Here is a 72,089-nt window from a genome sequence, read left to right as displayed (position 1 = left end):
AAATTTACCTGACCAATTAGACCAATCGAAATTAATATTAACACTTGGATAGCAATATGTGTGTGTTCTCCCTGTCTCCGTCGTCTAAAAAAGCGTGGTATGCAAGATTCACGGGAATTATCATGTAATTTATGTTCAATAAATCGACCGTTGGTTCCCTTGTATATGCCAGACGAGTTGATCTAGAATTAGGATTATCGACCAATGGTTCTATTGTATATGCAAGTTGTGTTGATATTAGTCAGACCAATATTTCAGTCCATTATGATAGGTTTATTTTGGCAGTGGCCTTCAGACGGATATGAGAAACACCGTTCACCTAGTCAATATCAAAACCATCTATGTTATTCTATATCCATCTCTTAACCTATCCATGTGATTTCTTGACTCCGGATATTGACGTCCATAGTGCGACTATCTGAGTAGAACTCTGTGACTTCTATATGAATTTTAGTATGCAAGAATACAAAATCGTATAGATCAATTGGAATTTCGAATCAGGGTACTTCCTCATGTAGTCAATGAGAGTATGCCAACCAAGGAGATTCTTTAGTGCCTTCCAAGGTTCAGTATAGATAGCTAGGGTCTAAAGTAAAGGTTTTGTGGGTACACCTCTTGTAAGCCCTCCCGAGACTATAACTCGGCCACTAGGGCCACCTAGGGGTTCAAAGGCTTGTCGCACACGCTAAGTGCAATCGCGATGCCTGCGACAGTGAGTTAGGATTTTATTTTGTAGATTAAATTTGCTCGGGACTAGCAAATAATAAGTTTGGGGGTATTTGATAGACGCATTTATGTGTCTAATATGTCTCAATTGTATATATTATTAATGTTCGACTTTATCTTTATTTTTTTATTTTATGTCTTTATATGTATTTTTAGAGAAATAAGCTCTTGCGGCGAAATTGGCTCGAAAAGTGGTGTTTTACACCCCCTGGATAAAGTACTAAAGGCACCCCAAAAATGCGCCGGAAGAACCCCGAAAAAGTGTTGAAAACACCCCAGAAAAATCGTTGAAGGCACCCCTAAACTGGATAAGGGGCATCCCATTTCGGGCATGTACTAAAGGGACATCGGAACTGGATAAGGGGTAGGTCATCTTCTCAAATTCAAATTTCATTTTGGCGGGAAATATTTTTCAGCAGCGTGTTTCTCTGGCAGATATTTTTCAGCAGCGTAGACTCAATTGCTGAAACTTCATGGGAAGATGTGATATGTCCTAAAGAACTTAATATGGGTGATTTTATCGATTAAATTTGTCTGAATAATCATGTGGAAGAGAAACAGTAACCATGAGTTTCACGGATATTACACGAGTTGTGAAGAATTCAAACATGTAATGCACGTACTTGGAAAACTTAATCTACATTATGTAACGTGAAGAAGATAAACAAGAAAGGTTTTACAGCCGAGAACACGTTGAATATCAAAAAAATGGAAATTATTTTCGTGAGAATAATTAATAAAGAGAAAATATTTTGAAATTATGAAGAGATTCAATGCGTGATATGGGTATAGATAGGTTGTTTGGATGTTGAATATGGGGTGTCGAGAGTTTGGGGTCGAGAGGATAGAATTAGGAACATCACAAAGTCGAGAAAATCAAGTTGCAGACATTTATGCTGCTGCTGTCCAAGAACATGAAGAACATAAGACACCAAGGAACTATCGTAACTGCTACAGTGAATGCGACAGTTATGAGCTATTCTTATATGCTACAACAACAAAAACACTTTACCATTATCGTTCTCTGTAACAAAGGTTTGAAACAAATATAAATTGTTACAAAACCCGATTTTCACCATTTTTTATCCTTTTCATCAATTGTAAAAAACTTGTGAGTATCAATGAATTCTTTTGAGAGGTTTTTCAACATGATGAGAGGCTAAGTACCCGGTGATCGAGGAAACAGAGCAAACTATTCATTCATGCTTGGTTGGTAATTTCTTTTTACAATTTCTTTAATTATTTATTTTATTTAATTCACTAAGATCAACATAAAAGAAGAAAAAATGGTTTTCATAATTAGTTGTTAATCAATTGGATGTGTTATGCTTAGATTTATTTCTTTGATAATTCATACTTAGGGTTTACAATTTAATATTTGGACATCTTATAGATTAATAGTGAATTAATGAAAAAAAAAGAGCTTAATAATAATTTTAGAAATAATACTGTTAACCAATCATCTAGAAAAAATAGTGGAATTCGGAGCCTTGGTCTATTTGAAATCATGAAATCAACTTCTAATTGAGTTTTCTTTAGTTTTGATAAATCTAATATCTATTTCTTTCACAAGTCTCAACGAATCTTTTACTACAACAACTTTAAAATCTTATCAGCTGTCCTAAAAGATTAGGGAAGACTAATCTTCCCTTATCCGAATTAAATTTATAACTAATCCTAATAACCCATTAATTTAACCACTACCCACTAATTTAACCCACTAAATTAAAACCTAAAATCAGTTTCAAAAACAAATCTATTCCTATTCCTTATTCTTCTTCTTCTTATTATTGTTTTCTCCTTCTTCATAGACATCGCCGTTAATCGTCGATTGTAAAAACTTTCATCGTCGATTAATCAATCGTTTATAACAATGCGTGCCAAGAAAACTGCAAGAGTTCTAGGTTCCAGTCCGGGACTCGGAAAAATAGCGAATCTCCCAAAGCAAATTCAAATTGATAAACAACTTGAAGCAAAGTTGAGAAACAAAATCGAGCATCCAACAGGAAAAAAGGTGTCTGATTCGCTTCAAATGCAAATCAGTGGGTAATTTCCTTCATACACATTCCTTTTAATTCATTATTTGTTGAATAAATCGATTAAAAATCATCAAAACCCATCGAAAATGTTAGTTACAATAGAATTTTCGGCTAGGAAAACCATAGATTTTGGTAACCGAACTTCTAAAACTAAGAACATTTTGGTTAAGTAGCCTGTTATCTGGTAACCGAACTTCATAAATCGGTGAGATCGCAAAAAACCTTCGTAACCGGACTCATTGTTTCAAAGGAAAACAATGAGTTTGGTTTTGTCGATATATTTTTTTTGGTAACCGAACTTTGGTAATATGTAGTTCGGTTACCTCGCAAGTTTTATCAGGTAACCGAACTTTAGTAATATGTAGTTCGGTTACCTAGCAAGTTTTATCTGGTAAACGAAATTTAGTCTGGTTGTAGCTAAATAGTTTGTTCGGTTACTTCGTAATTTATACCAGGTAACCGAACTTATGCCTGTTGACACCAAATGTTATGTTAACTTCATTCTTTAGTTATATTTTATTTGATAATACAATATTCTATTATGTGTAGCTAATATTTTGGTTTTTGTTCATTAGGAACAAAAGAAAAATATTAAATCCACACCTAGATGAGGATTTAAAACTCCCACACCTCGTGGTAGAATACATTTAGATTTCTGAAACCGTGGTGCCAAAAATGCTAAACATGGAGGGGGGTAGTTACAAGATGTCAATCAAGAGGTGATGGAGAATAAAATTGATAATGTTATTGAAGAAGAGAATGATGATGATGAAGAGCAAGGAAATGAAGAGGTTGAACAACAAATTGAACACGTTGAAAATGTAGAGGAAGAAGAACATTGAAGGGAAAAGAATGAGAAGGACAAGATGAAGAGAAGGATGAGGAAGGAGAGGAAGAAGAGGGATAGGATGAAGAGGAGGAAGACGAATAAGAGCAACAAATTGTTCTTGTTAAAGAGAAAAAGAAGCCGAAGCCTCCTTGTCCTAGATACTAACACATTTCCCCTGATAATTTGTGTTTGCCACCAGTGAACCCAACTTATTGTACTCCAAATGATGGAGGGAAAACATTGTTTGGCTACAAACACTCATGGGTTGCGAAGATCTATGCGACAAAGGTATTCTTCAAGATCATTGTTAACTAACAAAACAATTTTTTTGGGACATGTTTCGTCAAGTATTAATAGTGTTATGTTATTTTCGTAGGATCATAATGATGCAGTTTGTCTTATTCGTCATCAAAAGGCGTAGAAATGGGATATTTCTTTGGAGTGTGGCGAGTTTCAAGCGAAGGTTAAAGAATGTGTGTTATGGAGAGCTATTGAGTACGCACATGTGGATTTTGACGCTGTTTTCGTATCTGAATTTCTCGAGAGGTATTATCCCGAGACATATACAATACGTCTTCCATTTGGAGAGATGGGAATTACTCCCGATGATTGCAACATAATAATGATAGACACATTTTTGTGTCTAATTTGATCTCAATACTATATATTGTTGTCTCTCGATTTTGTACTAATTTTGGTGTTTTATGTGTTTGTAGGCATTTTTGGGAATAAAACATTTTTAGAAAATTCGGCTCGAAAAGTTGATTTTGGCACCCGGAGGACACATGTTATTCGGACTCTCTGCTTTGGATAAGGGGCACCTCAATTTATAAGGGGCACCACAGTTGGACACCTGCTAGTTACACTCCATGGACGGTTAAGGGGCATCTTCATCTTCCACTGTTTGAAAAATGGAATTTTGCGGGAAAAGACTTGCTCGTCTGCGTACTTCCGTGGATTAGTTTCTATTGAGTATTTTTTTTCGGATTTTCTAGTTGGATTGGGTTCGTGATGGTCTGTAACATTAAAACAGGAGCAGTAATTTCCATTGATTTGTAAAAGGAAGGATATATTCTCGGTTTGAAGTAAACAAAGGTGAAGATATTTTCAAGATTCGGTTTGTGTTATTACATTATGATTTGGAGAAGATTTTTCGTGGGAGAATATTCTGCATTGATTGAAGAAAGGTTTGGGATCTGTAGACGCGTGAAACAGCAAGAAGGGAAAGAATCGTCAGAGTTTTATTCCCAATAAAAGAAAATATTCACGTATTTGCAGCGGAGGAAAGAAAGAATTTCGGGAGTTATTACGCTTGATTCTCTTATCCCATGGAGTATAAATAAGTTGCTTTGGTGTAAGAGAAAAGGGGGATGAAGAGTTAGAGGAGGAAACAGAGCGTAGAATAGGAAGTTGCAGAGCTTGTCTCTGCTGCTGCCATTAAACGAGAGAACGAAGAACAATAGACCACCAGAGGCAGTCATTCATGCTACAGTAACAACGACAGTGACTTTAGGGTCGTGGTATTCCGTGTACTACAACACTTTTCAGTTATCGTTCTTTGTAACGGTGTTTGCAACAATTATAAACGTTGCAACACCAGATTTTTATCATTTTCTCCTTTTTATCATTTGTACACCATTTTGAGCAATGAAAAATTCCTTTGAGCGTGTTTCCAATATGCGGAGCTAGAACCCATCACTGGGACAATGGAGGAAGCAACTTTTCATGATTGTGGTAAATGAATTAACGCTTTATATGACTTTTTGCATAGATTTAATTGTTTAATGATTTCTATTAATTATTTGTTATTTTGTCTGATGTCGCATGCTTAGTTTAAATTACTTTTGATGCATCGTGCTTACGACTTACAGATAATGTTTTATGAAATCTAGTTTTGGCAAAGAATTAAAATCACATAAACTGTCACAAATAGAAAAACCGTCACAATTGTGTCTTTGTGACGGGCGACAATCCGTCGTTACTACTGGGGTCACAAATGTTTTTTTGTGACGGTTTAGAACATTTGTGACGTTTGTAAACCGTCACTGAAAGGTATTTTATTTGTGACGCTCGGTCAAACCGTCAAAAATCACTTTTCTCCGGGAGCTTCCGACATCACCGGATTTTTCTTTTGTGACGGTTTACAAACCGTCGCTAATATATTAATTATTGGTGGCCGGTTTTTTACGTTTGTCGGACATCGATCTCGGTCGTCGGTTGCCCGCGACGTATTTTGCCATTCACACAAAAAATAAAAAGATTTTTGAAACTCACATCATTCGCACTAATGGATCCTTTCATTGCAGAATTCTTATACCATTCATAATCCTTATACTATTCCTAAAAAAAGTTTTACATTGATGCCCTATAGAAACAACAATAAGATATTTCACTGTTTAAAAAACATAAATCTGGGCAACAAAACAATACCCAGAAAGTTCAAAAAGTTGGTAACTAAGATATCAACATCCAAAATGCCAGTGGAATGAGTTAGCTAGGGACATTCCCTTATATTACAAAAAATAAAAAGAGATCCCATTCCCTTGTATTACAAAAAAAACAAGCACCTCAGTCGCCAGATCAGTTATATGTAAGTAGTATATTAGTCAAGCATCTTGTGCACCAAGATCTTCCATTCATGGACTGTTCCTGATCTCTGCGTCAGTCGATGGAGTCACAGTGTTGGCAGTTCCCAGTCCATGATGTGCAACAAGTGCCTTCAGTTCAGCTATCCGTTGCATTGCTGCTTGAAGTTCTGCAACAGTATTCTCCAATTGTTGTCTAAGGTTCAAAACTTCAGCATTTGGGTCAGTGGTAGAATTGGTGGATGATTCTTCACCCCAGTATTTCTTTGGCTTTATACCATTGCCTAAACAGCGAACACGATCACCTTTATCTCGTCCTCGCACTTGGGCAAAAGCATCATGTCATCCTTGTAGCACAATATCAGAACCTGGTTGGCTAGCTTGGATCTCTACTTCCTCCATTTCCTTCTACAGAAATATCAATTACAAGAGCAAATGCTTAAGCAATCATATGTAAACAAATGCAAACTTGATTAATAATAAATCAAAAGTACATACAAGTTCTATAGCCACATCTGGATCCATCAATTCTTCCTCTGGGTCTTCAGTTTTCTTCTTTTTAATATGGGTAGCACCAAATACTTCGTACGTTTAGGACGCCATCCTAGTTTCTTTCCCATCTATATAAAGAATCCAAGAAGAAAATCAACATACATATAAAAACAACCAAAAGGAGGATAAACTTCACTATGACTACACCAAAATCGGAGCTGCAATTGAAGAAAATGGAATATGTGTTAACAGCTGGATTTACCAGCATTTCAATAACACTGTAAATAGGTAGAATCAAGGAAGGATCAAGATACGCAGATACAAATGAAAACTTTTCAATGCTTATGGCCTGGACACTCTATTTTTCTTGTCTACTGCGTGGAAAGTGTACCCTAAATACTAGAATACATTCCATCGGTATGCCAAGAGAGCGTCAGGAAACCTAAAAAATAATTAACCAGAATTGATTAGCAACCAAAGTATATAACACCAGTTCAAAGTCCATCAAATTGATAAGAACCAAAACAGAATTGGAAGACAGAGAAATAAGTGACCAAGTAATTGAGGAAGAATCAGCTTAACTAAGCATACAATCACTTATTTATTGAAATTATCACACACAAAAGATGGCTTTGCAAAGGTCACTTCATTGTTGATTAATACGACTTTGTACTGCCAATTGGTTAATAAAACCAGCATAAATCAAACACCACAGCTAATTCAAAACATTGTTACAGGACTTCAGAATATAAGCATTGTTAGAAAACTACTGTGAAGTTACAACTCTTAACTATTCATATAAATTTGAGCCCCAATGTGACTGATACCATCCAATTTAGCATACATATGACCATGTTATTCTAATAATATAGTCTACAAGTGCACTATATGCATACATATGACCATGTTAAACTCTCTGATATTGATTTGGTATAGAAACTTACCTCTGCTGCACACTTAGCATGTGGTTTAGAGCCAGTAGTATGGTGAAATTTTTGTTTCTCCCTGTTTTCTTTATTTATTTGGCATATTGCCTACACCAAATATAAGATCTTAAAATGTTAGGCATGCTTAATTATGAGACTTCTCATGAAAACAAGAATGATAATGCTTACTTGTTTCTTCAAATAAGTATTCCAAACCTCAACGAGTACCCTCCACTGGCACTCAACAACATTGTGTGGTGGATTAGCAAGACGTTCTTCCACCGTGTTCCAATTTTTATAAGCAGCCTTTTTAACATGAAATTTGTGATCCTTCCACCTGTTATTTATCTTGATGTAGATCCAGTCGTCCAACACTTCTGGGTACTCAAATATTTGCTGACATCAATACAACCACAAAAGACGAAAACATTTCAGATTTGAAAAGACATGGATTCAGTGGTTATATGAAAAAACATGTATATGTTATTGTACCTTTATTTCAAGGACCACATTCTCAATTAACTGTGAAGGCATGTGTTTCCAGTCATGTATTGTCAACGGTAGTTTGTGTCCATCATTCGCTAGATGACTGATATATTTGGTTATATACGTACCATTATCCCCCATAGGGAAAATGTGTTCCATGTCCACTTCAACTGCAAGCCTCTGATTTGGTAATAGGTCATGCAAGAACCTCATAGCCGCTCCACCTCGAGGCATCCTACAAAAAAATCTAGACAAAGCGACAATGTTAGTATACTTAACTGATAATCTAACAATGAGAGTATAACTTGTAGAGTATAACTTGATAATCTAACAAGATTAATATATTCAAATGTTATATTAAGAACAAATTATAAGAAGAACAAGCAATGCATGAATGAAAATTTGTAATATGTTTAAGAATCATCATCTGATCCACTATCAAACTCAACATCAGAGCCATCATTCTCATCTTCTGAAAACCCATCCACAAATTCCTTTTCTTCTGACTCTACTTCTTTGTCGACGTCTTCTTCTTCCTCCTCTTCTTCTTCTTCTTCAACCCATATTTGTTCTCCACTGCCATTTCTCGTAGGAGCATCAACTATCACCCCATTCCCATCATTTATAACACCAATACTGTCATCCTCTTCATTGTTGACTTCATTTCCAAATGGAAGGTTATCCAGTAGTTGATCTGGATTATCATCACCCATGTCAAAAACATCCCTAGGTTTATTCCTGACAACAACATCCCATTCAGGTTCTACAGGGTCTTGGGAATAAAAAACTTGTCGGCATTGAGAGGCCAACACATAAGTCTCCTCCTGTTGTGTCCCCAAGAGATGGTTAAAATTCACAAGAGTGAACCCTAAGCTATCAGTCTTCAAACCAGAAGTCCTTGTTCTTCTTGAAGTGTTCACCACATTACCCAGTTGCACTCAAACAACACGTATGAGTGACCTTGTCTATATGTTAACTCAATTATGTTGGTAAGTACTCCATAGTACTGGCGCTCTGTATCATTGATTGGGTTCTGAGCTGCTCCACTTCTGAAGGAAGGCGCTGTTGAATCGACTACCACACCACTATTCTGTGTCTTTGCTCCATTTTCTTTACTTACAACTTTGAAATTAAAAACTTGTGTTGTATAGCCGGTGAATTTTCTTGCAGTTGAAAAGGGACCTTCAGCAAGCAACTCTAATCCTTCAGCAATACTCACTTTTGATTTCACAAGCAACCTAATATGATTCTTAAACCAATCAGCAAACTCATATTTGTGCTTTAGTAGGCGTTCAAGGTCACTTAGTCTTGGGTGCATCATAGCCAGTGTAGTTTTGTGTTGCCTAAAAAATTTAATCAAAGCGGACAAATTAAATGATGTGGCCGGGAAAGTAAAAGTTAAAGACCTAACATAAAACTTTGGTAAATAGAGTGTTGCTTACGCTATGTACGGAGCCACATCATCATCATTAGACAAGATATAGTTATGCATCTTCTTCTTTTGATCTCCAGTTAAAGAAAATCTTATGGCTTTCCCAATGGGAGTATCATCTACGTATCTAGGTGGTTTATTGGTTCTTGACTCGATATCTTTGAGGTACCTCGACAAGAATGTAACACATTCATCAGCCAAATAGCCTTCAGCAATAGATCCCTCTGGATGAGCTTTATTTCTTACATATTTCTTTAAAGTGTACAAATACCTGCCAAAAAAGAATACCAAAAAAGAATAATAAGTGAGTGAACAGATTACCAACAATAAAAAGAGAGCAAACAACTTATTGAAAAGAAATAAGTAAAAAACAAACAAGGCAAACAAAAGTTTAAAATGTATATCGTTCAATGAGATACATCCAACGATACTGCACAGGTCCTCCTAAACATGCTTCTGTTGCCAAATGGATAGGCAACTGAACCATAATGTCGAAGAAGGCAGGTGGAAAAATCCTCTCTAATTCACAAACAATGGTAACAATGCGCTTCTCCATCTCTTCAAAATCTTCGGGTCGTGACACCTTAGAGCATAGTTCACGGAAAAAAGAACTCAACTCCATTAGCACTTTACTGACTTTAGACGGTAACGTTTTCCGGAATGCCAAAGGTATAAGTTGCTGCATGAGCACATGTGAATCATGACTTTTTAGACCAAAATTTTTGCGTTGATGGACATTCACACACCTCGCAACGTATGCTGTGTAACCATCCGGAGTCTTCAAATTCTTCAAGACATTAAGAAACATAGTCTTTCTTGCATTATCCATAGAATAACATGCTCCTGGTAAGAAGTATTTCCCATTTGATAATGGCTTTGGATGAAGTTCAGGTCTAATCTTCAGGAGTTGCAAATCTAATCTTGCTTTAAGACCATCCTTAGTTTTTCCAGCAATATCCATTATCGTACCCAGAACACTATCGCAGACATTTTTTTCAGTGTGCATCACATCTATGTTATGTTTGAGAAGATTATTTGCCCAGTATGGAAGTTCATAAAAAATACTCAATTTCTTCCAATTGCTTGGCATATTACTTACAGCTCTACTTGATCCTCGTGATTTTCTCTTGCGTGGACGATCTCCCATCAAATTCTCCTCAAACTGTTTCCCAAATGTGTGCGGAATGTCTTTCAACAAGCTCAAGATATCTGCCCCTAACAATGGGTTTGGAGGTGGTTAAGTTCTACTCTCCCATCAAAATCTTTCTTAAGTGTGGTGCGGAACCTATGATAAGAAATCAACTGTCAAATACACAAACACTCAACGGCAAGAGCACACATACAATAACAAGGCAACAAAATATTAGTAGGAGAACCTTAATCAACACAATAGAGAGAACCATTTTGACAGGGAACTCAGTTAAAGTATAAAGATTATTACCTATGATTCATCGGTAAGAATCGTCGATGGCCCATGTAGACTGTTTTTCTTCCATTCTTCAACCACTGGTGCCGAGTTTCTTCAAGACACGTTGAACATGCCAATTTTCCTTTATTACTCCATCCAGAGAGCATTGCAAGTCCACGATAATCACTTATAGTCCATAGTAATCCCGCTTTCAGATTGAACATTTCATTTCATGAGGAATCATAAGTGTCCAACCCTTCCTCCCATAATTCTTTCAGCTCATCTATTAATGGTCTCAAATACACATCAATGTCGTTACCTGTAATTTTTGACATAGAAGGTTATGATCAGTTTCAATATTTGGTTATAAAACAAAATTAATGTAATGTTGACAAATCAGATAACAATCAAGATAAATATCATTACCTGGACTATGCGGGCCTGGTATAAGTAAAGACAATATCATGTTAGGTTGTTTCATGCATAACCATGGTGGTAAGTTATAGGGTAACAAAACCACAGGCCATGTGCTATGCGGATTTCTCATTGAACTATATGGACTAAACCCATCAGTTGACAAACCTAATCTTATATTCCTTGGATCAGCCTTAAAAGCTGGATTCATCTCATCAAAATGCCTCCAAGCTTCAGAATCAGCTGGATGTCTCAATACCCCATCTTTTGTACGCCCTTCATGATGCCATCTCATATCTCCTGCAGTCTTAGAACACATGAACAACCGTTGTAGGCGAGGTTTTAAAGGAAAGTGACGAAGTATTTTAGCCGGCGTTTTTGATCTTCCATCTTTGTAACGAGAAGCTTTACAAACCGTAAAGCTTTCAAGATCCGCAGTCTCCTTATAAAACAGCATACAATCATTGGGACACGCATCAATTTTAACGTAAGACAGTCCCAAATCTGATAATACCTTCTTACATTGTGTGAAATTTTCTGGCAATGTGCACCCTTCTGGAAATGATTCTCTCATGAGTTGAAGCATCTCTTTGAATGACTTGTCGGACATCCCACCAACGCATTTGTAGTTCCAAAATCTAATAAGATAAGACATCATCGACATCTTATCGCATCCAGGGTATAACGGCTTCTTTGAATCTTCTAGCAACTTATAAAACTACGCAGCTGAACTATCACTTGGCATCCCACTCATTTCTGCATCCAACATATCACCCACATCCTCATCAGCACGTAATCCATATGCATCCCGTAGCATTCCAGTAATGTCATCCCCAACCTCTTCGCCATTGTTATCCATAATAACCTGATCCGCATTGATATTTTCGGCCCCCAAATTACATGGAAATGTTGTTCTGAACCCTTCACCATGATGATACCATATTGTATAACTCCTTAACATACCACAGGTAACTAAGTCATCATATATCTCATCTCTAGTCTTGTAATGTATATTGGCACACTCCTTGCATGGACATTTTACTTTGTTATCTTCAGTAACAAACCCATTTTCAAACGCATAGTTCAAGAACAAACACAACCCTTCATGAAACTCCTTACCGGATCTTTCAAAATGAACCCAACTCTTATCCATTTATCAATCACAGTATTATTGAACTAAAATAATGATGGATACAATCGGTATAAATTTCTTCAATCAATATTCTTGGACCATAAGTACCTGACATCAAAGTAGAAAGGAACATTAGAAAATTACAGTTGAACTTGTGTTCTAATTCTCAAAAGTTGAGTGCCAGAAATGATTCCAAGTCACAGGACACAAGTAATATATTGATAGACGCATTTATGTGTCTAATATAGCTCATTTGTATATATTGTTAGTGCTCGATATCGTACTTATTTGGTTATTTTATTTATTTGTAGGTGTTTTTGGAAGAATAAGGCTTTGTGGCGAAATTGGCTAAAAATGCGGCATTTGGACCTCCGTTGATAACATACCGGAAGCGCCCCAGAAGTTTACCGGAAGTGCCCCAGGAATACCCCGGAGGAACCCCGAAAAAGTGCGGAAAATCAGAAAAATCACTACGGACCCTCGATTTTGGATAAGGGGTAACCTAATTACTAAGGGCGACCTATTTCCAGGCAGCTGCTAAAGGGAGAACAGCACAGGATAGGGGGAGGTCACTTTCCTTCCCAAATTCAAAAAGAAAATTGGCGGGAAAAAGTGTTTCACGTCTGCAGATTTTAGAGTTCGAATTTTGATCGAGTTCTAACGAGATTCAATCGTGGAAATCAATTGGGATGGACTTGTTACAGCGTAACAGGGTTTGTAGGAGTGTTTGGGCTGAAAACATTGGGCCAGATAAGCCGTGAGAGGTGAACAGAGAGACGGGAAGAGTTCGGGTCCTGTTGAGCTTACTTCTAGAAGTTCCAGCGAGACTAAACACCATAAATCTTTCCAATGATACTTGTATATCTTATAGAGAGTTTAGATAACTCAGGAAAGTTCAAATATCGTGAAGAGAGTTTGACAGAAAAAGAAAACCGAACTCGCTGTGGAGAGATACGGGAGATATTCGTGGAGATTTGAGGGGTCTGTTAGATATAAATAGCATGGTACGAGTCACAGAAATTATCATCGAGTGTTTGGGGACGTAGAGGGAGGCTGCAGGAGGAAGGACAAGAAGCCGCAGGAAAACTTTCCTGCTGCTGCTGCCATTGGAGGTGCTCAAGAACACGAAGAACGACAGCCCAGAACCGGCGTTTTACAGCAGTATTAAAACAACAGCAACAACCACAGCTGAAACCAAGTATCGCTGTTTCTGTTACAACAGTACACCTTTACCGTTCTTCTCTGGACGCCTTCTGTGGGTCGCAGATTCACTATTTTATTCTTTTCACTCTTTTATCAACTTTTGACCTATAAACATCTTTTTGAGAAAGTGATTAATATGAGAAGCTAAACCCCACCACTGGGATGACGTAGGAAGCGTTATTTCACGCATGTGGTAATTTTAATAATTCTTTTATGACTGTTTGCATTGATATTTAATTGATTAATGATTTTTATTGAATGGGTGTGATTTCGTTTGATGGCGTATGCTTGGTCTATGTATTTTTGATACATCATGCTTTTGATTTACAGTCATTGCTTTTCAAAAATCTATTTTTGGCAAAGAACAAGAGTTCATATTTGAACTATAATTGATTGGAATTATTATTTGAGTCACATGAATGGAATTTGGTGGAATCCTGAATCTCAGTACCTCTCGATATTGTGATAAACTTTTGTGAATATATCTTCTTAATTTTTAGTGTTTTCTATTTTTGAGTCTAAAATCGAGTCTACACAAGTCCGAGTGAACGACACTCTACTTACCACTTTTAAAATTACATCATATATAATTATGTAAAAATTTTGACTAAGAATCCCATAAACAATTACCACTTTTACACCATAAATGATGGAGTTCAGTGCCTTGTACATTTTTCTAGATAAAAACTTCAGACTAACTAGCCTCTTCTAATAGTCTAATTCACTAAACAAAAATGACCACAGATTCCATCAAGAAAAAAACGACCAAGAGATTATTAACTACAGAAATGTCACCATCAGATCAAAAATAACAAATAAGCGTTCTTTAAGTTCAAACTGCAAGCATTAATTCAAAAGGAACAAAGAAGCATGCCTTAAGTTCAAACTGCAAACACTAATTCATAGCAATTAATAAAGATGACATATAGATGTTCACCAATAATATATACTTTAACTAGAACAGGGAGTAAATCCAACGCAATGTAAATTACTAAGAGCCAAAGACTCTTTTGCACCCTGAACTTAAGAAGCAGAACCAAATAAGGATGCAATCCAAAATCGTTAAAGCAAACTAATCAGATGTTACAAAATTTGAAGACTAAAAGAGCATTAATAATAGCTAAAGCAGTACCAGAAATTACAGAGAGGTGAAATTATGACCATACAAGAGGCAATTAATGCATTTATTCAATCATGCATAAAATGAGGACAACCCATATCTTAAAGCCTAACGGAGAAATTTGGGTAGAACATTATCTCAATCATAAAAAAAATATTCCAATTAGGCATTACAGAACATCAATTACGAACTCTAGTATAGTATATTGATCCTATCAGCTAACAAGTATAGTAAAGACAACAACACAAACACAATTAGAAACTAAGAAATTTCACAAAACCCCAATATCATGTACAAAACAGATAAAACCAAAACCCCAATCAGAAATTCTAAGATCAAATCTAAGAAATCCAAAGCTCATACCACAATATCAAGTTCCATCAACAAAAACCCATATCCAGATTTCGTTTCTAGACCACCAATCCATAAAACAAACCCTAAGAAATTAAAAAAAAAAATGAAATCCATGACACAAACACTCAGAACTCAGAAATTAAAGAATTTTTTCTATCCAGTAAACCCTAAGAAATTGAAACTAAAGAAAAACAAATTTAATTTATTTAATCACAGTAGTGAATACAAAGAAAAAGAGGAGAAATTTCACCTGAAATTTTACTCCTTTAGCTCCTGTAAAACAAAGAAAACAAGCAATTAAAAGAAAAACCAGTCCTTAATCAAAGAAACAAAGAAATAAAAAGAGATTAAAAGTAATACAAAAAAGGGGAAATTTCACCTTCAAGTTTACTCGTTTAGATCCTGCATGCAGAACAAAAATATATGAATTAAAAGTAATATGAAGCAACCCTGATCTAAAAGATTTAAGCAAATACAGTCCTTAAACAAAGAATCGAAAATTAAAATACAAAAAAAAAGGAAAAAATCACCTTCAATTGACTCCTTTAGATCCTGCAAAGCAAAACAAAAAAAAAACATTAACAGATGAGAGTAAACTCAAGAGTGGTGAGGGATACAGACGAGATAGACGAGATGGAGAGAAGGTAACAAAATCACCTCTTAGCAAACTTCTTCACTAGAGAAGAACAGAAGGAAAGAGGAGAAAACCAGATCTGAGTTTTACAAGAAGATGAGAGAAAGGAATTAAAATAGAGAAAATTTTGGCGAAAATTTCAGCGGGAGAGAATGAAATTTCACCGCCTTTTCTGAATTTTTTTTTGACGGATTGGAAAACCTCACAAATGATGAAAGTTTCATCTGTCGAAGTGTAAAATTGATGAGATATGTTGTGTCGGACACTCAAAACTAACAAAAAAAAGTCTATTGGACTTTGACTAACTGTATTTGTGACGCTTGGCCCAGCAAACCCTCACAAATAGTTGGGTCGGATCCTTGGAACCGACAAGTTAGAGTATTTGTGGCGGTTTATCATAAACCCTCACAAATAACCCATATTTGTGACGCCCCCCTTAAAAAAACCTCACAATTGAGAGCTGTTTTTGTAGTGGTGGTTGTGAGAACCTTCCATAACCTTGTAGAGAACTCATCTACTCAATTTTTCGTTGTAATTAAACGAAAGCTTGAATGGGCATTTAATATTCTTTAAGAAAGTTTTGTTCTTCCTATTTGTCTTTCCTTTATAAACATAACCCTTCCTCTTGTGGCTTTTATCGGGACCACCGCTTCTCTCACAAACCATTTTAAAACGGGTTTTTTTTTCTCTCCCATTCAATACTAATACGTACATGTCTTTTAGTGCATGTTGTCTAGCCCAACTCTTTGCCTCTAAAGGACATTTGAATACCAAGTCATTCATGTGGTGATGGGACGTGTCATCGTACAAAATATCAACAGGGTAAATTGATTTTCCATTAGTTCTATTGGATCAGATGCAACCTACGAGTAATAGCACAACGATAATACCAACGTAAAATAAGAAATATTTAAATTTTCGGCAATGTAAAAATATACGATCCTGCCGAAAAAAAGGTTCGGTTATGAAAACAAAATTGCGATCTTTCCGAACAGAAAGTTCGGTTATGAAAAAAGATTGCGATCTTGCCGAACAGAAAGTTCGGTTATTAAAAAAAAATACGATCTTGCCGAACTTGTTCTTTGGAATTTTCTATGGTATAGTTCGGCAACATAATTACTACACTCGACTAAACCGAACTACAAAGTTCGGTTAGCTATTCAATGAACGTGATTTGCGATCTTGCCGAAAAAAATGTTTGGCAACAAAGGGACTAAACTCGACTAAACCGAACTATTAACTATATGCTCTCTAAAATTAGTTCTGCAACGTTTTCTGGAAAAAGATAACTAAACTCTCAAAAACGTCCATTAAAACAGAGTTCGGGTACATACGTATGCTAAAATGAGTAACCGAACTGCACATACAGGAGAGTTCGGCTACCTGTTCTGCAGAATTGCTAACCGAACTACTTCGACCTAGCCGAAATTTCTTCCTGAAATTTTCGATTTTGCCAATTTTTTGCACAATTCAACATTCATTAAATAAATTTGAGCCATACCTGAGTGCCCATAACTTCATCTTCTGGTTGTGGCTGATAAAATTTGTCATATGGGTCGTTTGCTTGAGTTTAGGAAAAAAACATTCATCATCTAACAAATAACTCATACCCGGATATTGACAAGTACTGACAAATACGCTAGGAGATGAAGGAAGTTCTGATTCTGATGAGGAGTTATCATCACAAGAATCACTCATATCATATTTAGAAAACCCAAAATAAGAATTTTTTGGTTCAAACCTATTTTTCTTCAACTTTTTTTCTTCTTCTTCTTCTCTCTCAATAATTCCGATTCTAACAAAACTATCCTATTAATAACTCACTAGTCACTAACTAATCAGTAATTAATCATTACATTAACATTAACTAATTAATTTAATTACCAAGAGTAAAATTGATATTAAAAATAAATTTAGATAAGGAGTGACCCAAAATTACTTCAAATGTCCCACCCCAAAATGGAAGAGTAGTCCCCCACCTATTTGGAGTAGTCCCAAAATATCATTCTAGTTTTTTCGTGCCCCATCAATCCAATCCGGTCAGAGAAGATTTATTCATTCCAACCCTAATATCTCAGTAGAAGATTTAGAGCAGAGGATAGCTGTTTGAGTGAGGAGGCGGAGTTGAGTGAAAACCCAGTAACCGGAGTTGTGCTGGTGAGAATTTGCCGGCTTATCGTACTGTATTAAAAATGTTGTTGAAATTCGTGGCTCATGCACGTTCACTTCATAATGCTTTGTCTCCTCTTTGAAACTCAGTCGTCTAATTTCCCATCTGTTCTCTACGTGTTTTCATCTCTTGTCCCAGTGTTGGATATCTTGGGTAATCTCAGGACTTTAGGCTTTCATCTGGTGCGTTTCCTTCCCCTACTTTGGTATCCCTTAACGTGTCGCTTAGATTATATTTTACTTACTACAACAAGATTGTACGTTATTCATTCACAATTTATTTTGTTTCTTAAAGTGTTATTGAGAACTCATATCTTGATAGAAATTATGAGACTGGTAATAGTAATGCCGCATTCGACCTTTCCTGCCCCGCCTCTCCAAATGGGAGACTCCCGTTGTACCCGGTGGTTACATGCTAGATGTGTCAACAAAGTCAAATTGGTTCCTCTTTTGACCTAGTGCGGTGACTGATTCAGTTACCGGAGATGTGTCTCCTTCATTTTCTTTCTCTACTGATCCAACTTCTTTTCGACTAGGGGAACAGCCATGGTCTGAAATATCATTTAAAACTTCCAGTTGAGCTGCTAAAGTATCCCACCCCCCATCTTTCCTTTCCTGCCGGAAAGCAGAGAGACCTTCTCACCCCATTGTTGCTAGAGTGAAGATATCTCATACTCCCCTCTATTATTAGACTGTCTCTTAATGATCCATCTACATTCTTGCTCAGAACACTTGATCGAATCATATTGAATAATTCAAGAGTCAAAGAAGCTTTCCAAGCATAACCCATCCGTCGAATCAAAATGTTTTTGCTTGACGTATATCTACACTCGGTCTTGATGTCCTTATTGATGAAGAGAGAGTAAAAATCGTGCGGCGTTATCGTGGTAAAGGAAGGACAAGGAAACCTCTCCAGTTATCTACGGTTTATCGTGGTAAAGGAAGGACAAGGAAACCTCTCCAGTTATCTACGGTTAATTCCACGTTGGGCGAGCGTATCAAAATAAAAATAAAAAATTGACTACATGCAAATTGGAAGTAAAACAATTAAACAGAACTAAAAAGTACCCAAAACTAAAACACCACTTCAGTCAAAAGAAAGTAAAACTGGTAAAATTCAACGTTTCTGCACCCTACTCTTACCAGGAAGAGTCATCTGCCTACATAAACCACCTTGTTTATCCTCTATACAAAAGAGGTAGAAGGATATACCCACCAAGGCAAAAATCAAAGTTGAAATCATCAGCTAAATTTCCCAAAATGCAATCAAGTGTCAGTCAATGCAACAAGTATTCTGATCAATCCATAGAGTAGTTTCAGCCTTTAAGAGTTCCTCCTGCAAAAAGAATATTTAACATACTCGGCGAATTAAATTTCTCAAGAACCTAACAACAAACTTCATAGGTTTGAAGCACAGAAAATCACTGCAGCATATATGATAACATAATAAGAACGCTTGGTAGTAGTTAGTAGTGTTTCAGTCAAGGTTATATATTATTAAGAAGGCACCATGCTAACATAAACTCATTTTTCTACCCAACAAATTAGCACACATGTTCTCTCACTCTCTCACTCTATTAATAATCTTAAAGTGTGTATGATACGCCAGATAAACAGATACCAACTTCTACAGAATAAAAAATGTACACAATGACAGGGTGCAAACACTAAGAAAATAGCCTATCGCCCTATGTTGTCATAGGCGTGAGGCGCCGGGCAGTGCGGGTGTAAAATCCGAGTAACTATTCTAGGCACAATTATAGAGAAGAGGATCAAGGCCGAATAATTATCTTCTTTCTATATTTACATCAAACAATAAAGCCTATTACTATACTTATATCAAAGAATTAAAACGTCAAAATTGCATCCATTCCACCAATCACGTCCATTTAGTTTGAAAATAATATGAAACTCTCTTCTTCATTTTCCATCAGTCAAATGTTTCCACATATTAATAACATTAATCACATTCAATTAGGGGAAAGATTTGAGAAAGATTTTCTTTTTTTTTAAATATACCTTTTGGGCGCATAAAGGCGCCGTTAGGAATCCACTATTTAAAAGTGGCATCTTTTTTCCTTAGCAAGACGCCAAATGGAAAAATAGGGCCACTTTGGCGCCAAGGCGACGCCTTTGACAACATAGCTATTGCCTACATTTTAAAATAGTAAAGATATAACATGTGTGCTTAACATCTCTAACTTTTAATGCATACCAACAATACTACCAGGCAGAACTTGTTTTACACATGCAAATTCACAATACTTATAGCAAAAAAAATGTTCATAAAGCGACGTAACTTATGATGACTTTATGTTGATTATGCTCATATAGCACTGTGAAAGACCAAAACTTTTGCTTGAAGGCATGCAAAGTGACTATTTTGAGCTTCTTGCCCATCAAATGCAACTTCGGAAAACAATCGTAAGCTGAGTTCAATTCAATTTCATGAGAATTTTAGAGGAAAGAGTAGGAAGCTAAGTTCTGCGTAAACATAAGGAAGAAATAAATGGCAAAAATGACATACCAGTTGAGAAAGGATAAACTCAGCCTCCCATCTTACAGAGAATCAGTCGATCATGCCTTGCCCATTATTATTGTCCTCTTCTTCTTCGCCACCAAGTTTAAGACCAGCGAGCATCTGATCTAAAGGCAATAGTCCATCATCATCTGCCTCAGTCATCTCCGATGGTTGGTACTCTTCATTGTGGTGCAAGGATATGTTAAGCGCCATCTCTGGGTTTTCTTCCAAAATTTTCAAGAATTCTTCAATCTCAGTATTCATCTTCTCCTCATCAAGTTTTCTATTAGAATTATCCACTTCCATATTCATGAACTTCAGCTTCCAAGCACGAGGTTTGCCACGTTTCTTTAGTCGCTTCTCTTCATAGCTCTTCTTTATTAAAATTGCATCAGGAATGACAAGACCTTTATATGTAATGTCAATATTAGCTCCATATAGGTCATAGCCAAGAGCATAATCGCCGGGGTTTAAAAGATGGCCAAGATGGGTTCTTATATTAAAGATCAAGTCATTTTTGCCAAAATCAGAGACACGTGCAACTTGAACGTCTGCTAATGCGTAAGTTGTTCCGCCAACATTCACTTCAGATATCATGGGTTCCACATCCAAAACTATATATTCCACGAGTTGTCGACTTGATAGCAAAGTCTTGAAAGGCATCCTCCAATACTGGTCTGCAACCATGTACGACATCCTCAAAGTAAGGGGATCAAGTAAAGCAATGCTGTCACTTACTTTCGTGCACAGTACTAGTGGACCCAGATTTCCCAAGCTAAGAGCTGTTTTGGGAGGAAGACAGATCAGATCCTCGCGGCAAATGGGACAAATTTCAACAGAAAATGTGTATTTATAATTGTAGGTGGAGCTCTTTTCGTCATGGGATACTAGCTGTTTATCATTTCGGCTCTTGATTGGACAAACTTTACCGACGAAATCAACAAACTTTAGAGCATGGCTTCGGTTGGCGAAGAAAAAATCAATACCATGATCCATCTGCTTAATCTTTATTGCATGAAGAGCAGCATTATGCTTGAGAATGAGCTGCTCAAGATAAAAGAACGTTCTACGGTGCGGCACATGTTGTCTTAACTGAACAGAAGCAATCCACTGATCAGGATTAGCAGCAATCCTTGAACAGGATTCACACAAGTGGTCCTGTACAACATACTCAACAAGGTAAGCTTGCTCTAAAACAACTCCATTAAGTACTTCTTTCTGCACTCCAATTTTAACCTTGATCCTCTTCGAATGTGGTTCTGTCCATATAAACTCGGCATGTGTAAGCCTAACCTTACTCAAATTCTTCAACCTTTTCACACAAAATGTTAAGAGCTCTTTGGATTCTAGCTCGCATTTCATCCAAGTTCGCGGTGGCTGCAAGTAACTGTTGCATTCAGGGCAGTACATGATGATAACATTCTTTTGTAGACCTTCAGTGATGTCAACTTCAGCTCTTAAACATTTGACACACATATTTGCAGCATTCTGTGGCATCAGAATTCCACATTTGCAACATAAAATAGTCCCAACAGTATGTTGGATCCTAAACATCCCTGATTCAACGACCGCCATTTTTAAAGACAGATGAACTGAACAAAAAAAAAAACACAAGAACCAAAAGGTTAGGACTAAATATGGTGAACTTAGCTTGAGTCTCAACCAAAATAGTATCAACAACCAAATATTAAAAAATTATTGATGCCTACAGAAAGGTTGCTCCAAAGTTGTACCAAGTAACAAACCAATCCAATGAAATTCTTGGTACTAATGGATACAACTAGCTTAAACAACATGGAAAAATCATAATAAAGGCATGGATTTGGTTATTTTGATTTCTAAATAAATCTGTAATCTAAGTAAATCAACTCTATCATATGTTTCTAGAATAAAAATTTGAAATGAAACACAAAATAAAGATAGATCCTACAACATCATTAGAAACATGAATTTCCCTAAAAACAAAACTGGCTTATTAAAAAATAACGGAGGGAGTAGTACAAAATAAATTGGCCATCACAAAATTGATAAAGAGTTGAAAAAAACAAAAAAAAAATGTAGATGGATGTCCATAAAGACATAATACCATCATAAATCCATAAGCAATAGAGACTTTGTAGTCATAATTACAGAACATCAAATATATCAGTTTCTAATTCAATTTAATTTTTCCTGATTGTGTTCCCAAACAGGCTTACTCAACGAGTCAATCAGAATAATCAAGAACAAGAAACAATGGCATCAATATCTTCGTCGTTAGCTAAAAAGAGAAACAATCTAACCTAATCTAATCCCAGCCAACCATATAATTCATGAATCTGAAAGATGAAAAGCAGAAACGAAACGAAACCGTAAATCAAAGTCAGAAAAAGGAGGATTTCAACATACCTGATCTGCCTCTGCTTGGTGATTGGGAATGATTTTGTAGCCGGCGGCGCAGAAAGACCAAGTTAAATAAAGAGAAAACAGAAACATAAAAGATCAACATAAAAGAAGAAAAAATGGTTTTCATAATTAGTTGTTAATCAATTGGATGTGTTATGCTTAGATTTATTTCTTTGATAATTCATACTTAGGGATTACAATTTAATATTTGGACATCTTATAGATTAATAGTGAATTAATGAAAAAAAAAGAGCTTAATAATAATTTTAGAAATAATACTGTTAACCAATCATCTAGAAAAAATAGTGGAATTCGGAGCCTTGGTCTATTTGAAATCATGAAATCAACTTCTAATTGAGTTTTCTTTAGTTTTGATAAATCTAATATCTATTTCTTTCACAAGTCTCAACGAATCTTTTACTACAACAACTTTAAAATCTTATCAGCTGTCCTAAAAGATTAGGGAAGACTAATCTTCCCTTATCCGAATTAAATTTATAACTAATCCTAATAACCCATTAATTTAACCACTACCCACTAATTTAACCCACTAAATTAAAACCTAAAATCAGTTTCAAAAACAAATCTATTCCTATTCCTTATTCTTCTTCTTCTTATTATTGTTTTCTCCTTCTTCATAGACATCGCCGTTAATCGTCGATTGTAAAACTTTCATCGTCGATTAATCAATCGTTTATAACAATGCGTGCCAAGAAAACTGCAAGAGTTCTAGGTTCCAGTCCGGGACTCGGAAAAATAGCGAATCTCCCAAAGCAAATTCAAATTGATAAACAACTTGAAGCAAAGTTGAGAAACAAAATCGAGCATCCAACAGGAAAAAAGGTGTCTGATTCGCTTCAAATGCAAATCAGTGGGTAATTTCCTTCATACACATTCCTTTTAATTCATTATTTGTTGAATAAATCGATTAAAAATCATCAAAACCCATCGAAAATGTTAGTTACAATAAAATTTTCGGCTAGGAAAACCATAGATTTTGGTAACCGAACTTCTAAAACTAAGAACATTTTGGTTAAGTAGCCTGTTATCTGGTAACCGAACTTCATAAATCGGTGAGATCGCAAAAAACCTTCGTAACCGGACTCATTGTTTCAAAGGAAAACAATGAGTTTGGTTTTGTCGATATATTTTTTTTGGTAACCGAACTTTGGTAATATGTAGTTCGGTTACCTCGCAAGTTTTATCAGGTAACCGAACTTTAGTAATATAGTAGTTCGGTTACCTAGCAAGTTTTATCTGGTAAACGAAATTTAGTCTGGTTGTAGCTAAATAGTTTGTTCGGTTACTTCGTAATTTATACCAGGTAACCGAACTTATGCCTGTTGACACCAAATGTTATGTTAACTTCATTCTTTAGTTATATTTTATTTGATAATCAATATTCTATTATGTGTAGCTAATATTTTGGTTTTTGTTCATTAGGAACAAAAGAAAATATTAAATCCACACCTAGATGAGGATTTAAAACTCCCACACCTCGTGGTAGAATACATTTAGATTTCTGAAACCGTGGTGCCAAAAATGCTAAACATGGAGGGGGGTAGTTACAAGATGTCAATCAAGAGGTGATGGAGAATAAAATTGATAATGTTATTGAAGAAGAGAATGATGATGATGAAGAGCAAGGAAATGAAGAGGTTGAACAACAAATTGAACACGTTGAAAATGTAGAGGAAGAAGAACATTGAAGGGAAAAGAATGAGAAGGACAAGATGAAGAGAAGGATGAGGAAGGAGAGGAAGAAGAGGGATAGGATGAAGAGGAGGAAGACGAATAAGAGCAACAAATTGTTCTTGTTAAAGAGAAAAAGAAGCCGAAGCCTCCTTGTCCTAGATACTAACACATTTCCCCTGATAATTTGTGTTTGCCACCAGTGAACCCAACTTATTGTACTCCAAATGATGGAGGGAAAACATTGTTTGGCTACAAACACTCATGGGTTGCGAAGATCTATGCGACAAAGGTATTCTTCAAGATCATTGTTAACTAACAAAACAATTTTTTTGGGACATGTTTCGTCAAGTATTAATAGTGTTATGTTATTTTCGTAGGATCATAATGATGCAGTTTGTCTTATTCGTCATCAAAAGGCGTAGAAATGGGATATTTCTTTGGAGTGTGGCGAGTTTCAAGCGAAGGTTAAAGAATGTGTGTTATGGAGAGCTATTGAGTACGCACATGTGGATTTTGACGCTTTTTCGTATCTGAATTTCTCGAGAGGTATTATCCCGAGACATATACAATACGTCTTCCATTTGGAGAGATGGGAATTACTCCCGATGATTGCAACATAATAATGATAGACACATTTTTGTGTCTAATTTGATCTCAATACTATATATTGTTGTCTCTCGATTTTGTACTAATTTTGGTGTTTTATGTGTTTGTAGGCATTTTTGGGAATAAAACTTTTTAGAAAATTCGGCTCGAAAAGTTGATTTTGGCACCCGGAGGACACATGTTATTCGGACTCTCTGCTTTGGATAAGGGGCACCTCAATTTATAAGGGGCACCACAGTTGGACACCTGCTAGTTACACTCCATGGACGGTTAAGGGGCATCTTCATCTTCCACTGTTTGAAAAATGGAATTTTGCGGGAAAAGACTTGCTCGTCTGCGTACTTCCGTGGATTAGTTTCTATTGAGTATTTTTTTTCGGATTTTCTAGTTGGATTGGGTTCGTGATGGTCTGTAACATTAAAACAGGAGCAGTAATTTCCATTGATTTGTAAAAGGAAGGATATATTCTCGGTTTGAAGTAAACAAAGGTGAAGATATTTTCAAGATTCGGTTTGTGTTATTACATTATGATTTGGAGAAGATTTTTCGTGGGAGAATATTCTGCATTGATTGAAGAAAGGTTTGGGATCTGTAGACGCGTGAAACAGCAAGAAGGGAAAGAATCGTCAGAGTTTTATTCCCAATAAAAGAAAATATTCACGTATTTGCAGCGGAGGAAAGAAAGAATTTCGGGAGTTATTACGCTTGATTCTCTTATCCCATGGAGTATAAATAAGTTGCTTTGGTGTAGAGAAAAGGGGGATGAAGAGTTAGAGGAGGAAACAGAGCGTAGTAATAGGAAGTTGCAGAGCTTGTCTCTGCTGCTGCCATTAAACGAGAGAACGAAGAACAATAGACCACCAGAGGCAGTCATTCATGCTACAGTAACAACGACAGTGACTTTAGGGTCGTGGTATTCCGTGTACTACAACACTTTTCAGTTATCGTTCTTTGTAACGGTGTTTGCAACAATTATAAACGTTGCAACACCAGATTTTTATCATTTTCTCCTTTTTATCATTTGTACACCATTTTGAGCAATGAAAAATTCCTTTGAGCGTGTTTCCAATATGCGGAGCTAGAACCCATCACTGGGACAATGGAGGAAGCAACTTTTCATGATTGTGGTAAATGAATTAACGCTTTATATGACTTTTTGCATAGATTTAATTGTTTAATGATTTCTATTAATTATTTGTTATTTTGTCTGATGTCGCATGCTTAGTTTAAATTACTTTTGATGCATCGTGCTTACGACTTACAGATAATGTTTTATGAAATCTAGTTTTGGCAAAGAATTAAAATCACATAAACTGTCACAAATAGAAAAACCGTCACAATTGTGTCTTTGTGACGGGCGACAATCCGTCGTTACTACTGGGGTCACAAATGTTTTTTGTGACGGTTTAGAACATTTGTGACGTTTGTAAACCGTCACTGAAAGGTATTTTATTTGTGACGCTCGGTCAAACCGTCAAAAATCACTTTTCTCCGGGAGCTTCCGACATCACCGGATTTTTCTTTTGTGACGGTTTACAAACCGTCGCTAATATATTAATTATTGGTGGCCGGTTTTTTACGTTTGTCGGACATCGATCTCGGTCGTCGGTTGCCCGCGACGTATTTTGCCATTCACACAAAAAATAAAAAGATTTTTGAAACTCACATCATTCGCACTAATGGATCCTTTCATTGCAGAATTCTTATACCATTCATAATCCTTATACTATTCCTAAAAAAAGTTTTACATTGATGCCCTATAGAAACAACAATAAGATATTTCACTGTTTAAAAAACATAAATCTGGGCAACAAAACAATACCCAGAAAGTTCAAAAAGTTGGTAACTAAGATATCAACATCCAAAATGCCAGTGGAATGAGTTAGCTAGGGACATTCCCTTATATTACAAAAAATAAAAAGATCCCATTCCCTTGTATTACAAAAAAAAAAGCACCTCAGTCGCCAGATCAGTTATATGTAAGTAGTATATTAGTCAAGCATCTTGTGCACCAAGATCTTCCATTCATGGACTGTTCCTGATCTCTGCGTCAGTCGATGGAGTCACAGTGTTGGCAGTTCCCAGTCCATGATGTGCAACAAGTGCCTTCAGTTCAGCTATCCGTTGCATTGCTGCTTGAAGTTCTGCAACAGTATTCTCCAATTGTTGTCTAAGGTTCAAAACTTCAGCATTTGGGTCAGTGGTAGAATTGGTGGATGATTCTTCACCCCAGTATTTCTTTGGCTTTATACCATTGCCTAAACAGCGAACACGATCACCTTTATCTCGTCCTCGCACTTGGGCAAAAGCATCATGTCATCCTTGTAGCACAATATCAGAACCTGGTTGGCTAGCTTGGATCTCTACTTCCTCCATTTCCTTCTACAGAAATATCAATTACAAGAGCAAATGCTTAAGCAATCATATGTAAACAAATGCAAACTTGATTAATAATAAATCAAAAGTACATACAAGTTCTATAGCCACATCTGGATCCATCAATTCTTCCTCTGGGTCTTCAGTTTTCTTCTTTTTAATATGGGTAGCACCAAATACTTCGTACGTTTAGGACGCCATCCTAGTTTCTTTCCCATCTATATAAAGAATCCAAGAAGAAAATCAACATACATATAAAAACAACCAAAAGGAGGATAAACTTCACTATGACTACACCAAAATCGGAGCTGCAATTGAAGAAAATGGAATATGTGTTAACAGCTGGATTTACCAGCATTTCAATAACACTGTAAATAGGTAGAATCAAGGAAGGATCAAGATACGCAGATACAAATGAAAACTTTTCAATGCTTATGGCCTGGACACTCTATTTTTCTTGTCTACTGCGTGGAAAGTGTACCCTAAATACTAGAATACATTCCATCGGTATGCCAAGAGAGCGTCAGGAAACCTAAAAAATAATTAACCAGAATTGATTAGCAACCAAAGTATATAACACCAGTTCAAAGTCCATCAAATTGATAAGAACCAAAACAGAATTGGAAGACAGAGAAAAGTGACCAAGTAATTGAGGAAGAATCAGCTTAACTAAGCATACAATCACTTATTTATTGAAATTATCACACACAAAAGATGGCTTTGCAAAGGTCACTTCATTGTTGATTAATACGACTTTGTACTGCCAATGGTTAATAAAACCAGCATAAATCAAACACCACAGCTAATTCAAAACATTGTTACAGGACTTCAGAATATAAGCATTGTTAGAAAACTACTGTGAAGTTACAACTCTTAACTATTCATATAAATTTGAGCCCCAATGTGACTGATACCATCCAATTTAGCATACATATGACCATGTTATTCAATAATATAGTCTACAAGTGCACTATATGCATACATATGACCATGTTAAACTCTCTGATATTGATTTGGTATAGAAACTTACCTCTGCTGCACACTTAGCATGTGGTTTAGAGCCAGTAGTATGGTGAAATTTTTGTTTCTCCCTGTTTTCTTTATTTATTTGGCATATTGCCTACACCAAATATAAGATCTTAAAATGTTAGGCATGCTTAATTATGAGACTTCTCATGAAAACAAGAATGATAATGCTTACTTGTTTCTTCAAATAAGTATTCCAAACCTCAACGAGTACCCTCCACTGGCACTCAACAACATTGTGTGGTGGATTAGCAAGACGTTCTTCCACCGTGTTCCAATTTTTATAAGCAGCCTTTTTAACATGAAATTTGTGATCCTTCCACCTGTTATTTATCTTGATGTAGATCCAGTCGTCCAACACTTCTGGGTACTCAAATATTTGCTGACATCAATACAACCACAAAAGACGAAAACATTTCAGATTTGAAAAGACATGGATTCAGTGGTTATATGAAAAAACATGTATATGTTATTGTACCTTTATTTCAAGGACCACATTCTCAATTAACTGTGAAGGCATGTGTTTCCAGTCATGTATTGTCAACGGTAGTTTGTGTCCATCATTCGCTAGATGACTGATATATTTGGTTATATACGTACCATTATCCCCCATAGGGAAAATGTGTTCCATGTCCACTTCAACTGCAAGCCTCTGATTTGGTAATAGGTCATGCAAGAACCTCATAGCCGCTCCACCTCGAGGCATCCTACAAAAAAATCTAGACAAAGCGACAATGTTAGTATACTTAACTGATAATCTAACAATGAGAGTATAACTTGTAGAGTATAACTTGATAATCTAACAAGATTAATATATTCAAATGTTATATTAAGAACAAATTATAAGAAGAACAAGCAATGCATGAATGAAAATTTGTAATATGTTTAAGAATCATCATCTGATCCACTATCAAACTCAACATCAGAGCCATCATTCTCATCTTCTGAAAACCCATCCACAAATTCCTTTTCTTCTGACTCTACTTCTTTGTCGACGTCTTCTTCTTCCTCCTCTTCTTCTTCTTCTTCAACCCATATTTGTTCTCCACTGCCATTTCTCGTAGGAGCATCAACTATCACCCCATTCCCATCATTTATAACACCAATACTGTCATCCTCTTCATTGTTGACTTCATTTCCAAATGGAAGGTTATCCAGTAGTTGATCTGGATTATCATCACCCATGTCAAAAACATCCCTAGGTTTATTCCTGACAACAACATCCCATTCAGGTTCTACAGGGTCTTGGGAATAAAAAACTTGTCGGCATTGAGAGGCCAACACATAAGTCTCCTCCTGTTGTGTCCCCAAGAGATGGTTAAAATTCACAAGAGTGAACCCTAAGCTATCAGTCTTCAAACCAGAAGTCCTTGTTCTTCTTGAAGTGTTCACCACATTACCCAGTTGCACTCAAACAACACGTATGAGTGACCTTGTCTATATGTTAACTCAATTATGTTGGTAAGTACTCCATAGTACTGGCGCTCTGTATCATTGATTGGGTTCTGAGCTGCTCCACTTCTGAAGGAAGGCGCTGTTGAATCGACTACCACACCACTATTCTGTGTCTTTGCTCCATTTTCTTTACTTACAACTTTGAAATTAAAAACTTGTGTTGTATAGCCGGTGAATTTTCTTGCAGTTGAAAAGGGACCTTCAGCAAGCAACTCTAATCCTTCAGCAATACTCACTTTTGATTTCACAAGCAACCTAATATGATTCTTAAACCAATCAGCAAACTCATATTTGTGCTTTAGTAGGCGTTCAAGGTCACTTAGTCTTGGGTGCATCATAGCCAGTGTAGTTTTGTGTTGCCTAAAAAATTTAATCAAAGCGGACAAATTAAATGATGTGGCCGGGAAAGTAAAAGTTAAAGACCTAACATAAAACTTTGGTAAATAGAGTGTTGCTTACGCTATGTACGGAGCCACATCATCATCATTAGACAAGATATAGTTATGCATCTTCTTCTTTTGATCTCCAGTTAAAGAAAATCTTATGGCTTTCCCAATGGGAGTATCATCTACGTATCTAGGTGGTTTATTGGTTCTTGACTCGATATCTTTGAGGTACCTCGACAAGAATGTAACACATTCATCAGCCAAATAGCCTTCAGCAATAGATCCCTCTGGATGAGCTTTTTCTTACATATTTCTTTAAAGTGTACAAATACCTGCCAAAAAAGAATACCAAAAAAGAATAATAAGTGAGTGAACAGATTACCAACAATAAAAAGAGAGCAAACAACTTATTGAAAAGAAATAAGTAAAAAACAAACAAGGCAAACAAAAGTTTAAAATGTATATCGTTCAATGAGATACATCCAACGATACTGCACAGGTCCTCCTAAACATGCTTCTGTTGCCAAATGGATAGGCAACTGAACCATAATGTCGAAGAAGGCAGGTGGAAAAATCCTCTCTAATTCACAAACAATGGTAACAATGCGCTTCTCCATCTCTTCAAAATCTTCGGGTCGTGACACCTTAGAGCATAGTTCACGGAAAAAATAACTCAACTCCATTAGCACTTTACTGACTTTAGACGGTAACGTTTTCCGGAATGCCAAAGGTATAAGTTGCTGCATGAGCACATGTGAATCATGACTTTTTAGACCAAAATTTTTGCGTTGATGGACATTCACACACCTCGCAACGTATGCTGTGTAACCATCCGGAGTCTTCAAATTCTTCAAGACATTAAGAAACATAGTCTTTCTTGCATTATCCATAGAATAACATGCTCCTGGTAAGAAGTATTTCCCATTTGATAATGGCTTTGGATGAAGTTCAGGTCTAATCTTCAGGAGTTGCAAATCTAATCTTGCTTTAAGACCATCCTTAGTTTTTCCAGCAATATCCATTATCGTACCCAGAACACTATCGCAGACATTTTTTTCAGTGTGCATCACATCTATGTTATGTTTGAGAAGATTATTTGCCCAGTATGGAAGTTCATAAAAAATACTCAATTTCTTCCAATTGCTTGGCATATTACTTACAGCTCTACTTGATCCTCGTGATTTTCTCTTGCGTGGACGATCTCCCATCAAATTCTCCTCAAACTGTTTCCCAAATGTGTGCGGAATGTCTTTCAACAAGCTCAAGATATCTGCCCCTAACAATGGGTTTGGAGGTGGTTAAGTTCTACTCTCCCATCAAAATCTTTCTTAAGTGTGGTGCGGAACCTATGATAAGAAATCAACTGTCAAATACACAAACACTCAACGGCAAGAGCACACATACAATAACAAGGCAACAAAATATTAGTAGGAGAACCTTAATCAACACAATAGAGAGAACCATTTTGACAGGGAACTCAGTTAAAGTATAAAGATTATTACCTATGATTCATCGGTAAGAATCGTCGATGGCCCATGTAGACTGTTTTTCTTCCATTCTTCAACCACTGGTGCCGAGTTTCTTCAAGACACGTTGAACATGCCAATTTTCCTTTATTACTCCATCCAGAGAGCATTGCAAGTCCACGATAATCACTTATAGTCCATAGTAATCCCGCTTTCAGATTGAACATTTCATTTCATGAGGAATCATAAGTGTCCAACCCTTCCTCCCATAATTCTTTCAGCTCATCTATTAATGGTCTCAAATACACATCAATGTCGTTACCTGTAATTTTTGACATAGAAGGTTATGATCAGTTTCAATATTTGGTTATAAAACAAAATATTAATGTAATGTTGACAAATCAGATAACAATCAAGATAAATATCATTACCTGGACTATGCGGGCCTGGTATAAGTAAAGACAATATCATGTTAGGTTGTTTCATGCATAACCATGGTGGTAAGTTATAGGGTAACAAAACCACAGGCCATGTGCTATGCGGATTTCTCATTGAACTATATGGACTAAACCCATCAGTTGACAAACCTAATCTTATATTCCTTGGATCAGCCTTAAAAGCTGGATTCATCTCATCAAAATGCCTCCAAGCTTCAGAATCAGCTGGATGTCTCAATACCCCATCTTTTGTACGCCCTTCATGATGCCATCTCATATCTCCTGCAGTCTTAGAACACATGAACAACCGTTGTAGGCGAGGTTTTAAAGGAAAGTGACGAAGTATTTTAGCCGGCGTTTTTGATCTTCCATCTTTGTAACGAGAAGCTTTACAAACCGTAAAGCTTTCAAGATCCGCAGTCTCCTTATAAAACAGCATACAATCATTGGGACACGCATCAATTTTAACGTAAGACAGTCCCAAATCTGATAATACCTTCTTACATTGTGTGAAATTTTCTGGCAATGTGCACCCTTCTGGAAATGATTCTCTCATGAGTTGAAGCATCTCTTTGAATGACTTGTCGGACATCCCACCAACGCATTTGTAGTTCCAAAATCTAATAAGATAAGACATCATCGACATCTTATCGCATCCAGGGTATAACGGCTTCTTTGAATCTTCTAGCAACTTATAAAACTACGCAGCTGAACTATCACTTGGCATCCCACTCATTTCTGCATCCAACATATCACCCACATCCTCATCAGCACGTAATCCATATGCATCCCGTAGCATTCCAGTAATGTCATCCCCAACCTCTTCGCCATTGTTATCCATAATAACCTGATCCGCATTGATATTTTCGGCCCCCAAATTACATGGAAATGTTGTTCTGAACCCTTCACCATGATGATACCATATTGTATAACTCCTTAACATACCACAGGTAACTAAGTCATCATATATCTCATCTCTAGTCTTGTAATGTATATTGGCACACTCCTTGCATGGACATTTTACTTTGTTATCTTCAGTAACAAACCCATTTTCAAACGCATAGTTCAAGAACAAACACAACCCTTCATGAAACTCCTTACCGGATCTTTCAAAATGAACCCAACTCTTATCCATTTATCAATCACAGTATTATTGAACTAAAATAATGATGGATACAATCGGTATAAATTTCTTCAATCAATATTCTTGGACCATAAGTACCTGACATCAAAGTAGAAAGGAACATTAGAAAATTACAGTTGAACTTGTGTTCTAATTCTCAAAAGTTGAGTGCCAGAAATGATTCCAAGTCACAGGACACAAGTAATATATTGATAGACGCATTTATGTGTCTAATATAGCTCATTTGTATATTGTTAGTGCTCGATATCGTACTTATTTGGTTATTTTATTTATTTGTAGGTGTTTTTGGAAGAATAAGGCTTTGTGGCGAAATTGGCTAAAAATGCGGCATTTGGACCTCCGTTGATAACATACCGGAAGCGCCCCAGAAGTTTACCGGAAGTGCCCCAGGAATACCCCGGAGGAACCCCGAAAAAGTGCGGAAAATCAGAAAAATCACTACGGACCCTCGATTTTGGATAAGGGGTAACCTAATTACTAAGGGCGACCTATTTCCAGGCAGCTGCTAAAGGGAGAACAGCACAGGATAGGGGGAGGTCACTTTCCTTCCCAAATTCAAAAAGAAAATTGGCGGGAAAAAGTGTTTCACGTCTGCAGATTTTAGAGTTCGAATTTTGATCGAGTTCTAACGAGATTCAATCGTGGAAATCAATTGGGATGGACTTGTTACAGCGTAACAGGGTTTGTAGGAGTGTTTGGGCTGAAAACATTGGGCCAGATAAGCCGTGAGAGGTGAACAGAGAGACGGGAAGAGTTCGGGTCCTGTTGAGCTTACTTCTAGAAGTTCCAGCGAGACTAAACACCTATAAATCTTTCCAATGATACTTGTATATCTTATAGAGAGTTTAGATAACTCAGGAAAGTTCAAATATCGTGAAGAGAGTTTGACAGAAAAAGAAAACCGAACTCGCTGTGGAGAGATACGGGAGATATTCGTGGAGATTTGAGGGGTCTGTTAGATATAAATAGCATGGTACGAGTCACAGAAATTATCATCGAGTGTTTGGGGACGTAGAGGGAGGCTGCAGGAGGAAGGACAAGAAGCCGCAGGAAAACTTTCCTGCTGCTGCTGCCATTGGAGGTGCTCAAGAACACGAAGAACGACAGCCCAGAACCGGCGTTTTACAGCAGTATTAAAACAACAGCAACAACCACAGCTGAAACCAAGTATCGCTGTTTCTGTTACAACAGTACACCTTTACCGTTCTTCTCTGGACGCCTTCTGTGGGTCGCAGATTCACTATTTTATTCTTTTCACTCTTTTAATCAACTTTTGACCTATAAACATCTTTTTTGAGAAAGTGATTAATATGAGAAGCTAAACCCCACCACTGGGATGACGTAGGAAGCGTTATTTCACGCATGTGGTAATTTTAATAATTCTTTTATGACTGTTTGCATTGATATTTAATTGATTAATGATTTTTATTGAATGGGTGTGATTTCGTTTGATGGCGTATGCTTGGTCTATGTATTTTTGATACATCATGCTTTTGATTTACAGTCATTGCTTTTCAAAAATCTATTTTTGGCAAAGAACAAGAGTTCATATTTGAACTATAATTGATTGGAATTATTATTTGAGTCACATGAATGGAATTTGGTGGAATCCTGAATCTCAGTACCTCTCGATATTGTGATAAACTTTTGTGAATATATCTTCTTAATTTTTAGTGTTTTCTATTTTTGAGTCTAAAATCGAGTCTACACAAGTCCGAGTGAACGACACTCTACTTACCACTTTTAAAATTACATCATATATAATTATGTAAAAATTTTGACTAAGAATCCCATAAACAATTACCACTTTTACACCATAAATGATGGAGTTCAGTGCCTTGTACATTTTTCTAGATAAAAACTTCAGACTAACTAGCCTCTTCTAATAGTCTAATTCACTAAACAAAAATGACCACAGATTCCATCAAGAAAAAAACGACCAAGAGATTATTAACTACAGAAATGTCACCATCAGATCAAAAATAACAAATAAGCGTTCTTTAAGTTCAAACTGCAAGCATTAATTCAAAAGGAACAAAGAAGCATGCCTTAAGTTCAAACTGCAAACACTAATTCATAGCAATTAATAAAGATGACATATAGATGTTCACCAATAATATATACTTTAACTAGAACAGGGAGTAAATCCAACGCAATGTAAATTACTAAGAGCCAAAGACTCTTTTGCACCCTGAACTTAAGAAGCAGAACCAAATAAGGATGCAATCCAAAATCGTTAAAGCAAACTAATCAGATGTTACAAAATTTGAAGACTAAAAGAGCATTAATAATAGCTAAAGCAGTACCAGAAATTACAGAGAGGTGAAATTATGACCATACAAGAGGCAATTAATGCATTTATTCAATCATGCATAAAATGAGGACAACCCATATCTTAAAGCCTAACGGAGAAATTTGGGTAGAACATTATCTCAATCATAAAAAAAATATTCCAATTAGGCATTACAGAACATCAATTACGAACTCTAGTATAGTATATTGATCCTATCAGCTAACAAGTATAGTAAAGACAACAACACAAACACAATTAGAAACTAAGAAATTTCACAAAACCCCAATATCATGTACAAAACAGATAAAACCAAAACCCCAATCAGAAATTCTAAGATCAAATCTAAGAAATCCAAAGCTCATACCACAATATCAAGTTCCATCAACAAAAACCCATATCCAGATTTCGTTTCTAGACCACCAATCCATAAAACAAACCCTAAGAAATTAAAAAAAAAAATGAAATCCATGACACAAACACTCAGAACTCAGAAATTAAAGAATTTTTTCTATCCAGTAAACCCTAAGAAATTGAAACTAAAGAAAAACAAATTTAATTTATTTAATCACAGTAGTGAATACAAAGAAAAGAGGAGAAATTTCACCTGAAATTTTACTCCTTTAGCTCCTGTAAAACAAAGAAAACAAGCAATTAAAAGAAAAACCAGTCCTTAATCAAAGAAACAAAGAAATAAAAAGAGATTAAAAGTAATACAAAAAAGGGGAAATTTCACCTTCAAGTTTACTCGTTTAGATCCTGCATGCAGAACAAAAAATATATGAATTAAAAGTAATATGAAGCAACCCTGATCTAAAAAGATTTAAGCAAATACAGTCCTTAAACAAAGAATCGAAAATTAAAATACAAAAAAAAGGAAAAAATCACCTTCAATTGACTCCTTTAGATCCTGCAAAGCAAACAAAAAAAAAAACATTAACAGATGAGAGTAAACTCAAGAGTGGTGAGGGATACAGACGAGATAGACGAGATGGAGAGAAGGTAACAAAATCACCTCTTAGCAAACTTCTTCACTAGAGAAGAACAGAAGGAAAGAGGAGAAAACCAGATCTGAGTTTTACAGAAGATGAGAGAAGGAATTAAAATAGAGAAAATTTTGGCGAAAATTTCAGCGGGAGAGAATGAAATTTCACCGCCTTTTCTGAATTTTTTTTTGACGGATTGGAAAACCTCACAAATGATGAAAGTTTCATTGTCGAAGTGTAAAATTGATGAGATATGTTGTGTCGGACACTCAAAACTAACAAAAAAAAGTCTATTGACTTTGACTAACTGTATTTGTGACGCTTGGCCCAGCAAACCCTCACAAATAGTTGGGTCGGATCCTTGGAACCGACAAGTTAGAGTATTTGTGGCGGTTTATCATAAACCCTCACAAATAACCCATATTTGTGACGCCCCCCTTAAAAAAACCTCACAATTGAGAGCTGTTTTTGTAGTGGTGGTTGTGAGAACCTTCCATAACCTTGTAGAGAACTCATCTACTCAATTTTTCGTTGTAATTAAACGAAAGCTTGAATGGGCATTTAATATTCTTTAAGAAAGTTTTGTTCTTCCTATTTGTCTTTCCTTTATAAACATAACCCTTCCTCTTGTGGCTTTTATCGGGACCACCGCTTCTCTCACAAACCATTTTAAACGGGTTTTTTTTCTCTCCCATTCAATACTAATACGTACATGTCTTTTAGTGCATGTTGTCTAGCCCAACTCTTTGCCTCTAAAGGACATTTGAATACCAAGTCATTCATGTGTGTGATGGGACGTGTCATCGTACAAAATATCAACAGGGTAAATTGATTTTCCATTAGTTCTATTGGATCAGATGCAACCTACGAGTAATAGCACAACGATAATACCAACGTAAAATAAGAAATATTTAAATTTTCGGCAATGTAAAAATAATATACGATCCTGCCGAAAAAAGGTTCGGTTATGAAAACAAAATTGCGATCTTTCCGAACAGAAAGTTCGGTTATGAAAAAAGATTGCGATCTTGCCGAACAGAAAGTTCGGTTATTAAAAAAAAATACGATCTTGCCGAACTTGTTCTTTGGAATTTTCTATGGTATAGTTCGGCAACATAATTACTACACTCGACTAAACCGAACTACAAAGTTCGGTTAGCTATTCAATGAACGTGATTTGCGATCTTGCCGAAAAAATGTTTGGCAACAAAGGGACTAAACTCGACTAAACCGAACTATTAACTATATGCTCTCTAAAATTAGTTCTGCAACGTTTTCTGGAAAAAGATAACTAAACTCTCAAAAACGTCCATTAAAACAGAGTTCGGGTACATACGTATGCTAAAATGAGTAACCGAACTGCACATACAGGAGAGTTCGGCTACCTGTTCTGCAGAATTGCTAACCGAACTACTTCGACCTAGCCGAAATTTCTTCCTGAAATTTTCGATTTTGCCAATTTTTTGCACAATTCAACATTCATTAAATAAATTTGAGCCATACCTGAGTGCCCATAACTTCATCTTCTGGTTGTGGCTGATAAAATTTGTCATATGGGTCGTTTGCTTGAGTTTAGGAAAAAAACATTCATCATCTAACAAATAACTCATACCGGATATTGACAAGTACTGACAAATACGCTAGGAGATGAAGGAAGCTGATTCTGATGAGGAGTATCATCACAAGAATCAGCATATCAGAGGGAGAAAACCCAAAATAAGAACGGGGGTTCAAACCGAGGTTCGCAACTTTTGGCGGCTTCGCTCGCTCAATAATTCCGACTAACAAAACTACGAATAACTCACTAGCACTAACTAATCAGAATTAATCATTACATTAACATTAACTAATTAATTTAATTACCAAGAGTAAAATTGATATTAAAAATAAATTTAGATAAGGAGTGACCCAAAATTACTTCAAATGTCCCACCCCAAAATGGAAGAGTAGTCCCCCACCTATTTGGAGTAGTCCCAAAAATATTCATTCTAGTTTTTTCGTGCCCCATCAATCCAATCCGGTCAGAGAAGATTTATTCATTCCAACCCTAATATCTCAGTAGAAGATTTAGAGCAGAGGATAGCTGTTTGAGTGAGGAGGCGGAGTTGAGTGAAAACCCAGTAACCGGAGTTGTGCTGGTGAGAATTTGCCGGCTTATCGTACTGTATTAAAAATGTTGTTGAAATTCGTGGCTCATGCACGTTCACTTCATAATGCTTTGTCTCCTCTTTGAAACTCAGTCGTCTAATTTCCCATCTGTTCTCTACGTGTTTTCATCTCTTGTCCAGTGTTGGATATTTGGGTAATCTCAGGACTTTAGGCTTCATCTGGTGCGTTTCTTCCCTACTTTGGTATCCCTTAACGTGTCGCTTAGATTATATTACTTACACAACAAGATTGTACGTTATTCATTCACAATTATTTGTTTCTTAAAGTGTTATTGAGAACTCATATTCTTGATAGAGAAATTATGAGACTGGTAATAGTAATGCCGCATTCGACCTTTCCTGCCCGCTCTCCAAATGGGAGACTCCCGTTGTACCCGGTGGTTACATGCTAGATGTGTAACAAAGTCAAATTGGTTCCTCTTTGACCTAGTGCGGTGACTGATTCAGTTACCGGAGATGTGTCTCCTCATTTTCTTTCTCTACTGATCCAACTTCTTTTCGACTAGGGGAACAGCCATGGTCTGAAATATTTAAAAACTTCCAGTTGAGCTGCTAAAGTATCCACCCCCCATCTTCCTTTCCTGCCGGAAAGCAGAGAGACCTTCTCACCCCATTGTTGCTAGAGTGAAGATATCTCATACTCCCCTCTATATTAGACTGTCTCTTAATGATCCATCTACATTCTTGCTCAGAACACTTGATCGAATCATATTGAATAATTCAAGAGTCAAAGAAGCTTTCCAAGCATAACCCATCCGTCGAATCAAAATGTTTTGCTTGACGTATATATACACTCGTTCTTGATGTCCTTATTGATGAAGAGAGAGTTAAAAATCGTGCGGCATCGTTGGCGTTATCGTGGTAAAGGAAGGACAAGGAAACCTCTCCAGTTATCTACGGTTTATCGTGGTAAAGGAAGGACAAGGAAACCTCTCCAGTTATCTACGGTTAATTCCACGTTGGGCGAGCGTATCAAAATAAAAATAAAAAATTGACTACATGCAAATTGGAAGTAAAACAATTAAACAGAACTAAAAAGTACCCAAAACTAAAACACCACTTCAGTCAAAAAGAAAGTAAAAACTGGTAAAATTCAACGTTTCTGCACCCTACTCTTACCAGGAAGAGTCATCTGCCTACATAAACCACCTTGTTTATCCTACTATACAAAAGAGGGGTAGAAGGATATACCCACCAAGGCAAAAATCAAAGTTGAAATCATCAGCTAAATTTCCCAAAATGCAATCAAGTGTCAGTCAATGCAACAAGTATCTGATCAATCCATAGAGTAGTTTCAGCCTTTAAGAGTTCCTCCTGCAAAAAAGATATTAACATACTCGGCGAATTAAATTTCTCAAGAACCTAACAACAAACTTCATAGGTTTGAAGCACAGAAAATCACTGCAGCATATATGATAACATAATAAGAACGCTTGGTAGTAGTTAGTAGTGTTTCAGTCAAGGTTATATTATTAAGAAGGCACCATGCTAACATAAACTCATTTTCTACCCAACAAATTAGCACACATGTTTCTCACTCTCTCACTCTATTAATAATCTTAAAGTGTGTATGATACGCCAGATAAACAGATACCAACTTCTACAGATAAAAAATGTACACAAGACAGGGTGCAAACACTAAGAAAATAGCCTATCGCCCTATGTTGTCATAGGCGTGAGGCGCAGGGCAGTGCGGGGGTAAAATCCGAGTAACTATTCTAGGCACAATTATAGAGAAGAGGATCAAGGGCCGAATAATTATCTTCTTTCTATATTTACATCAAACAATAAAGCCTATACTATACTTATATCAAAGAATTAAAACGTCAAAATTGCATCCATTCCACAATCACGTCCATTAGTTTGAAAATAATATGAAACTCTCTCTCTTCATTTTCCATCAGTCAAATGTTCCACATATAATAACATTAATCACATTCAATTAGGGGAAAGATTTGAGAAAGATTTTCTTTTTTTTAAATATACCTTTTGGGCGCATAAAGGCGCCGTTAGGAATCCACTATTTTAAAAGTGGCATCTTTTTTCCTTAGCAAGACGCCAAATGGAAAAATAGGGCCACTTTGGCGCCAAGGCGACGCCTTGAAACATAGCTATTGCCTACATTTAAAATAGTAAAGATATAACATGTGTGCTTAACATCTCTAACTTTTAATGCATACCAAACAAACTACCAGGCAGAACTTGTTTACACTGCAAATTCACAATACTTATAGCAAAAAAATGTTCATAAAGCGACGTAACTTATGATGACTTATGTTGATTATGCTCATATAGCACTGTGAAAGACCAAAACTTTGCTTGAAGGCATGCAAAGTGACTATTTTGAGCTTCTTGCCCATCAAATGCAACTTCGGAAAAACAATCGTAAGCTGAGTTCAATTCAATTCATGAGAATTTAGAGGAAAGAGTAGGAAGCTAAGTTCTGCGTAAACATAAGGAAGAAATAATGGCAAAAATGACACCAGTTGAGAAAGGATAAACTCAGCTCCCATCTTACAGAGAATCAGTCGATCATGCCTTGCCCATTATTATTGTCCTCTTCTTCTTCGCCACCAAGTTTAAGACCAGCGAGCATCTGATAAAGGCAATAGTCCATCATCATCTGCCTCAGTCATCTCCGATGGTTGGTACTCTTCATTGTGGTGCAAGGATATGTTAAGCGCCATCTCTGGGTTTTCTTCCAAAATTTTCAAGAATTCTTCAATCTCAGTATTCATCTTCTCCTCATCAAGTTTTCTATTAGAATTATCCACTTCCATATTCATGAACTTCAGCTTCCAAGCACGAGGTTTGCCACGTTTCTTTAGTCGCTTCTCTTCATAGCTCTTCTTTATTAAAATTGCATCAGGAATGACAAGACCTTTATATGTAATGTCAATATTAGCTCCATATAGGTCATAGCCAAGAGCATAATCGCCGGGGTTTAAAAGATGGCCAAGATGGGTTCTTATATTAAAGATCAAGTCATTTTTGCCAAAATCAGAGACACGTGCAACTTGAACGTCTGCTAATGCGTAAGTTGTTCCGCCAACATTCACTTCAGATATCATGGGTTCCACATCCAAAACTATATATTCCACGAGTTGTCGACTTGATAGCAAAGTCTTGAAAGGCATCCTCCAATACTGGTCTGCAACCATGTACGACATCCTCAAAGTAAGGGGATCAAGTAAAGCAATGCTGTCACTTACTTTCGTGCACAGTACTAGTGGACCCAGATTTCCCAAGCTAAGAGCTGTTTTGGGAGGAAGACAGATCAGATCCTCGCGGCAAATGGGACAAATTTCAACAGAAAATGTGTATTTATAATTGTAGGTGGAGCTCTTTTCGTCATGGGATACTAGCTGTTTATCATTTCGGCTCTTGATTGGACAAACTTTACCGACGAAATCAACAAACTTTAGAGCATGGCTTCGGTTGGCGAAGAAAAAATCAATACCATGATCCATCTGCTTAATCTTTATTGCATGAAGAGCAGCATTATGCTTGAGAATGAGCTGCTCAAGATAAAAGAACGTTCTACGGTGCGGCACATGTTGTCTTAACTGAACAGAAGCAATCCACTGATCAGGATTAGCAGCAATCCTTGAACAGGATTCACACAAGTGGTCCTGTACAACATACTCAACAAGGTAAGCTTGCTCTAAAACAACTCCATTAAGTACTTCTTTCTGCACTCCAATTTTAACCTTGATCCTCTTCGAATGTGGTTCTGTCCATATAAACTCGGCATGTGTAAGCCTAACCTTACTCAAATTCTTCAACCTTTTCACACAAAATGTTAAGAGCTCTTTGGATTCTAGCTCGCATTTCATCCAAGTTCGCGGTGGCTGCAAGTAACTGTTGCATTCAGGGCAGTACATGATGATAACATTCTTTTGTAGACCTTCAGTGATGTCAACTTCAGCTCTTAAACATTTGACACACATATTTGCAGCATTCTGTGGCATCAGAATTCCACATTTGCAACATAAAATAGTCCCAACAGTATGTTGGATCCTAAACATCCCTGATTCAACGACCGCCATTTTTAAAGACAGATGAACTGAACAAAAAAAAAACACAAGAACCAAAAGGTTAGGACTAAATATGGTGAACTTAGCTTGAGTCTCAACCAAAATAGTATCAACAACCAAATATTAAAAAATTATTGATGCCTACAGAAAGGTTGCTCCAAAGTTGTACCAAGTAACAAACCAATCCAATGAAATTCTTGGTACTAATGGATACAACTAGCTTAAACAACATGGAAAAATCATAATAAAGGCATGGATTTGGTTATTTTGATTTCTAAATAAATCTGTAATCTAAGTAAATCAACTCTATCATATGTTTCTAGAATAAAAATTTGAAATGAAACACAAAATAAAGATAGATCCTACAACATCATTAGAAACATGAATTTCCCTAAAAAAAAACTGGCTTATTAAAAAATAACGGAGGAGTAGTACAAAATAAATTGGCCATCACAAAATTGATAAAGAGTTGAAAAAAACAAAAAAAAAAATGTAGATGGATGTCCATAAAGACATAATACCATCATAAATCCATAAGCAATAGAGACTTTGTAGTCATAATTACAGAACATCAAATATATCAGTTTCTAATTCAATTTAATTTTTCCTGATTGTGTTCCCAAACAGGCTTACTCAACGAGTCAATCAGAATAATCAAGAACAAGAAACAATGGCATCAATATCTTCGTCGTTAGCTAAAAAGAGAAACAATCTAACCTAATCTAATCCCAGCCAACCATATAATTCATGAATCTGAAAGATGAAAAGCAGAGAAACGAAACGAAACCGTAAATCAAAGTCAGAAAAAGGAGGATTTCAACATACCTGATCTGCCTCTGCTTGGTGATTGGGAATGATTTTGTAGCCGGCGGCGCAGAAAGACCAAGTTAAATAAAGAGAAAACAGAAACATAAAAGATCAACATAAAAGAAGAAAAAATGGTTTTCATAATTAGTTGTTAATCAATTGGATGTGTTATGCTTAGATTTATTTCTTTGATAATTCATACTTAGGGATTACAATTTAATATTTGGACATCTTATAGATTAATAGTGAATTAATGAAAAAAAAAGAGCTTAATAATAATTTTAGAAATAATACTGTTAACCAATCATCTAGAAAAAATAGTGGAATTCGGAGCCTTGGTCTATTTGAAATCATGAAATCAACTTCTAATTGAGTTTTCTTTAGTTTTGATAAATCTAATATCTATTTCTTTCACAAGTCTCAACGAATCTTTTACTACAACAACTTTAAAATCTTATCAGCTGTCCTAAAAGATTAGGGAAGACTAATCTTCCCTTATCCGAATTAAATTTATAACTAATCCTAATAACCCATTAATTTAACCACTACCCACTAATTTAACCCACTAAATTAAAACCTAAAATCAGTTTCAAAAACAAATCTATTCCTATTCCTTATTCTTCTTCTTCTTATTATTGTTTTCTCCTTCTTCATAGACATCGCCGTTAATCGTCGATTGTAAAAACTTTCATCGTCGATTAATCAATCGTTTATAACAATGCGTGCCAAGAAAACTGCAAGAGTTCTAGGTTCCAGTCCGGGACTCGGAAAAATAGCGAATCTCCCAAAGCAAATTCAAATTGATAAACAACTTGAAGCAAAGTTGAGAAACAAAATCGAGCATCCAACAGGAAAAAAGGTGTCTGATTCGCTTCAAATGCAAATCAGTGGGTAATTTCCTTCATACACATTCCTTTTAATTCATTATTTGTTGAATAAATCGATTAAAAATCATCAAAACCCATCGAAAATGTTAGTTACAATAAAATTTTCGGCTAGGAAAACCATAGATTTTGGTAACCGAACTTCTAAAACTAAGAACATTTTGGTTAAGTAGCCTGTTATCTGGTAACCGAACTTCATAAATCGGTGAGATCGCAAAAAACCTTCGTAACCGGACTCATTGTTTCAAAGGAAAACAATGAGTTTGGTTTTGTCGATATATTTTTTTGGTAACCGAACTTTGGTAATATGTAGTTCGGTTACCTCGCAAGTTTTATCAGGTAACCGAACTTTAGTAATATGTAGTTCGGTTACCTAGCAAGTTTTATCTGGTAAACGAAATTTAGTCTGGTTGTAGCTAAATAGTTTGTTCGGTTACTTCGTAATTTATACCAGGTAACCGAACTTATGCCTGTTGACACCAAATGTTATGTTAACTTCATTCTTTAGTTATATTTTATTTGATAATACAATATTCTATTATGTGTAGCTAATATTTTGGTTTTTGTTCATTAGGAACAAAAGAAAAATATTAAATCCACACCTAGATGAGGATTTAAAACTCCCACACCTCGTGGTAGAATACATTTAGATTTCTGAAACCGTGGTGCCAAAAATGCTAAACATGGAGGGGGGTAGTTACAAGATGTCAATCAAGAGGTGATGGAGAATAAAATTGATAATGTTATTGAAGAAGAGAATGATGATGAAGAGCAAGGAAATGAAGAGGTTGAACAACAAATTGAACACGTTGAAAATGTAGAGGAAGAAGAACATTGAAGGGAAAAGAATGAGAAGGACAAGATGAAGAGAAGGATGAGGAAGGAGAGGAAGAAGGGATAGGATGAAGAGGAGGAAGACGAATAAGAGCAACAAATTGTTCTTGTTAAAGAGAAAAAGAAGCCGAAGCCTCCTTGTCCTAGATACTAACACATTTCCCCTGATAATTTGTGTTTGCCACCAGTGAACCCAACTTATTGTACTCCAAATGATGGAGGGAAAACATTGTTTGGCTACAAACACTCATGGGTTGCGAAGATCTATGCGACAAAGGTATTCTTCAAGATCATTGTTAACTAACAAAACAATTTTTTTGGGACATGTTTCGTCAAGTATTAATAGTGTTATGTTATTTTCGTAGGATCATAATGATGCAGTTTGTCTTATTCGTCATCAAAAGGCGTAGAAATGGGATATTTCTTTGGAGTGTGGCGAGTTTCAAGCGAAGGTTAAAGAATGTGTGTTATGGAGAGCTATTGAGTACGCACATGTGGATTTTGACGCTGTTTTCGTATCTGAATTTCTCGAGAGGTATTATCCCGAGACATATACAATACGTCTTCCATTTGGAGAGATGGGAATTACTCCCGATGATTGCAACATAATAATGATAGACACATTTTTGTGTCTAATTTGATCTCAATACTATATATTGTTGTCTCTCGATTTTGTACTAATTTTGGTGTTTTATGTGTTTGTAGGCATTTTTGGGAATAAAACATTTTTAGAAAATTCGGCTCGAAAAGTTGATTTTGGCACCCGGAGGACACATGTTATTCGGACTCTCTGCTTTGGATAAGGGGCACCTCAATTTATAAGGGGCACCACAGTTGGACACCTGCTAGTTACACTCCATGGACGGTTAAGGGGCATCTTCATCTTCCACTGTTTGAAAAATGGAATTTTGCGGGAAAAGACTTGCTCGTCTGCGTACTTCCGTGGATTAGTTTCTATTGAGTATTTTTTTTCGGATTTTCTAGTTGGATTGGGTTCGTGATGGTCTGTAACATTAAAACAGGAGCAGTAATTTCCATTGATTTGTAAAAGGAAGGATATATTCTCGGTTTGAAGTAAACAAAGGTGAAGATATTTTCAAGATTCGGTTTGTGTTATTACATTATGATTTGGAGAAGATTTTTCGTGGGAGAATATTCTGCATTGATTGAAGAAAGGTTTGGGATCTGTAGACGCGTGAAACAGCAAGAAGGGAAAGAATCGTCAGAGTTTTATTCCCAATAAAAGAAAATATTCACGTATTTGCAGCGGAGGAAAGAAAGAATTTCGGGAGTTATTACGCTTGATTCTCTTATCCCATGGAGTATAAATAAGTTGCTTTGGTGTAAGAGAAAAGGGGGATGAAGAGTTAGAGGAGGAAACAGAGCGTAGAATAGGAAGTTGCAGAGCTTGTCTCTGCTGCTGCCATTAAACGAGAGAACGAAGAACAATAGACCACCAGAGGCAGTCATTCATGCTACAGTAACAACGACAGTGACTTTAGGGTCGTGGTATTCCGTGTACTACAACACTTTTCAGTTATCGTTCTTTGTAACGGTGTTTGCAACAATTATAAACGTTGCAACACCAGATTTTTATCATTTTCTCCTTTTTATCATTTGTACACCATTTTGAGCAATGAAAAATTCCTTTGAGCGTGTTTCCAATATGCGGAGCTAGAACCCATCACTGGGACAATGGAGGAAGCAACTTTTCATGATTGTGGTAAATGAATTAACGCTTTATATGACTTTTTGCATAGATTTAATTGTTTAATGATTTCTATTAATTATTTGTTATTTTGTCTGATGTCGCATGCTTAGTTTAAATTACTTTTGATGCATCGTGCTTACGACTTACAGATAATGTTTTATGAAATCTAGTTTTGGCAAAGAATTAAAATCACATAAACTGTCACAAATAGAAAAACCGTCACAATTGTGTCTTTGTGACGGGCGACAATCCGTCGTTACTACTGGGGTCACAAATGTTTTTTTGTGACGGTTTAGAACATTTGTGACGTTTGTAAACCGTCACTGAAAGGTATTTTATTTGTGACGCTCGGTCAAACCGTCAAAAATCACTTTTCTCCGGGAGCTTCCGACATCACCGGATTTTTCTTTTGTGACGGTTTACAAACCGTCGCTAATATATTAATTATTGGTGGCCGGTTTTTTACGTTTGTCGGACATCGATCTCGGTCGTCGGTTGCCCGCGACGTATTTTGCCATTCACACAAAAAATAAAAAGATTTTTGAAACTCACATCATTCGCACTAATGGATCCTTTCATTGCAGAATTCTTATACCATTCATAATCCTTATACTATTCCTAAAAAAAGTTTTACATTGATGCCCTATAGAAACAACAATAAGATATTTCACTGTTTAAAAAACATAAATCTGGGCAACAAAACAATACCCAGAAAGTTCAAAAAGTTGGTAACTAAGATATCAACATCCAAAATGCCAGTGGAATGAGTTAGCTAGGGACATTCCCTTATATTACAAAAAATAAAAAGAGATCCCATTCCCTTGTATTACAAAAAAAACAAGCACCTCAGTCGCCAGATCAGTTATATGTAAGTAGTATATTAGTCAAGCATCTTGTGCACCAAGATCTTCCATTCATGGACTGTTCCTGATCTCTGCGTCAGTCGATGGAGTCACAGTGTTGGCAGTTCCCAGTCCATGATGTGCAACAAGTGCCTTCAGTTCAGCTATCCGTTGCATTGCTGCTTGAAGTTCTGCAACAGTATTCTCCAATTGTTGTCTAAGGTTCAAAACTTCAGCATTTGGGTCAGTGGGTAGAATTGGTGGATGATTCTTCACCCCAGTATTTCTTTGGCTTTATACCATTGCCTAAACAGCGAACACGATCACCTTTATCTCGTCCTCGCACTTGGGCAAAAGCATCATGTCATCCTTGTAGCACAATATCAGAACCTGGTTGGCTAGCTTGGATCTCTACTTCCTCCATTTCCTTCTACAGAAATATCAATTACAAGAGCAAATGCTTAAGCAATCATATGTAAACAAATGCAAACTTGATTAATAATAAATCAAAAGTACATACAAGTTCTATAGCCACATCTGGATCCATCAATTCTTCCTCTGGGTCTTCAGTTTTCTTCTTTTTAATATGGGTAGCACCAAATACTTCGTACGTTTAGGACGCCATCCTAGTTTCTTTCCCATCTATAAAGAATCCAAGAAGAAAATCAACATACATATAAAAACAACCAAAAGGAGGATAAACTTCACTATGACTACACCAAAATCGGAGCTGCAATTGAAGAAAATGGAATATGTGTTAACAGCTGGATTTACCAGCATTTCAATAACACTGTAAATAGGTAGAATCAAGGAAGGATCAAGATACGCAGATACAAATGAAAACTTTTCAATGCTTATGGCCTGGACACTCTATTTTTCTTGTCTACTGCGTGGAAAGTGTACCCTAAATACTAGAATACATTCCATCGGTATGCCAAGAGAGCGTCAGGAAACCTAAAAAATAATTAACCAGAATTGATTAGCAACCAAAGTATATAACACCAGTTCAAAGTCCATCAAATTGATAAGAACCAAAACAGAATTGGAAGACAGAGAAATAAGTGACCAAGTAATTGAGGAAGAATCAGCTTAACTAAGCATACAATCACTTATTTATTGAAATTATCACACACAAAAGATGGCTTTGCAAAGGTCACTTCATTGTTGATTAATACGACTTTGTACTGCCAATTGGTTAATAAAACCAGCATAAATCAAACACCACAGCTAATTCAAAACATTGTTACAGGACTTCAGAATATAAGCATTGTTAGAAAACTACTGTGAAGTTACAACTCTTAACTATTCATATAAATTTGAGCCCCAATGTGACTGATACCATCCAATTTAGCATACATATGACCATGTTATTCTAATAATATAGTCTACAAGTGCACTATATGCATACATATGACCATGTTAAACTCTCTGATATTGATTTGGTATAGAAACTTACCTCTGCTGCACACTTAGCATGTGGTTTAGAGCCAGTAGTATGGTGAAATTTTTGTTTCTCCCTGTTTTCTTTATTTATTTGGCATATTGCCTACACCAAATATAAGATCTTAAAATGTTAGGCATGCTTAATTATGAGACTTCTCATGAAAACAAGAATGATAATGCTTACTTGTTTCTTCAAATAAGTATTCCAAACCTCAACGAGTACCCTCCACTGGCACTCAACAACATTGTGTGGTGGATTAGCAAGACGTTCTTCCACCGTGTTCCAATTTTTATAAGCAGCCTTTTTAACATGAAATTTGTGATCCTTCCACCTGTTATTTATCTTGATGTAGATCCAGTCGTCCAACACTTCTGGGTACTCAAATATTTGCTGACATCAATACAACCACAAAAGACGAAAACATTTCAGATTTGAAAAGACATGGATTCAGTGGTTATATGAAAAAACATGTATATGTTATTGTACCTTTATTTCAAGGACCACATTCTCAATTAACTGTGAAGGCATGTGTTTCCAGTCATGTATTGTCAACGGTAGTTTGTGTCCATCATTCGCTAGATGACTGATATTTGGTTATATACGTACCATTATCCCCCATAGGGAAAATGTGTTCCATGTCCACTTCAACTGCAAGCCTCTGATTTGGTAATAGGTCATGCAAGAACCTCATAGCCGCTCCACCTCGAGGCATCCTACAAAAAAATCTAGACAAAGCGACAATGTTAGTATACTTAACTGATAATCTAACAATGAGAGTATAACTTGTAGAGTATAACTTGATAATCTAACAAGATTAATATATTCAAATGTTATATTAAGAACAAATTATAAGAAGAACAAGCAATGCATGAATGAAAATTTGTAATATGTTTAAGAATCATCATCTGATCCACTATCAAACTCAACATCAGAGCCATCATTCTCATCTTCTGAAAACCCATCCACAAATTCCTTTTCTTCTGACTCTACTTCTTTGTCGACGTCTTCTTCTTCCTCCTCTTCTTCTTCTTCTTCAACCCATATTTGTTCTCCACTGCCATTTCTCGTAGGAGCATCAACTATCACCCCATTCCCATCATTTATAACACCAATACTGTCATCCTCTTCATTGTTGACTTCATTTCCAAATGGAAGGTTATCCAGTAGTTGATCTGGATTATCATCACCCATGTCAAAAACATCCCTAGGTTTATTCCTGACAACAACATCCCATTCAGGTTCTACAGGGTCTTGGGAATAAAAAACTTGTCGGCATTGAGAGGCCAACACATAAGTCTCCTCCTGTTGTGTCCCCAAGAGATGGTTAAAATTCACAAGAGTGAACCCTAAGCTATCAGTCTTCAAACCAGAAGTCCTTGTTCTTCTTGAAGTGTTCACCACATTACCCAGTTGCACTCAAACAACACGTATGAGTGACCTTGTCTATATGTTAACTCAATTATGTTGGTAAGTACTCCATAGTACTGGCGCTCTGTATCATTGATTGGGTTCTGAGCTGCTCCACTTCTGAAGGAAGGCGCTGTTGAATCGACTACCACACCACTATTCTGTGTCTTTGCTCCATTTTCTTTACTTACAACTTTGAAATTAAAAACTTGTGTTGTATAGCCGGTGAATTTTCTTGCAGTTGAAAAGGGACCTTCAGCAAGCAACTCTAATCCTTCAGCAATACTCACTTTTGATTTCACAAGCAACCTAATATGATTCTTAAACCAATCAGCAAACTCATATTTGTGCTTTAGTAGGCGTTCAAGGTCACTTAGTCTTGGGTGCATCATAGCCAGTGTAGTTTTGTGTTGCCTAAAAAATTTAATCAAAGCGGACAAATTAAATGATGTGGCCGGGAAAGTAAAAGTTAAAGACCTAACATAAAACTTTGGTAAATAGAGTGTTGCTTACGCTATGTACGGAGCCACATCATCATCATTAGACAAGATATAGTTATGCATCTTCTTCTTTTGATCTCCAGTTAAAGAAAATCTTATGGCTTTCCCAATGGGAGTATCATCTACGTATCTAGGTGGTTTATTGGTTCTTGACTCGATATCTTTGAGGTACCTCGACAAGAATGTAACACATTCATCAGCCAAATAGCCTTCAGCAATAGATCCCTCTGGATGAGCTTTATTCTTACATATTTCTTTAAAGTGTACAAATACCTGCCAAAAAAGAATACCAAAAAGAATAATAAGTGAGTGAACAGATTACCAACAATAAAAAGAGAGCAAACAACTTATTGAAAAGAAATAAGTAAAAAACAAACAAGGCAAACAAAAGTTTAAAATGTATATCGTTCAATGAGATACATCCAACGATACTGCACAGGTCCTCCTAAACATGCTTCTGTTGCCAAATGGATAGGCAACTGAACCATAATGTCGAAGAAGGCAGGTGGAAAAATCCTCTCTAATTCACAAACAATGGTAACAATGCGCTTCTCCATCTCTTCAAAATCTTCGGGTCGTGACACCTTAGAGCATAGTTCACGGAAAAAATAACTCAACTCCATTAGCACTTTACTGACTTTAGACGGTAACGTTTTCCGGAATGCCAAAGGTATAAGTTGCTGCATGAGCACATGTGAATCATGACTTTTTAGACCAAAATTTTTGCGTTGATGGACATTCACACACCTCGCAACGTATGCTGTAACCATCCGGAGTCTTCAAATTCTTCAAGACATTAAGAAACATAGTCTTTCTTGCATTATCCATAGAATAACATGCTCCTGGTAAGAAGTATTTCCCATTTGATAATGGCTTTGGATGAAGTTCAGGTCTAATCTTCAGGAGTTGCAAATCTAATCTTGCTTTAAGACCATCCTTAGTTTTTCCAGCAATATCCATTATCGTACCCAGAACACTATCGCAGACATTTTTTTCAGTGTGCATCACATCTATGTTATGTTTGAGAAGATTATTTGCCCAGTATGGAAGTTCATAAAAAATACTCAATTTCTTCCAATTGCTTGGCATATTACTTACAGCTCTACTTGATCCTCGTGATTTTCTCTTGCGTGGACGATCTCCCATCAAATTCTCCTCAAACTGTTTCCCAAATGTGTGCGGAATGTCTTTCAACAAGCTCAAGATATCTGCCCCTAACAATGGGTTTGGAGGTGGTTAAGTTCTACTCTCCCATCAAAATCTTTCTTAAGTGTGGTGCGGAACCTATGATAAGAAATCAACTGTCAAATACACAAACACTCAACGGCAAGAGCACACATACAATAACAAGGCAACAAAATATTAGTAGGAGAACCTTAATCAACACAATAGAGAGAACCATTTTGACAGGGAACTCAGTTAAAGTATAAAGATTATTACCTATGATTCATCGGTAAGAATCGTCGATGGCCCATGTAGACTGTTTTTCTTCCATTCTTCAACCACTGGTGCCGAGTTTCTTCAAGACACGTTGAACATGCCAATTTTCCTTTATTACTCCATCCAGAGAGCATTGCAAGTCCACGATAATCACTTATAGTCCATAGTAATCCCGCTTTCAGATTGAACATTTCATTTCATGAGGAATCATAAGTGTCCAACCCTTCCTCCCATAATTCTTTCAGCTCATCTATTAATGGTCTCAAATACACATCAATGTCGTTACCTGTAATTTTTGACATAGAAGGTTATGATCAGTTTCAATATTTGGTTATAAAACAAAATATTAATGTAATGTTGACAAATCAGATAACAATCAAGATAAATATCATTACCTGGACTATGCGGGCCTGGTATAAGTAAAGACAATATCATGTTAGGTTGTTTCATGCATAACCATGGTGGTAAGTTATAGGGTAACAAAACCACAGGCCATGTGCTATGCGGATTTCTCATTGAACTATATGGACTAAACCCATCAGTTGACAAACCTAATCTTATATTCCTTGGATCAGCCTTAAAAGCTGGATTCATCTCATCAAAATGCCTCCAAGCTTCAGAATCAGCTGGATGTCTCAATACCCCATCTTTTGTACGCCCTTCATGATGCCATCTCATATCTCCTGCAGTCTTAGAACACATGAACAACCGTTGTAGGCGAGGTTTTAAAGGAAAGTGACGAAGTATTTTAGCCGGCGTTTTTGATCTTCCATCTTTGTAACGAGAAGCTTTACAAACCGTAAAGCTTTCAAGATCCGCAGTCTCCTTATAAAACAGCATACAATCATTGGGACACGCATCAATTTTAACGTAAGACAGTCCCAAATCTGATAATACCTTCTTACATTGTGTGAAATTTTCTGGCAATGTGCACCCTTCTGGAAATGATTCTCTCATGAGTTGAAGCATCTCTTTGAATGACTTGTCGGACATCCCACCAACGCATTTGTAGTTCCAAAATCTAATAAGATAAGACATCATCGACATCTTATCGCATCCAGGGTATAACGGCTTCTTTGAATCTTCTAGCAACTTATAAAACTACGCAGCTGAACTATCACTTGGCATCCCACTCATTTCTGCATCCAACATATCACCCACATCCTCATCAGCACGTAATCCATATGCATCCCGTAGCATTCCAGTAATGTCATCCCCAACCTCTTCGCCATTGTTATCCATAATAACCTGATCCGCATTGATATTTTCGGCCCCCAAATTACATGGAAATGTTGTTCTGAACCCTTCACCATGATGATACCATATTGTATAACTCCTTAACATACCACAGGTAACTAAGTCATCATATATCTCATCTCTAGTCTTGTAATGTATATTGGCACACTCCTTGCATGGACATTTTACTTTGTTATCTTCAGTAACAAACCCATTTTCAAACGCATAGTTCAAGAACAAACACAACCCTTCATGAAACTCCTTACCGGATCTTTCAAAATGAACCCAACTCTTATCCATTTATCAATCACAGTATTATTGAACTAAAATAATGATGGATACAATCGGTATAAATTTCTTCAATCAATATTCTTGGACCATAAGTACCTGACATCAAAGTAGAAAGGAACATTAGAAAATTACAGTTGAACTTGTGTTCTAATTCTCAAAAGTTGAGTGCCAGAAATGATTCCAAGTCACAGGACACAAGTAATATATTGATAGACGCATTTATGTGTCTAATATAGCTCATTTGTATATATTGTTAGTGCTCGATATCGTACTTATTTGGTTATTTTATTTATTTGTAGGTGTTTTTGGAAGAATAAGGCTTTGTGGCGAAATTGGCTAAAAATGCGGCATTTGGACCTCCGTTGATAACATACCGGAAGCGCCCCAGAAGTTTACCGGAAGTGCCCCAGGAATACCCCGGAGGAACCCCGAAAAAGTGCGGAAAATCAGAAAAATCACTACGGACCCTCGATTTTGGATAAGGGGTAACCTAATTACTAAGGGCGACCTATTTCCAGGCAGCTGCTAAAGGGAGAACAGCACAGGATAGGGGGAGGTCACTTTCCTTCCCAAATTCAAAAAGAAAATTGGCGGGAAAAAGTGTTTCACGTCTGCAGATTTTAGAGTTCGAATTTTGATCGAGTTCTAACGAGATTCAATCGTGGAAATCAATTGGGATGGACTTGTTACAGCGTAACAGGGTTTGTAGGAGTGTTTGGGCTGAAAACATTGGGCCAGATAAGCCGTGAGAGGTGAACAGAGAGACGGGAAGAGTTCGGGTCCTGTTGAGCTTACTTCTAGAAGTTCCAGCGAGACTAAACACCTATAAATCTTTCCAATGATACTTGTATATCTTATAGAGAGTTTAGATAACTCAGGAAAGTTCAAATATCGTGAAGAGAGTTTGACAGAAAAAGAAAACCGAACTCGCTGTGGAGAGATACGGGAGATATTCGTGGAGATTTGAGGGGTCTGTTAGATATAAATAGCATGGTACGAGTCACAGAAATTATCATCGAGTGTTTGGGGACGTAGAGGGAGGCTGCAGGAGGAAGGACAAGAAGCCGCAGGAAAACTTTCCTGCTGCTGCTGCCATTGGAGGTGCTCAAGAACACGAAGAACGACAGCCCAGAACCGGCGTTTTACAGCAGTATTAAAACAACAGCAACAACCACAGCTGAAACCAAGTATCGCTGTTTCTGTTACAACAGTACACTTTACCGTTCTTCTCTGGACGCCTTCTGTGGGTCGCAGATTCACTATTTTATTCTTTTCACTCTTTTAATCAACTTTTGACCTATAAACATCTTTTTGAGAAAGTGATTAATATGAGAAGCTAAACCCCACCACTGGGATGACGTAGGAAGCGTTATTTCACGCATGTGGTAATTTTAATAATTCTTTTATGACTGTTTGCATTGATATTTAATTGATTAATGATTTTTATTGAATGGGTGTGATTTCGTTTGATGGCGTATGCTTGGTCTATGTATTTTTGATACATCATGCTTTTGATTTACAGTCATTGCTTTTCAAAAATCTATTTTTGGCAAAGAACAAGAGTTCATATTTGAACTATAATTGATTGGAATTATTATTTGAGTCACATGAATGGAATTTGGTGGAATCCTGAATCTCAGTACCTCTCGATATTGTGATAAACTTTTGTGAATATATCTTCTTAATTTTTAGTGTTTTCTATTTTTGAGTCTAAAATCGAGTCTACACAAGTCCGAGTGAACGACACTCTACTTACCACTTTTAAAATTACATCATATATAATTATGTAAAAATTTTGACTAAGAATCCCATAAACAATTACCACTTTTACACCATAAATGATGGAGTTCAGTGCCTTGTACATTTTTCTAGATAAAAACTTCAGACTAACTAGCCTCTTCTAATAGTCTAATTCACTAAACAAAAATGACCACAGATTCCATCAAGAAAAAAACGACCAAGAGATTATTAACTACAGAAATGTCACCATCAGATCAAAAATAACAAATAAGCGTTCTTTAAGTTCAAACTGCAAGCATTAATTCAAAAGGAACAAAGAAGCATGCCTTAAGTTCAAACTGCAAACACTAATTCATAGCAATTAATAAAGATGACATATAGATGTTCACCAATAATATATACTTTAACTAGAACAGGGAGTAAATCCAACGCAATGTAAATTACTAAGAGCCAAAGACTCTTTTGCACCCTGAACTTAAGAAGCAGAACCAAATAAGGATGCAATCCAAAATCGTTAAAGCAAACTAATCAGATGTTACAAAATTTGAAGACTAAAAGAGCATTAATAATAGCTAAAGCAGTACCAGAAATTACAGAGAGGTGAAATTATGACCATACAAGAGGCAATTAATGCATTTATTCAATCATGCATAAAATGAGGACAACCCATATCTTAAAGCCTAACGGAGAAATTTGGGTAGAACATTATCTCAATCATAAAAAAAATATTCCAATTAGGCATTACAGAACATCAATTACGAACTCTAGTATAGTATATTGATCCTATCAGCTAACAAGTATAGTAAAGACAACAACACAAACACAATTAGAAACTAAGAAATTTCACAAAACCCCAATATCATGTACAAAACAGATAAAACCAAAACCCCAATCAGAAATTCTAAGATCAAATCTAAGAAATCCAAAGCTCATACCACAATATCAAGTTCCATCAACAAAAACCCATATCCAGATTTCGTTTCTAGACCACCAATCCATAAAACAAACCCTAAGAAATTAAAAAAAAAAATGAAATCCATGACACAAACACTCAGAACTCAGAAATTAAAGAATTTTTTCTATCCAGTAAACCCTAAGAAATTGAAACTAAAGAAAAACAAATTTAATTTATTTAATCACAGTAGTGAATACAAAGAAAAAGAGGAGAAATTTCACCTGAAATTTTACTCCTTTAGCTCCTGTAAAACAAAGAAAACAAGCAATTAAAAGAAAAACCAGTCCTTAATCAAAGAAACAAAGAAATAAAAAGAGATTAAAAGTAATACAAAAAAGGGGAAATTTCACCTTCAAGTTTACTCGTTTAGATCCTGCATGCAGAACAAAAAATATATGAATTAAAAGTAATATGAAGCAACCCTGATCTAAAAGATTTAAGCAAATACAGTCCTTAAACAAAGAATCGAAAATTAAAATACAAAAAAAAAGGAAAAAATCACCTTCAATTGACTCCTTTAGATCCTGCAAAGCAAAACAAAAAAAAAAACATTAACAGATGAGAGTAAACTCAAGAGTGGTGAGGGATACAGACGAGATAGACGAGATGGAGAGAAGGTAACAAAATCACCTCTTAGCAAACTTCTTCACTAGAGAAGAACAGAAGGAAAGAGGAGAAAACCAGATCTGAGTTTTACAAGAAGATGAGAGAAAGGAATTAAAATAGAGAAAATTTTGGCGAAAATTTCAGCGGGAGAGAATGAAATTTCACCGCCTTTTCTGAATTTTTTTTTTGACGGATTGGAAAACCTCACAAATGATGAAAGTTTCATCTGTCGAAGTGTAAAATTGATGAGATATGTTGTGTCGGACACTCAAAACTAACAAAAAAAAGTCTATTGGACTTTGACTAACTGTATTTGTGACGCTTGGCCCAGCAAACCCTCACAAATAGTTGGGTCGGATCCTTGGAACCGACAAGTTAGAGTATTTGTGGCGGTTTATCATAAACCCTCACAAATAACCCATATTTGTGACGCCCCCCTTAAAAAAACCTCACAATTGAGAGCTGTTTTTGTAGGTGGTTGTGAGAACCTTCCATAACCTTGTAGAGAACTCATCTACTCAATTTTTCGTTGTAATTAAACGAAAGCTTGAATGGGCATTTAATATTCTTTAAGAAAGTTTTGTTCTTCCTATTTGTCTTTCCTTTATAAACATAACCCTTCCTCTTGTGGCTTTTATCGGGACCACCGCTTCTCTCACAAACCATTTTAAAACGGGTTTTTTTTTCTCTCCCATTCAATACTAATACGTACATGTCTTTTAGTGCATGTTGTCTAGCCCAACTCTTTGCCTCTAAAGGACATTTGAATACCAAGTCATTCATGTGGTGATGGGACGTGTCATCGTACAAAATATCAACAGGGTAAATTGATTTTCCATTAGTTCTATTGGATCAGATGCAACCTACGAGTAATAGCACAACGATAATACCAACGTAAAATAAGAAATATTTAAATTTTCGGCAATGTAAAAATAATATACGATCCTGCCGAAAAAAAGGTTCGGTTATGAAAACAAAATTGCGATCTTTCCGAACAGAAAGTTCGGTTATGAAAAAAGATTGCGATCTTGCCGAACAGAAAGTTCGGTTATTAAAAAAAAATACGATCTTGCCGAACTTGTTCTTTGGAATTTTCTATGGTATAGTTCGGCAACATAATTACTACACTCGACTAAACCGAACTACAAAGTTCGGTTAGCTATTCAATGAACGTGATTTGCGATCTTGCCGAAAAAAATGTTTGGCAACAAAGGGACTAAACTCGACTAAACCGAACTATTAACTATATGCTCTCTAAAATTAGTTCTGCAACGTTTTCTGGAAAAAGATAACTAAACTCTCAAAAACGTCCATTAAAACAGAGTTCGGGTACATACGTATGCTAAAATGAGTAACCGAACTGCACATACAGGAGAGTTCGGCTACCTGTTCTGCAGAATTGCTAACCGAACTACTTCGACCTAGCCGAAATTTCTTCCTGAAATTTTCGATTTTGCCAATTTTTTGCACAATTCAACATTCATTAAATAAATTTGAGCCATACCTGAGTGCCCATAACTTCATCTTCTGGTTGTGGCTGATAAAATTTGTCATATGGGTCGTTTGCTTGAGTTTAGGAAAAAAACATTCATCATCTAACAAATAACTCATACCCGGATATTGACAAGTACTGACAAATACGCTAGGAGATGAAGGAAGTTCTGATTCTGATGAGGAGTTATCATCACAAGAATCACTCATATCATATTTAGAAAACCCAAAATAAGAATTTTTTGGTTCAAACCTATTTTTCTTCAACTTTTTTCTTCTTCTTCTTCTCTCTCAATAATTCCGATTCTAACAAAACTATCCTATTAATAACTCACTAGTCACTAACTAATCAGTAATTAATCATTACATTAACATTAACTAATTAATTTAATTACCAAGAGTAAAATTGATATTAAAAATAAATTTAGATAAGGAGTGACCCAAAATTACTTCAAATGTCCCACCCCAAAATGGAAGAGTAGTCCCCCACCTATTTGGAGTAGTCCCAAAAATATCATTCTAGTTTTTTCGTGCCCCATCAATCCAATCCGGTCAGAGAAGATTTATTCATTCCAACCCTAATATCTCAGTAGAAGATTTAGAGCAGAGGATAGCTGTTTGAGTGAGGAGGCGGAGTTGAGTGAAAACCCAGTAACCGGAGTTGTGCTGGTGAGAATTTGCCGGCTTATCGTACTGTATTAAAAATGTTGTTGAAATTCGTGGCTCATGCACGTTCACTTCATAATGCTTTGTCTCCTCTTTGAAACTCAGTCGTCTAATTTCCCATCTGTTCTCTACGTGTTTTCATCTCTTGTCCCAGTGTTGGATATCTTGGGTAATCTCAGGACTTTAGGCTTTCATCTGGTGCGTTTCCTTCCCCTACTTTGGTATCCCTTAACGTGTCGCTTAGATTATATTTTACTTACTACAACAAGATTGTACGTTATTCATTCACAATTTATTTTGTTTCTTAAAGTGTTATTGAGAACTCATATCTTGATAGAAATTATGAGACTGGTAATAGTAATGCCGCATTCGACCTTTCCTGCCCCGCCTCTCCAAATGGGAGACTCCCGTTGTACCCGGTGGTTACATGCTAGATGTGTCAACAAAGTCAAATTGGTTCCTCTTTTGACCTAGTGCGGTGACTGATTCAGTTACCGGAGATGTGTCTCCTTCATTTTCTTCTCTACTGATCCAACTTCTTTTCGACTAGGGGAACAGCCATGGTCTGAAATATCATTTAAAACTTCCAGTTGAGCTGCTAAAGTATCCCACCCCCATCTTTCCTTTCCTGCCGGAAAGCAGAGAGACCTTCTCACCCCATTGTTGCTAGAGTGAAGATATCTCATACTCCCCTCTATTATTAGACTGTCTCTTAATGATCCATCTACATTCTTGCTCAGAACACTTGATCGAATCATATTGAATAATTCAAGAGTCAAAGAAGCTTTCCAAGCATAACCCATCCGTCGAATCAAAATGTTTTTGCTTGACGTATATCTACACTCGGTCTTGATGTCCTTATTGATGAAGAGAGAGTAAAATCGTGCGGCGTTATCGTGGTAAAGGAAGGACAAGGAAACCTCTCCAGTTATCTACGGTTTATCGTGGTAAAGGAAGGACAAGGAAACCTCTCCAGTTATCTACGGTTAATTCCACGTTGGGCGAGCGTATCAAAATAAAAATAAAAAATTGACTACATGCAAATTGGAAGTAAAACAATTAAACAGAACTAAAAAGTACCCAAAACTAAAACACCACTTCAGTCAAAAGAAAGTAAAACTGGTAAAATTCAACGTTTCTGCACCCTACTCTTACCAGGAAGAGTCATCTGCCTACATAAACCACCTTGTTTATCCTCTATACAAAAGAGGTAGAAGGATATACCCACCAAGGCAAAAATCAAAGTTGAAATCATCAGCTAAATTTCCCAAAATGCAATCAAGTGTCAGTCAATGCAACAAGTATTCTGATCAATCCATAGAGTAGTTTCAGCCTTTAAGAGTTCCTCCTGCAAAAAGAATATTTAACATACTCGGCGAATTAAATTTCTCAAGAACCTAACAACAAACTTCATAGGTTTGAAGCACAGAAAATCACTGCAGCATATATGATAACATAATAAGAACGCTTGGTAGTAGTTAGTAGTGTTTCAGTCAAGGTTATATTATTAAGAAGGCACCATGCTAACATAAACTCATTTTTCTACCCAACAAATTAGCACACATGTTCTCTCACTCTCTCACTCTATTAATAATCTTAAAGTGTGTATGATACGCCAGATAAACAGATACCAACTTCTACAGAATAAAAAATGTACACAATGACAGGGTGCAAACACTAAGAAAATAGCCTATCGCCCTATGTTGTCATAGGCGTGAGGCGCCGGGCAGTGCGGGTGTAAAATCCGAGTAACTATTCTAGGCACAATTATAGAGAAGAGGATCAAGGCCGAATAATTATCTTCTTTCTATATTTACATCAAACAATAAAGCCTATTACTATACTTATATCAAAGAATTAAAACGTCAAAATTGCATCCATTCCACCAATCACGTCCATTTAGTTTGAAAATAATATGAAACTCTCTTCTTCATTTTCCATCAGTCAAATGTTTCCACATATTAATAACATTAATCACATTCAATTAGGGGAAAGATTTGAGAAAGATTTTCTTTTTTTTTAAATATACCTTTTGGGCGCATAAAGGCGCCGTTAGGAATCCACTATTTAAAAGTGGCATCTTTTTTCCTTAGCAAGACGCCAAATGGAAAAATAGGGCCACTTTGGCGCCAAGGCGACGCCTTTGACAACATAGCTATTGCCTACATTTTAAAATAGTAAAGATATAACATGTGTGCTTAACATCTCTAACTTTTAATGCATACCAACAATACTACCAGGCAGAACTTGTTTTACACATGCAAATTCACAATACTTATAGCAAAAAAAATGTTCATAAAGCGACGTAACTTATGATGACTTTATGTTGATTATGCTCATATAGCACTGTGAAAGACCAAAACTTTTGCTTGAAGGCATGCAAAGTGACTATTTTGAGCTTCTTGCCCATCAAATGCAACTTCGGAAAACAATCGTAAGCTGAGTTCAATTCAATTTCATGAGAATTTTAGAGGAAAGAGTAGGAAGCTAAGTTCTGCGTAAACATAAGGAAGAAATAAATGGCAAAAATGACATACCAGTTGAGAAAGGATAAACTCAGCCTCCCATCTTACAGAGAATCAGTCGATCATGCCTTGCCCATTATTATTGTCCTCTTCTTCTTCGCCACCAAGTTTAAGACCAGCGAGCATCTGATCTAAAGGCAATAGTCCATCATCATCTGCCTCAGTCATCTCCGATGGTTGGTACTCTTCATTGTGGTGCAAGGATATGTTAAGCGCCATCTCTGGGTTTTCTTCCAAAATTTTCAAGAATTCTTCAATCTCAGTATTCATCTTCTCCTCATCAAGTTTTCTATTAGAATTATCCACTTCCATATTCATGAACTTCAGCTTCCAAGCACGAGGTTTGCCACGTTTCTTTAGTCGCTTCTCTTCATAGCTCTTCTTTATTAAAATTGCATCAGGAATGACAAGACCTTTATATGTAATGTCAATATTAGCTCCATATAGGTCATACCAAGAGCATAATCGCCGGGGTTTAAAAGATGGCCAAGATGGGTTCTTATATTAAAGATCAAGTCATTTTTGCCAAAATCAGAGACACGTGCAACTTGAACGTCTGCTAATGCGTAAGTTGTTCCGCCAACATTCACTTCAGATATCATGGGTTCCACATCCAAAACTATATATTCCACGAGTTGTCGACTTGATAGCAAAGTCTTGAAAGGCATCCTCCAATACTGGTCTGCAACCATGTACGACATCCTCAAAGTAAGGGGATCAAGTAAAGCAATGCTGTCACTTACTTTCGTGCACAGTACTAGTGGACCCAGATTTCCCAAGCTAAGAGCTGTTTTGGGAGGAAGACAGATCAGATCCTCGCGGCAATGGGACAAATTTCAACAGAAAATGTGTATTTATAATTGTAGGTGGAGCTCTTTTCGTCATGGGATACTAGCTGTTTATCATTTCGGCTCTTGATTGGACAAACTTTACCGACGAAATCAACAAACTTTAGAGCATGGCTTCGGTTGGCGAAGAAAAAATCAATACCATGATCCATCTGCTTAATCTTTATTGCATGAAGAGCAGCATTATGCTTGAGAATGAGCTGCTCAAGATAAAAGAACGTTCTACGGTGCGGCACATGTTGTCTTAACTGAACAGAAGCAATCCACTGATCAGGATTAGCAGCAATCCTTGAACAGGATTCACACAAGTGGTCCTGTACAACATACTCAACAAGGTAAGCTTGCTCTAAAACAACTCCATTAAGTACTTCTTTCTGCACTCCAATTTTAACCTTGATCCTCTTCGAATGTGGTTCTGTCCATATAAACTCGGCATGTGTAAGCCTAACCTTACTCAAATTCTTCAACCTTTTCACACAAAATGTTAAGAGCTCTTTGGATTCTAGCTCGCATTTCATCCAAGTTCGCGGTGGCTGCAAGTAACTGTTGCATTCAGGGCAGTACATGATGATAACATTCTTTTGTAGACCTTCAGTGATGTCAACTTCAGCTCTTAAACATTTGACACACATATTTGCAGCATTCTGTGGCATCAGAATTCCACATTTGCAACATAAAATAGTCCCAACAGTATGTTGGATCCTAAACATCCCTGATTCAACGACCGCCATTTTTAAAGACAGATGAACTGAACAAAAAAAAAACACAAGAACCAAAAGGTTAGGACTAAATATGGTGAACTTAGCTTGAGTCTCAACCAAAATAGTATCAACAACCAAATATTAAAAAATTATTGATGCCTACAGAAAGGTTGCTCCAAAGTTGTACCAAGTAACAAACCAATCCAATGAAATTCTTGGTACTAATGGATACAACTAGCTTAAACAACATGGAAAAATCATAATAAAGGCATGGATTTGGTTATTTTGATTTCTAAATAAATCTGTAATCTAAGTAAATCAACTCTATCATATGTTTCTAGAATAAAAATTTGAAATGAAACACAAAATAAAGATAGATCCTACAACATCATTAAAACATGAATTTCCCTAAAAAACAAAACTGGCTTAAAAAATAACAAAGTAGTACAAAATAAATTGGCCATCACAAAATTGATAAAGAGTTGAAAAAAACAAAAAAAAAATGTAGATGGATGTCCATAAAGACATAATACCATCATAAATCCATAAGCAATAGAGACTTTGTAGTCATAATTACAGAACATCAAATATATCAGTTTCTAATTCAATTAATTTTTCCTGATTGTGTTCCCAAACAGGCTTACTCAACGAGTCAATCAGAATAATCAAGAACAAACAGAAACAATGGCATCAATATCTTCGTCGTTAGCTAAAAGAGAAACAATCTAACCTAATCTAATCCCAGCCAACCATATAATTCATGAATCTGAAAGATGAAAAGCAGAAACGAAACGAAACCGTAAATCAAAGTCAGAAAAAGGAGGATTTCAACATACCTGATCTGCCTCTGCTTGGTGATTGGGAATGATTTTGTAGCCGGCGGCGCAGAAAGACCAAGTTAAATAGAGAGAAAACAGAAACAAGGGTTTAGACTGAAGCTGGGTTTGTATCCAGCGTTGGATTAACCGAGCGAAGTAGGTTATATTCTATCCGTTGGATTATTTTCTGGTATCTTCTTTGGGAAGTCAAGGAAACAAATTCATAAATGACATCGGACTTTTTATATATCTCCTCATCATGGGACCACATCCAACGGTGGGCCTCGGAGCAAGTCTCACGGTGGAAGAGTTCCATCTTCCACGCCACCTCAACATTGGAATTGTGGGTGTGAGTGCAAGTGTAGTGGTGGAACAACAAAATTGCTAATCTTAATAGCGTTGAGCGCTAATCAGAATACCGCTAAAAAAACGTTATTCAGAATAGCACAAAACGCTATTAAGATTAGCGCTTTTTTCTCAGTCATTAGATTTTCAATGGCTCGTTTTAGATCTACAGATAAAAAAACGTTATTCTGAATAGCGTTTTGTGCTATTTTGATTAGCGTTGAGCGCTATTCTGATTGGCGTTTTCCGTCTTCTATTGCGCTATTTTGAATAGCGTTTTACGCTAATCTAATTAGCGCTGCCATGGATTCCACAGACCATTCTACGAAACCATGGAACCCTGCTTGGATTTTTCATGGAAAACACCAATTTGGAAGCCATTAGACTAGACACTCCATGATTTTTCCACACTTGGAAGGCTTGGATTCCACTATAAGACTTGCTCTCAAAACGCATTAGAAAAAAAAATGCTTTTATTGGGGCGTCACATTCTATTAGAGGGACGTCATCTAAGACAAATATGAATCACTCATAAGTAATATAAAATACCCTTTATCTCAAATAATTTTGTAATTTTAGTTAATTTTAATTTAGTTTAATTAGATAATAATTAAATTAATGAATTTTGTTATATACTCGATGAATTCTGGGACAGTTTTTGTGGGAAGAAAAACCATAGAGAAGAAAAAAAAAATATTGGAGATTTCTTTCAAACCCTAGATTTTGATTCACTCAACCAAAATGAATGAAACAAGTTACCAATTCGAGGTGGGTGAATCTTTGTATGATAGAGAAAACAAGTTTTACATCCCTCATGGAAAGATATGTTGCTATTCATTTTGACCATATCACTATGTTTTTTTTTACTAACTTTGAGTTTTTAGACCATGTAGACATGGAAAACGAAGAAAGAAGCACATGAATGAACAAGAGAACGTGGCAAGTTAATTATGCGTGTTATAGTTTGTAATGGATCAAAAAATGACTGCCACTTTCAAATGGTTTGCGAGTGGAATGGAGAAAGTAAAAGTCATGTGCCAAAGGGTACCGAAAGTAAAAGTCAGTTGCCGCAGTGCTCCAATGAAGTACTTTTAATGGATTGCACGTACAAGACCAACAAGTATGAGATGCCCGTGTTGAACATTGTTGAACAAACTTTCTCCAACTCTCCGTTTAGCGTCGCATTTTGCTTCATGGAAAATGAGATTGAAGAGAGTTATGGTGGGCACTACAACAAGTGAGTTTATTCTACGTTGAGGGATATACTCCAAAGGTGATTGTCACCACAAAGAACAAGCATTGTTGAATGCAATAACGAGGATTTTCCCGGATGCTCATCACCTTCTTTGCACGTTCCACCTATGGAATAACATTGAAACTAAATGTAAGACCATCATTTGTACAACAAAGAAAAGTCAAATGGAGAGAATAAAGAAACTACCAGTTGATAAACAAAAGGAAGCCAAAGAGAAATTAAGAAGGATGACGAGTTGGCGGAACTAAGATGGGCTAGTTTCCAAAATGATTGGGAAGCCATGGCATATTCTCTCACCGTGGAAGATTATGAAGAACGATCTCGTATGTTATTGTCTAGTTTGAGAAGTTATCCAATTATGGTGAAATATTTGGTGGAAAATTGGTTGGATCCGCACAAAGAGAAGTTTATAGCCGCATCCACGAACAAATATAGACATTTCGGCAACCAAGCTACAAGTACGGTGGAATCTCCTCACTACCGGTTGAAGAAGAAGCTTCATAGTGGTGATGGTGGATTTGTTACGGCATTTAAATCCATGCACACCTATTTCCTCCGTGATCTCGATAGAGTTGGGGAGCATTTTGAACAAAACCAATCTAGCAGACACATTAAACGGAAAGACAATCCTTGGCTTCATGGAATTACTCATAAAGTGTCGCATCTTGCAATTGATTTAATCATGAAAGAAGTGATACACTTTGAGTTGGGTAACTTTGGCGGAAGAGAGTGTATTTGTACTAACATGACAAGTTTGGGCCTCCCATGTCCGCATGTCATAGCCAATTACAATGGCAAAGTTATTCCGATACAAGATGTTGATCCCTTTTGGCAACAATTAACATTCCATGAGTTGATCAAGATTTCGGAGGAACATTTGGCGATACTGACATCGGAAAAGAGCTAGCCGCGAAATATGATACATTAACACGGGGGGAAAGAAAAATATGGTTGAGTAACTTGAGTAACTTCGTATATCCACTAACTAGGAAGAATATGAAGGAACCACCTAAGAGGAAGAGAAAGGGGAGGCCTTATACGAAACAAAAGAGGAGTGTAGTAAGGAAAACGGCAAGGGAATTGTTGGAAGAATCAAATAAAACAAATCCATCGGGTTATGAGTTGTTGCGAAAAGCCTATGAAGCGAAGGATGAGATGGAGCAGGATGTTCAAGGTAGAAACAAACGAAAAAGAGGTCAAATGGGAAAAGGAGAACCAAGTCATCGAAATGTACAAGAAAAATGAGAACCAAGTCATGGAAATGTACAAGAAAAAGATCTTGAGCCTCCATCTCAAAAAAGTTCAACAAGAAAAGTTTATTTTAAAGGAAAAGGTTCGGTCTTTCGTTCCAAACAAATAGCAAAAAGCGAAGTTGTTAGAGGAAAAGGTTCCAAACAATGCAGAACAAAAGATGGGGGAGATAAAAGAAAAGGTTCCAAAGAATGTGGAACAAAAGATGGGGAAGTTAAACGAAACGGTTGCGAAGTTCCCTCCCAAGAAAGCACAACAAAAAAACTTGGCGGTGGAGACGGTGTTAAACAATTAACAAAAAATATAGGAGAAAGTCCGATAGTTGGAATATTTCCGTCAAGTGAAAGGAAGGGGATGGTTCGTATTCCAAACACAACTTACAAACCATCCCCTAGATATGAGAAGCGTCGATATTCCCGGAATTTATATATCATTTATCAAAATTACCTTTTTTTTTCTCGATTTTGTTCGTGACTATATTAAAGATACGGATGAGGGAGATGGGAATTGTCAGAGATACGGCTAGGTTGGAGAGTTAATGGACCAGGCTGTAACTCTGGTAAACAAATTGTGTCAGGCTTACGGTTGGAACCAACCTGGCCGTAACTCTGCTGAACTCTCTCAAACATAATTTTTTCAGTCTTACGATTTGGTTTTTCCTACCACAAACCTAACTGTTATTCTTCCTGAGTACCCAACGCTGATTTTGTGTTTCACTTTAAAACTACCAACACAAATCCAATTTTAAGACTTATTCATTTATTATAGATAATACTAAACCAAATTTGTGCATTCACTCAAACATAAAGATACATATGCATTAGACATTGGAAAAAATAGTACACACGAAGATTTACGGTTGGGTCAAGATTTCCCAAAACCCAACCGTAAATTTATTTCTTTGCTACGATTTGGTATTTTAGCGGGAGAACCCAATCGTAAGAGAGCCCTTCACATGCATTTTTCTTTCTTTGGTTTATTCTAACTTGAATAATCATTCTTAAAACTTGTTCATAACAAACCATAATGAAATATAATCCAAACTTAAAACTTGTTCATAACAAACCATACAAAATACCATAATGAATATCTACTCATTACAAGTACAACCACGACCTCTTTTATTACCACCACGAGTACGAGGACCGTCACGACCATCATGACCACAACCACGACCCCTACCACGACCACGACCACGAGCATGCTTATCCTCTTCTTTGGATTAAGAACTACTAGGTGATGGCTGACGTTGAATAGTACCCACATCTCTGGACGAATGTCCATTCCTCTTCGTGCCCCTCTCTTCATCCTTGTTTGGATCAGGAAAGTCTTTGATTTGTTGTTGTAAAACCTTTACTTGTGCACTTGTGAGGTCCTCACCTTTTTTGACGCATCGAGTCAATGTTTGTGCCAAGTGAATGCATTTATTTTTCTATTTTATATAACAAAATGAAACAAACATATTAGTACAAACAAATATAGCATCGAAACATATTAGTATAAACCTAAAAATGGATCATAAAAAATAACAACTTTACTTACCGTCTTGAAATATAGCACCTTCCAATCCATATAAAATACACCTTTCTTCTCGGCTTCATGCATTTTCTTTTCTTGAGCCCTTTGGATATATACCGCCGCTTCCGGATCATTATTGATCACATGAGGATGACCAAAATGATAAATCCATTTCAAATAACCGTCTTCGGCTTCCTTTGTGCCTAGAGCAGGAATGAGCTCCTTAATATAGACTTGGTATAGTCGATTATTGCGATCGTTCCAAACATCAATACTTGGATCTGGGCTTTAGTGGAGCACGACATTGACACTTTTTAAGGAAGAAGCATTAACACACAATTTGAACGATTCTTGAGTGAATTCTTCTTGCACATAACCATATTGGCGGAGAACTCGACGTGGATTGGCCATTACGTACACATGAAGATGAAACAAAGGCCTGTTATAGGATTCCAAACTTGAAAAAACACGATGGTCAATCTCTTCTGCAAACTTATCTTTCGTTAGATCTATGTAAGGATCAAATATCACATCTTCGATGGTGAGAGCATCAATTTTCAACCTTAAAGAAGCTATCTTCTCTTCTTTGTGCTTTACTTGGGTTCTAGTGAATACAAACTTTTTTCCTGTAGGACCAGTTTTATCATCTGACCAAGTTGTAGAAGGAACAATAAAAGGATATATATATAAAAAAAAAACAAAAACTATACAAATTACCTGAAAAAGGCCAACATTCCGAGCAACTTCAGTGGCTCCAGCCTTCAAAGCTTTTCGAAAACTATCAAGTAAATAAGCGAGAGTGGCGGTGCCCCAAGCATACTTTTTGGTCTCCTGGAGATCTTTTAACCATTGTAGATAGTGAGCATTTACTCGATTCCCCAAGTTATCAGGAAATAATATGGTACCAAGAGAATACAATATGTACGTGGTGGCTGTACGACGAGCTCTTGTTTCATCTATCACCTCCTTACGTACTACTTCAGCGTTATATGTTCCTCCAAACATATCTTTCAGATTCTTCAACAATATCTTTTTGACAGATATAGCTGGACCTTCTCTTGCTTCATTTGGTTTATCTCCACCATACCAGTTAAACTGTTTTTCCGTCTCAGCTGGCTCCCATCCAAGTGTGACTTTCACAAGGGCATAAAGATCTGTCCAACTCATGTTGTTGTCAAAACCTTCAGGAACAGCTTTTCCTTCAATGTTTAAGTCCAAGATTTTCTTCACATCATCCAGCGTTATTGTTATCTCGCCGAATGAGAGATGGAAAGTATCGGTTTTTATCCAATATCGCTCTCTAAAGGCACTGGTAACAATAGAATCAAACTCATGCTGATGGTATAGAATTCCACTACCTAACCATGTATCCAATACAAGATCACGAACCGCTTTACATTCTTCACCTAACGACCAATGAACAGCCTTTTAATGTTTCGTTTTCTTTACCGCAATTTCGTGATCCTACAAATAATGTATAAACAACAAATTTTGTTAAATTTCTAAATTATATCAGGTTGAACAAAATATATCAAGTTGAACAAAAATAAGTGAAATTTTGAGATTATTTCCCTGCTTTCACAAACGTTTGCAGCCCATGAATGTGATAACCAAATAAGACCTTGGATTATCGGGTGCGTCACCCCAAACATTCTTCTTCTTAGGCGACAACATGTCTTTTCCTTTAGGAATATGCTTGCCTTTAGGTGAATGTTTCTTCCTCGGCTTCTTCTCATTCGCTTGAGGTTTAGGTGTAGCTTCAGGTGAAGCAACAACAACTTGTTTCCCTTTTCATTCAATAAAAAATTGTTCTTCTTCATCATCATATTCTTGTTCATTTGGTGTATCCCTAATCACAAGTTTACCTTCCGATATCACTGGTAGTTCAAATTGCTCCCCTTCAATTTGTAGATCTTGGAAAACATTATCTTCTTCTTGAAGTTCATCAGGACATCTTGAGCTACTTCCTTGAATCATATCCTTCTTTTTCTTAGCATCCTTGTGGAGATCTCTATAATCTACCCCACAATGAATTTCATGGCGAGGTGTAAGAGTTTCTTTTGGCGTCAAATCATTTCCTCTCTTCTTTTTAGCCTTTAATCTACCAGGATTCCTGCAAATTACAAGAAATAGAACCCATAGAATCAGTACCGATGGATTAATAAACACAAGCCAATATATAATATTTTTTTAATGTTCAGGATAAATTACGGTTCGGAATTTTTTTTTCGAACCCAGCCGTAGAAAGTTACGGTTGGAAAATACGTTCTATTTTCCTAGCCGTAATCAAAGAAACAGTTTTCTTAAAAGATATAGGAAGAATTACGTCTAGGCTTATCCTATAGTGAAACAAACCGTAACCAATTACGGTTGGAAAATTCATTCTGAACCTAGCCGTAACAATACATGCAAATAAAATTTTACGGTTTGAATTCAACTAAACCTAGCTGTAAGTTCTTCATAAACAAAGTTTACGGTTTGAAAATCAGTGTTGAACCTAGCCGTAACACTTTCGGGAACACAACTGAAACCCTGATTTAACTTCGATTTCATTTAATCTAACCTATTTTAACCAAACAACGAGTAAGAAAAGATGGGTTTGTCGTTTAATACCTTACATACACCATGGGTTGTTTTTGAGGAGTTCGAAATTCCAAAGAATCATTTGCTTCAATCGGTGGTTTGTTGAGGATGAAGTTGTTGGTCAGCGGGTTGATTGAGATGTTGATTAGCATCACTGCAATCAGTTTGCTTCTTCCTCATCTTTCATATACATTTCAATCCTACGAGGTTCAATTTTTCGGATCGCCGATTACTCAAAACGATGAAATGAGTTGAAATGAAAATCAAAAATTTCTACTGTGAAGAAGAAGGAAAAGAGGAGAAGAAGAAGAGCAGGAGTCAAAATGGCAAAAAGTGTGAAGATTAGGTTTTTATTCTGTATTTGTTTTAATTTTAATTGAACGGTAATTTGGACAATTATTATTAAATCAAAAGTAAAACCCCTCTATTCGAAGTGACGCCCCAATAATAGTCTTCTAGAAGAA

General features: G+C 36.4%; 2 protein-coding genes and 1 pseudogene across 2 annotated transcripts; all 3 read right to left on the bottom strand.

The window, feature by feature from the left end:
• Positions 1 to 18,981: 18,981 nt before the first annotated feature.
• On the bottom strand, positions 18,982 to 22,906 carry LOC113294703 (60S ribosomal export protein NMD3-like). Its single transcript, XM_026543081.1, has 3 exons — positions 22,859 to 22,906; positions 20,477 to 22,062; positions 18,982 to 19,285 (listed from the first exon to the last, which is right to left on the bottom strand). Exon 2 carries the CDS (start codon positions 22,043 to 22,045, stop codon positions 20,519 to 20,521), a length of 1,527 nt encoding a protein of 508 aa, XP_026398866.1. The 5' UTR covers positions 22,046 to 22,062; positions 22,859 to 22,906; the 3' UTR covers positions 18,982 to 19,285; positions 20,477 to 20,518.
• An 18,498-nt stretch (positions 22,907 to 41,404) lies between these two features.
• Positions 41,405 to 43,800, bottom strand: LOC113294698 (60S ribosomal export protein NMD3-like). The gene is made up of 2 exons (XM_026543076.1): positions 43,753 to 43,800; positions 41,405 to 42,956 (listed from the first exon to the last, which is right to left on the bottom strand). Exon 2 carries the CDS (start codon positions 42,937 to 42,939, stop codon positions 41,470 to 41,472), a length of 1,470 nt encoding a protein of 489 aa, XP_026398861.1. The 5' UTR covers positions 42,940 to 42,956; positions 43,753 to 43,800; the 3' UTR covers positions 41,405 to 41,469.
• A 17,025-nt stretch (positions 43,801 to 60,825) lies between these two features.
• Positions 60,826 to 64,798, bottom strand: LOC113294686 (annotated as a pseudogene).
• Between the last annotated feature and the right edge of the window lie 7,291 nt (positions 64,799 to 72,089).

Source organism: Papaver somniferum, chromosome 7, assembly GCF_003573695.1.
Source record: "Papaver somniferum cultivar HN1 chromosome 7, ASM357369v1, whole genome shotgun sequence".
NCBI classification, from domain to species: domain Eukaryota; kingdom Viridiplantae; phylum Streptophyta; class Magnoliopsida; order Ranunculales; family Papaveraceae; genus Papaver; species Papaver somniferum.
Note: the sequence above shows the minus strand (reverse complement) of the source record. Positions and strands in the feature narration are given on the sequence as shown.

Excerpts from the sequence above, each read along its gene's own strand:
- LOC113294703 (XM_026543081.1), bottom strand. The coding sequence starts at position 22,045 with ATGGCGGTCGTTGAATCAGGGATGTTTAGGATCCAACATACTGTTGGG.
- LOC113294698 (XM_026543076.1), bottom strand. The coding sequence starts at position 42,939 with ATGGCGGTCGTTGAATCAGGGATGTTTAGGATCCAACATACTGTTGGG.